Consider the following 72089-nt stretch of genomic DNA (forward strand, 5'->3'; position numbering starts at 1 on the left):
AAAATGTATTCTGGTCCCCAAAATGAGTGCCAATCACCACCTCTGTCTAAGATTAGATGCTGTGAGAGTCGCTCTAGTTCCCTTCTGCTTGCTGGAAGATGATAAACCTTCCCGGTAGCCACAGTGCCCCCCTACACAGTATATATTTGTGAATAGAGTCACTGTCTCCTTAAAAAGGTCCTGGTTAATTGGGGAACGCCATAAAGGGCAGAAAACGGTTTTGCCCAAAATTGGTAATAGTTGATTGAAGATGATGATGCTACAGGAGCTGATGAGCAAGGCACCATTAGCTCCACGAATCACTGTTGAGAAATAGCACAGCACAGTGGTACCAAAAATATGGAAATCCAAAAGGAATCTAGCTGCAGAAAAAATATATCAAAAGTCAGGAAAAAATATCTGCTGAGTGGGTGATGAACACAACAACAAAAAATTAGGGAACAAACCTGTTGTGATCTGTCACTCTGAAATAAATCCCTCTTTAAATATTGTCTAAACAGGAAATGGCATCAAACAAGAAACAGGTTAGCAGCATCTTGGTTTGGGAACCTCACAGACAACAATCACTGGAAAGCGGCCATCATGGATAAGCTTATCTCTGAGACTTGCCACGCCCACATCGTTGGAGATGTGGCATCTTCCAGGTACGAGCAGAAGATCCCATGATATTCTCCATGCTTTAGACGCAGCTTACCAGGTCACTGCCCCTTTCAAGCTGCAGGGTTCCAAGCATCGACACTGATCCAGTATTGTAGGAGAGGATCCCTTCAGGCGAGCCAATCACAAAGATGGGAACCCCACTGCCTTAAATCGTGCTGAGCACAGAGACCAAAGCCACACTGCATTCTCAGAGGGCACAAGGTCAAGCTTACGTGTTGCGCTCGCCTGTCAATTCCCAGCTCAGCTACAACACCCGCCTGCAACCACTGGCACAAACTAAACAACTTTATACCTATGTGTTTTTTTACTTATCTCAAAGAGCAAATATCATCAAAAGGCACCCACTGCTTTACAGACATCATATAAAAACCTTTGGAAACACAAATAAACAGACCAGAAATACATCTTCAATTGCCATTTAAACATCTGCTAAAATAACACTATCAATCTCAAGAAAATGTTGAACAATAGGACGGAAAGCACAAGCTTTGCATTCCTTTCTAAATTCCGAAAGATTTCAGCTATTGCGTAGAACATGTGGCACTTTATTTTATACATTTGGGGCCATTCTTTCAAATAACTGATTTTTGTGTTTGTTTTTGTTTTCTCTAAGAGCTGTACCCCATGAATCACAGACTTCTGCATGCAGTACCCCCTTCCAAGGTTCCATCCCATTATTTATGCAGTCCAGCAATTACCTCACTTGTGTTCCCTTAGCATGACACAGACTGCACCACTGGCCTAAAGTCACTTAGGTCTCTTTACAACGCGGGCTGAGCCACATGTGCCCTTTCCCTGCAAGCGAAACCACGCTTGCCTTAACCCGCCATATGCGTGGTTAAGGCATTGCGTAGTCTAGATTCATGGATGGGCAGGAAGAGGAAGGATCGGGAGAGGACGTGGTCTGGTAATTTGGGATGGGGCCAGGTTTTGTAGGGGGAGGAGGGGAGTTTTTAAGGGTCGTGGTAGATTTTAGGGCTCTGGGTTGCGGGTAGTTTTTAGGGATCGGGAGATCAGGCTTATTTTCGGAGCTCAGTGGGGTCATCGCAGTTTTTAGGTCTCAGGGGGGATTGGGGTAGTGATTAGGGCTCAGGGAGGGTCGTGTCGTTTTTAGAGCTCGGGGGGGGTCAGGTAGTGTTTACAGCTCAGGGGGGGTCAGGGTAGTTTTTAGGGCTGTGGGGGTCAGGGTAGTTTTTAGGGCTCAGGGCAGGGGGGCTGGTGCGTGATCTTTACCACACATATCCCTTTACTAGTCATGCCTTTACCACAACATTGCGTGGCAAAAGCATGAGTGGTAAAGGAATGCGCTAGTCAGATGCATTCGTTGTCCGGGCAGCGTTGTAGAGGCACCCGCGGTTTATCCATGCGTGCCTTTCATACAACCGTCACTTATGATAAGACTAGCAATGGAAAACCATTCAGTGGTGGATCTCTGTCAGATCATTCACCATTTCTGCACATTGCACTCTGAGCCTCTCACTGTCTTTAACACATCTCTACCAAGGTTCATCATTTCAATTGGGAAAGCCTTGATTGGAGCCAGGTCTAATTGATCCACATGAGGCAAAATAACCATTGCACCTCATGTCCCCCTTCTTTATGCAATGTTGAAATAGACTGCTGCAATGCACAGTCCCAACTGAAATAAGGTTGCAAAAAGTGAAGAGAGACAGGTTTTCAACTCAAAATCCAAAATGATCATAAAGGCCACATACTCATTTTATATATGGCTGGTAAAGGCGATCGTGAGCCAAATCTAAACCAAGTCCACATCAAGGAGTCGGGTAAAATTGTATGTAAAACGCAGTATTGATATATTATAATCTATCTAGAGAGAACAAGCACCATTAGTTTATGAAATACATCATTAAATTACTCAAAACGTAGAATAATTATACTTTATGAGCCGGGTTGGAGGGTATAGTAGCATACTTTCCATTTGTTGCTGGTCTGCACCATAAACATGGTCCTGTTTCATACTTATTATGGACTTTAATGTCTATGCACAATTTCATTGGAAAAACTAAGGGGGATATTCACAAGGAAGTGGTGGAGAGAAGCGTTAGCCTTCTTGGCTTTACGCCTCTCTCCGCCACTTCGGAAACGCAAGGCTGCACCATATTCACAAGGACATGGTGCAGCCTTGCTTTTTCCCCTGCGATGGCGCTAAGTTTCACAACTTAGGCACCCTTGCACCAGAGTGCAAGGGTGTCTGCAAGCAAGGAGGTTTGCTTATGTCCCTTCCTGCACATAAACAAACCTAAAATGCCAGTTTGTAACTTACATGTAAGTTACAAAATGACATTTTAAAAAAAGGTTTGTTTTTGTACAGGAAGGGACACCTTCCTATACATAAACAAACCATAGCATTTTGCATTCTCCATGTGTGCTGCACAAGGCAGCACACATGGAAAATGCAAAACGAGGAGAAATAAAGGATTTCTCCTTGTATCGCCAACTTAAGACCAGGGTTTTCCTGGTCTTAAGTTTGGCGTTAGATCCTATTTACTCTGCCTTTGTGACTAGGGGGAAATGTAAATATGAATGGGTGTTGCGGTGGAACGCCCACCACAACACCCACTGCTTGCCGCTTTCACGCTAAACACAGCGTGAAAGGGGCCTATTCACAAGGCAGCGTTAAGCCACATTAAGTGGCTTAACGCTGCCTTGTGAATAAAGCGAAGCTCCATCACCACCACGTCACCGAAAGTGATGTTGTGGTGGCGATAGGGGCTCGTGAATATGCCCCAAAAATTGTCTAATAACTTTGGTGAAAAATCTGATACGGGGTGTAATGAAATTGTTCAGAGGTCCTTTATGGAAGAACAACTATCCACTATTACAAGTATTAGTGTAAATACTTTTGAATAAATTGAAGATGTTTTCCTGAAGAATAGTTCATGCATCTAGTGATTACCAATGTGAATTTCCTCAAAACGGGTAAAGATAATAATAACATGGAAACAATTCAACTAAATAGAACGGTGAAGAATACAACCAGAAAGGGAGAGAACACTGAGATTACAAGATACACATTTTGGGAAAAATTCATGAACTCCGCATTTATTACTTATTTCTATTTCTATTAAAATGCTGCCTTTTTCAGTGAAATTGTGTACTGATGTTGAAGTAAATGAAAAAGCAAATATAGAATAAGAATTGTGTGTGTCTTTTGTGAGTTTCAAAGACTCGTAAATATGCACTCAGAAAAGATTTGAAGTTGATCAAGCAACAACAGAGAAATGCTAAAATCAAGAAAAGTTAATATATAAATGTGAATCTCCCCAAAGGGGCAAAATGACTGCAGGTTATGCCTATTATTAACACTAACTGTCCTGAGAAAGAGCCTGCAAAACCAGAAGCAAGATTTGAAACAATACAATAAAGCTCCATATAGTTTAATTGAATTGTCGTATTAACATTTACATATAGCAACTTGTGTACATTGGTATGCTTCACTGTGACACCAAATAGTTTGCTCCTTACTGTTACACTATTGCATTAGCCACCTTGTGAATATTTCTTTTAATCTATTGCCACTGATATAATATTTTCTATCAATGAGTTAATGGAGCTAGTTGTTTTGATACCAAAAGGAGAACATAAAAATTATTTACTTTCACACCATATGAAAATTTGCGTTAGTTAACTAATTGCAATGGGAATATTGTTCAATTTTCATTGTATGTAAAATGGCACTAAAAACTGTTGGCTGATGAGGTCCCAGGATGCTTGTTTCTGGTCCCGGGAAGACATGGCTTGGCAGTTCGGGCTGGACTGTTCCCATGAGGCACAGGGTCAAGACTGATTTGCATGTAGCTGTGCCTGAACTGGGGTGGCAAAGTGAGCTACAGCATGATGGTGGATTCAACCCAGATCTTTGACTGGGGGTGAGTGTTTGAAAAGTTTCAACACTCCATCCATCATCTCCTTGTGTGACCCATCATCTCCTTGTGTGAAGTGGGTCCCTTGCTCACTTTGCAACTGGATTCAAGCTAGCCTGGCTGATTAGGGCTGTTAGCCTGAAACCGGTCACAGGATGCTTGTTTCCGGTCCAGGGAAGACATGGCTTGGCAGTTCGGGCTGGACTGTTCCCATGAGGCACAGGGTCAAGACTGATTTGCATATAGCTGTGTCTGAACTGGGTGGCAAAGTGAGCTAAAGAATGATGATGGATTCAACCCAGATCTGGGACTGGGGGTGAGTGTTTGAAAAGTTTCAACACTCCGTCCATCATCTCCTTGTGTTTACTAAAAAAACAGTCATAGTTGATATCCTTTGAATTGTGTTCAGAAGTGTAGATACACATACATTTATAATCTGATGAATCAGTGCTGTCCATCTTCTGTTCCCTAATATATTGCTTCATTATTTGGCTAGGTATGCACTCCTGTGTTTTCCAATATACGTTATAACTTTTCCTAAATACCTATAAATAATTCAGTGTTCAATGTGTGCTATAGAATGCAAGCAAAGCTTCCTGATTGAGAGACAGTCTTGGTTATTGGTTTGAAAAACGACTGAGTGGGTTAGGTCTTTTTTTCAATTTTTAATTAAAAATGTAAACTTATTAAATCAAACATTTTGTAGAAAGGTGAACTTTACAAATATATTAGAGTTTTTGACACACCCATGTATAAAATAATGCTAGAACAGGAAGTAGAGAGAAGGGGCGGTCATGAGAACAACTTGAAGGTCTTCACAGACATCCCAAATAATGAAGAAACTTGATGCTGGATGTGCAGACAAAGGAAAACAGTCACAGAGAATGGTCTGGAATGTGCTTCAGTTCTTCCTTCTCAGCATCCTACCGCCCAGCAAAATACAATATCAGCAAAGTGGGGGCAAATAAATAGCATTCCGTCATCAAGGGCACAGGAGGGCATTTAAAAGCAAGAATACAAAATAATTAAAACTTACTTAAGAAATGAAAAAGACAAAATTGTACAAATGAAAAATTTCATCAGAAAGCTTTGACATTTTTTTACAACAATCTCATAATACTTTGCTCACACAGCTTTATCATTTCAGGAGCTGTAAAGTGAAACAATCAGTATTTAAGGCATGATACAAATAAGAAGTCAGAGGTGTCTGCAAATAAGTTATGATGGCACATCCATGACAAAGCTATGACTGGTGCCTATATCCTACTGGTACCATTCTGTAAAGCGAGCTTCGAAAATGCATCCAACTTGTGTAGCAAGCCTCTAAATGTGTATACAAAGTTCAAAACAAGTTTAAAGGCAACATTGGCACTTTTATGAAGCTATCTCATTCATGCTAAATGCACATCTGAAATATTAATTGGTCTCATTCTCCCAGGGTATTTTATGCAGCAAGGCACTTGTTACTTACAACACTGAAAATAATACCCTCCATAATATAGTTACAACATACGTGGGCTCTACTCTAGAGGGAAGTGGGTGGGACAATATTTTCTAATAGTATGCATTGTTTTTCGCAAGTTTAGATCTAGGAAAGGCACGTTTCTTTGCATTATTGCAGGGCAATAAAATAACTATTCTGATCTAAAGGAGGTTTCGGAAAAGGGAAGTGAGTCAAGGCCATGCAATCAATTTGCCGATACAATCTCAATCTATGTACGCAGGCAAAGAGACAGGAACCCGCTGAAATGCAGAACCAGGGCCATGGTCTTCTGCATGTATTCCTGGTCGCACCTTCAGATTCAGAAAAGGAGCTAAGCTCCGATTTACTGGTGTTGCATGTTCATTGCATAAAACTGCACCCGGAAATTGGGCGCATAAGCAGCACAGAAATGGAAAAAAAAACAAATTTTAAAAAACGACTCACAGTGAAATAACTAACTTGTATAAAGAGTTAGAAAGAAGTCTTTCACCAACAAATGTCTATCAGCTGGTCACCTGAATGTATCCCTGAGAACATGAAAGGGTGGATATTGCTTACTCCAGTGCAAGCAAGAGAGGATAAAGAGTCCTTTATCACAAAAAAGAAATAAAAAATTATGGAAACCCCCAACATCCTCTGCATTCAGGACCACATTCATAATAGCATCCTTTTTCAATAGAAAAGAGACACAAAGATTCTCAAAGACGTGAGAGTTCTTCTTGCCACGGTTGCTGACATATGCAGATATCCGCCATTACTGAAGTCACAGTCTGCGCTGAACACAATCAATAGCACAAAATTCTTGGAGAGGAGCACTGCAGCCTCTGAAAAATTGAGTTGCAAACCATATGGAAAAATGTAGAATTGGCATTATTCCACCCCAAAGGTAAATTTGTATTGATCCATTCTAGAGAGGAGGATTGAAGTGTGGCAGGTCTCTTGCTCCCTCCCAGAGGGTTCTGTCACTTAATTACTGTTTCCCATGGGGCTCCCTGGATGCAATGCTTGTGGAAAGGCTGGCATGTACATGGGCGCAGAGGTCATTGAGGTCACAGCGTACCCCTGTGAGGTAAGCATGGTTGGCAAGGCGTATGGAGACCCAGCAGGCGGTGTCATGGTCTGCATGGCTTCATACATCCCACCTTCCATCTCTTCCATGTGGGGCGGCAGCAGCAGTCTCTTGCCCTTCTGTCGACGATTGCAGAACCAAACACGGACTACCTGCCAGACAAATGAAACCCATATGTTAGAATAAAAACACAAGGACACTTACAAAACTATGAGTATAGTTAGAGGGTGGGGTGTCTATTGCTGCAGAACAATACTTGCAAACCTCAAAAAGTAACACAGTGGACTGATAAATACAATAATAGCAGTTTAATGCTAGAAGGGTAGAAACACACAAAATGAAGAAGCAAAGATAGGATAAGCGGTATGTACAAGATGGTTTACTATTGCACGAGAGGGCACTAGTCAATTGTCACTGGTGCAATGCGTATGGGAAGCTCAGAAATGGGACTTCCTATGATGAGAGAAAAACAGCTTTCATTACTTTCCGAGCGACAGAAACACCCTTGGTTTTTCAGGATAAGCGTATCATTTCCAATAAGTGGCTTGTAGTATACTCCTTAAGTGGGAGTGGTGCGCAGGTGGTGTATCGAGGATCTGTGATCTTGGACTTTGAAGCTGTTGTGTAGTTGGTACCTTCCAATAATCCCTTAAAACCATGGATGGAGAGAGCAACGGGGCATGGGTATGTACTCATACCTTTGAGAACTGGTGATTATTACAGGTAAGGGAAGAGATATCTGTGAGAACCTTTCAAATGAACCAATAGGAAGCAAGCTTCATGCCAGAAATTGTTGCCTTAGCAGGGAAAGCTCAAGAATCTTTGATGTCATTACTTTGTGGCGGAAATGGTCAGGTTTATATCCACGATTTCTAAACTCCCATCCATTCAAATAGGAGCAGACAATGTGATATGATCTGTTGGTGTAGAATAATTGACAACTTCTACCAGAGTTCATGTGACTATACGGAAATCAATTAGACTTCCTGATAGGTCAGACTGCCTCTCGTCTTTCTACATAGTTTAAAACTCTCTGAAAACTGTTGTTTGTTCTATTCAACTTTCTATAGATTTCCTTTAACTTCATGAAACATCAGACACTATTTTAGCTCCACAAACCTACACCACCACCAGCTCTCTGCCCCACCTGCAGAATTCTTCCCGTATATGTAACGTTTAAGGTATCATTCAGTGACTCACATCTTTCTCCAGACTGAGGTCTTCAGCAATCTGATAGATCTCTTGAGGTCCTGGCTTGGAACACTTTTGGAAGAAATTTTCTAGAGTGCCTTTCACATTGTTCTCAATGCTGGTCCGGCGCTTCCTCTTCCGAGCCTGGGCCAGCATTTGCTCCATATTGCACAGCTGAAACAAGAAGGAAACAAAAATCCTAAACTTGAGATTCCAGATGACAGTAACTTGTGCCAACAGATGAAAGTCAGAGCTTTGAGCAGCCATGGACTTCAGATTACCATTTAGTGGCACTTACTGATCTCTTCAGGATCCTCTTCAGACATCTCTCTCCCCCTGCCAACAAGGCATTCTTACCGAAAAGTCAATGTGCGAAGCAAGGTACTGACAAGGTACTCATGCAAAGCTGATGAAAAGCAAACCTCAGCTAATGAAAGAGATTGTGATGTCCATCACAAAGCACTGTCATCTTAGTGGACTTTTCTACCAAATAACTCGAGCCTCAACCGGAAGCCTGGAGATGTACACTTTGTGCACTTCTTTCTCATGTGATGTGGTTTTCTATGGGAAAACCTTGAGATCATGAACCACACATTGACTATTGTGAAAACAATAAAGTAACTGAGATTCAGGAAGAAGAAGAATATGAACGGCCATACACATGGGTCCAGGGTATGGAAAACGAAACGAAGCAAAAACAAAGAACCTGATCATCAGTGGAGTACTGAATAATAAGCTGGTCATGGAATACATATAACTATTAACTGGAATCATGACGTGCAGCAACAGAGACCAGGGGTTACCAACCTTGTGCCCTGATTCAATGGCATTGCCCTAAGGCTTTGGCATTCAGCTTACCTAGCCTACTCATCACAGGACCAGAACCACTACGCAATTTACTCAACTAATATTTCTTAAGCAGGCTCTCTTAAATCCAGGGCCACTAGAATTATGTGACAGAAGAGGGCTAAATTATGCGACAGGGTTGAGTAAATTATGTGGCAAGAAGAGGCAAATTATGTTGAATAATGCAGCCCGTTTTGTAATCATATTAAAGGATGGTGTCCGATAACCGGGTGATCATGGATCATTAGAAAGATGAATTGCATATTTCGTATTAGTATTGGTTATTACTTGAATCCTTTTTACATTGATGAGTTTTTTGCAATCGATATGAACAGCTTGTTTTATCCTTACTGACCTCTTTTAAATGTATTTTTAGGTACGGATTTTATAGAAAGTATATATTTTTGTATTCACATGTAAATGGTATTAGTATGTATATATATCATGTTTTATTATGTATTTATTGCATTTGATGATCATGTGTAAAATTTTGTTCCTATGTCTTTTTATGATATTGATTTATCGAAATAAAGTATTATGACTGACTGACTGTAATCATATTACTTCATTATTTCATCATTTTTAAACTTGCTAACACTTTATGGGCTTTGGTTGCATCTCATTAGTACCAGTTTAACACCCAATTATAGCTTCAAGCACCAAAAAAGTCACCAGTCCAACTTTGCAAAGGTGCCTCCCACCACGTGGCAACAAGTGTTGGTGCAACTTTATTAACTTTTGAACCGTTTGAGCTAGAAACAGAGGTGCAGATTTATGTTAGACTTGCGCCACTTTTACGCCGCCGTTGCATCACTTTAGTGACACAGCGGCGGCGTAAACCCTGCGCCACGTTGCGCCCTATTTACATCGTGACGCATCTATGGAGATGCGTCACGGTGTAAAGCCCTGCGCCACATTAAACCTGCGTCAGGTTTAATGTATGCAGGGTGGGCGTGCCAGCGGAAAAAGCCTCGGAAAAGTGATGCAGTGAAATCTACAAGATTACACTCAGTCACTTTTCTGACGCTGCTGCGTCAAAACCTTGCGCCTGCTTGAAGCAGGCGTAAGGCATGACGCAGCATGTAAGGTATGGGCAGCCCCTAAACATTGCTGGAGTTGCGTCGTGCTTGCGACACGACTCCAGCAATGCGGCGCCCTTATGCCGTCAGATTGCGTCACGCATCTGTTTATCCTTGCGCCACGATGCGCTGCATTGTAAATGCGGCGCATCTGTGGTGGCGCAAGGGTAAACGTGCGTGGCGCATCTTCCCTGGCGTATCCCTGCTGATTTGCAGGGATGCGCCAGGAAACATAAATCTGCCCCAAAATGTTTTGTTAAAATCTGCGGATTATGAGGCAGATGATAGATTATGTGGCAAAGGCAGCAAATCTATAATAATGCGAAAATCCCAGTATAATCGCATAATTCCTGTGGCCCCACTTCTACCCATCACAGTTCCTTCTGCTACACCCAGGACAAGTGAGCATGCCAAAAAAGAGCCCTCTAGTTGCCACAAGGTAACATGTTTAAGCGATATTGAATCCTTAAGATATTTAATAACCAAATAAGTGTCTTGTAGCTGAATCCCATTTGGCATTAGGAACATCTGTTGTCTTTTGCAGTCAATCGCTCTCTCCATGTTCTACCGGAGGAGTCAACATGTTTGATTATCGTGTAAGTCAGTCTGCGTCTGGGTACCACCTACCCAACGCAGACCTAAAAGATCTGCTGATGGCCCACCCCACTGTCCTCCTCGCGTACCTGTTCCATATTCTGTGTGTTGTCAGCCTCGTTGAGCCATCGTTGTAGAAGAGGCTTCAGTTTGCACATGTTCTTGAAGCTTAGCTGTAGGGCTTCAAAGCGGCAGATGGTCGTCTGGCTGAACATTCTCCCTAAAGAAGCAGAAAAATACAAAATTCATCTGATGAAGAGGCAAGCGTGGGCTGGAGGGAAACCCGAGAGTGGTCCTTTCTTATTAATCCTAGCCTGAGAGGTGAAATGGTTCTATTTCTCAACGTTGCCAAAAGAGATGCATGGCACAAGGCAATAAAGAATCAGATGTGAAGTGCTCAGGAGCTATGACGTGGATAGAGACCAAATGTAACAATATAATCTAGCAGGCCCACTGTAATTATGCGGCAGGGATGGTCAAATTATGTGGGATTGTTAATTAATTTAAGTGACAAGAAAAGCCAAATTATGCTGCATTATGAACCACATTTTGTGATGATATTGCTTCATTATTTTATCATTTTTAAGCTTTTAAACACTATCTGGCATTAGTTGTACCTCATTAGTAACAGTTTGACACCAAATATAGCAATAAGTTACAGTAAGGTGACCAGTCAACCATTGCAAAGGACCTTCCAATGGGCGGCAACACGTTTCGCTGCATTTTTACTAACCTTTGAACAGTTTGAGCTACAAACAAATGTTTTTTTGTTACAACCTGCAGATTTTGCAGCAGATGATGGATTGTATGGCAAATGCAGCAAATCTACAACTATGCAGAAATCGCCGCGCAATCCCAGTAGTCCTGATTTTAATGTTTTAATAAATGTGCCCACTTTTTACAGGTGGCAGCATATAAAGGGAGCTGGGGGAGGGCTCTGTTGCACCAATTACAACCAAGTGCTCTAGACAAGTGCATTCTCGATTCTTGCTAATTTCCAACTTCTGAGTCGTTTCCTACAGTGCTATTGTGACATCTGGGTATTTGCCGCACAAAATAACAACAACACACCCCAAAATCCCGGTCCACCCAGAACGAGGGCCCCATGTATTGATATAGAGCCTACCTAAGCAGTATCCAGGTGATCGCCATAAACCAAGAGAGACAACAAGATAAAATAGGAACCTTTTTTCAGCTGTTTCTAAAACAATGGAGCAGAATGATACTCTAGAGTGGTTGGCACACAAAAAGGGATTTATGTTATCTGTCACAACAAATGTATTTTTGATAACATGTTTTCTTACAATGGCTAAATATTGATGACAATGTATTTTTCATTATTGTTTGGCTGTGGGACGTCTCTGGCCTGGATTGATCCCTTTGTTCTTGTCCCGGCTCTTGTGGTCATGCTCTAGGCTGGATTTGGGAAAAGCTGAATTCAAGAAGTATTGGCCTATTTATTAGGTATTCCCTCATGCAGTTGAACGGAGTATGTGCAATTCACTTTAGGACGTTTCTCATTAATGTTTTGCAGTGGCATATGACTGAAAAAACAAAAATTAGCAAAGCCAGTAGGTCTGCCCCCGAAGGCATGTGCGATGGTTATTTTTTTATTTTCATTGCAAAGATATGCCCCAAGAGTAAAAAAAGAGAAAAAGAGAAAGAAAGATAGAAAATATGCTGCATATTAAGAGTGGACACCAAGTGCTTGCTATAAAAATTTCACATTTCAATACTTTCCCCAGTGATGCCTTTTTACTAAGGAAGTTTTTTAAAATATCAAGACTTAAATGAGATTGACAATGCCATCTAAATAGGAACCAGAATTGGAGGTAAAATAAATAACCAATATTTAAGGTTAACATAAAAAATAAATAAAACAAAAAAGCACACTTTGAACCAGCGTTGTCACTGAGGCGGATGTGAACAATATCCACAAGCTTTGTGCAGTTACTTAAAGTGAAGGGGGCCGAAGGGTAGAGTGGACTAACCCATTGACCTATACTATATGCTGTGGTGGGCGGACGCAAAATGTGAATGACAATTTAGCAGATCAAGGGATGATGCCCACTGACCTGAAGCCCCTCTATGCCTATGTATGCATGGTATGAGGCGAGACCTAAATGAAACATTTCCATGGTATTGAGTATTCCTAGAGGAATATCATATCTTGCTGGAATGTGAGGGGGGCAAGGGCCTAAGGATAAAGAACATTTTGTCTCATTAAAGTAATTATTGGAAAAAAATACACTGGCCAGTATCCATTTTCTTGTAGATAGCAACCTACATAGGGTAACTTTAGTAGTTGAGTTTTAGGTCTCGCCTAAGACAGTTCATGTGCAGTTCTAAGACATATTATTAGCCTACAATGGGTTTAGAAACTATCGATTGCATACTATTGGTTGACTTCATTGTCAACGTCATTTACTTGCTTCTTATTTGTTAACTATGTGGCTTTCCTTCTTCTTGTGTTTGTCTCCCCCCTGTATCATGAACACATTACTATGTCCTTCCACTGGTCGCTTTTTCAGGTGCAAACTTATATTTTTGTTTAAGCACTCAACAAGAGTGCATGTGTTTTTCTGCTGCCTACCTCATGTATGTCTCACTCCCCTCTCTGCTGTACTCTTATGTTCCTCTCACTCACCCGTGTATGTCTCTCCCACACCCAACACGTTACCTTCTCGCCTGCTGTTTTTCACCCAGTTCATCCCTCACCCATACCCCATTTTGTTTATGACCTACCCGTGCACTCATTTTGCTTCCCTCCTTTTCCCCATGTTACCTTCACCACCCAACAGTGCCCACCGTGTTGCTTCCGTGCTGGATTGCCTTTGTCACACATGCCCGTGTTACCATTACCCATCGTTCCCCGTGTTTGTTACACAACCCTGCATCATCCCTTTGTGTTGTTTCTGCCCCCACATGTTGCTCCCACCACCCACTTTCAAATAAAGTAAGCTTTTCTCCTTTTCTTTTTTTAGGTCGAGCCTAGCGCAGCGCGCATGCACTGCCCTAGAAGAGGGCCTCTTGGAATCACTCCTGACTTTCTGAAAACTCGTGCGTGTGGCTTTAGATTTTCCACAAATTATATTGGCCTTTGCGTGTTTTAGTTACGGATCCAACTAGGATTGGTAAATAAAAAAAGAAAGGCAGCCACGTTATTTTGTAGGCACCCACCTACAAAACGATGGGGTTGGCCACCCAAAAAGCTTTTTTAAAGAAAAAGTCTTTAGCCATCGTGGATGCTGTGCTGCAAGCTAAATCCATTGGCAAAGTCAACAGGTCTGAAGGTAAGAACTATTGTCCTTGCCAGTGCTTGTTAAAAATTGGAAAGACGACTTTGTAATATTGGCTGATTAGCCTATTTGATGCTGTATGTTATGCAAGAACTTAGTGCACCTATTGGTTTTATTTTAAACAATTTGGGTACGATTCACAAAAGCATTTATGAGTACAGGAAATGGAATTACAAGTCAAATATTATTACATTCCTCTGTGAATCAGCCCTGAAAGGCCCAAATCCATACTGATAAAAAGGCAAGGAATGCAATCCCTTATACTAATAGTATATACATATTCAGATAGTCCCATTTAACAATTTTGGGGCCAATTCACCAACTCACGTTAGAGTATGTGGAAGAGTGCTAGAAGAACACTACTTTACATATTTCACAAGGGTGTTTGTGAATCTGCCCCTTAAGACATTAATATGATCATTTATGTGAGTGTATGGATTCTGGTGTTCACTACCGCTTCCAGTGCCTAACTGTACCACAAGTCCCCTTTCTCTTACCTCTTATTCATTGACCTCAGCGGGTACACAATTCACCTGTCCTTGTAACGGAGCAGCAGGAGGGACAGCAAAAAACACTTTCAGACTTGGGGCCATATTTATGAAAAATGTGGTGCTGGGCAGTGCAGCAAGTCATGTTAGTGTGCTGCCCTGTGGCACAGGGAAGAGGCAGGAATGCACTGTATTTATCCAATACGGCGCATTCCTGTCCTTTCCCCCTGCACTGGTGCCATTTTGGCAGGTTAGCACCAATGCAGGCACCCTTGCACCATGGTGCAAGGGTGCCTGTGTTGCAGGCGGGATTATTTTTGTGCAGGAAGAGCCACCTTCCTGCACAAAAACATACCTCTGAGTTTTTTTGTCCTCTTTCTATGTGCAGAATGCAGCACACGTAAAAAGAGAACAAAACAAGGAGAAATAAAGATATTATTCCTCATTATGCCTCACCTGGGGAGGTGTAACATTTTGGCGCATTCCAAGGTTTAAAAGTCCATGTAAATTTGGGAATGCATCAAAAAACATGGGAGTTGCCTGAGTACACCCACCGCAATGCCTAGGGAACGCCTCCCTTGCGCAGAGTAAAGCAACCCAGCGATTTGCAATGCGTTGCCTTACTCCAGAGTTATGAAGCCATTCGAAGCCATGAAAAGTGGCTTTGTGTGTCTTAATTAATCTGACTCAGAGGCTTGGTGCAAACGTTATGGAAGCGTCTCATAAATATGCCCTTTGGTTCCACAGATTGTCGCATCCTCAGCATTTATGGCGAATACTTTTCTGTCAAATTGTATGACATGTCTTTTTCATCAGCCTTTTTTGTTAAGTATTTGTCATCAAGTTATTTTTGTTAGGTTTACTTGATACACTTGAGAATGCACAATCTCATCTCAAATCAAATGCATTGTTTCCAGCAGTGTAAAAAAAGGTAAAATAAAACTTGTTGCAGCAGCTTTGCGGGGTGGGACTGCTCTGCTCATAGAGCAGGGGGAGGAGTGGTGGCACTCTGTAAGTGCACATGAATGTTTGGCCAGCCAAACAGTTATGTGCACTTTACATGTTCTCCACCCAGGCTGCATTACAGCCTGGGTGGAGAACATGCTCAGGCTCCCAGTCCCCACGGTGCTCAGCCCAATCTTAGGATTGGCTTAGGGAAGCAAGGGTGCTTCCTGTTTCCGGCCCACACGGGAGAGATGGCGGTGAAGAGATCCCCTCCCCACCCAACTACTCCCGATCCGTAGCCAGCCGCCACTGGATGCAGTTTTCTTAAAGGTGTGAACAAGCCATTAATAGCAGTGAAGGGTAAAGACCATTGAAATTCACAAACATCAGACAGATATAATAATCTAAACGCAAATCACCAGACTCTTACCATATAAACTTCCCAGCGCCAGGCCCACGTCTGCCTGGGTGAAACCAAGAGTGATGCGCTTGTGCTTCAGTTCCTTGGCAAACTGCTCCAGTTCCTCATTGGTCGGTGTGTCCTGTTGAAGGGATGAGAAAGCATCCGGTCACACACGAGAAGGAGGCGGAGATTAAACTGATCAATTGACCGAGAGGTCAATCCCCAGACATAGATATCTGCATTTGTAGATTCCTAGTGGTTAAACAGAACATGCACTCAAAAAGTACCCTGTGTACAAGACAAATGGAGAGCAGGCCTGATCATCAGACGAGCATTTGCCTCAAAAGAACCAACAGTGGCTACACACTCAACTGGCAAAGACTGTTATAGCAATCAATCGAAACAAACAAAGGACGTAATCCTGCAAATAAGAGGTAATTCTTAATTCAAGTAACAATTCCTGAAGTTTCCAACCGGGTCACTTACTACCCTGGGGGAAGACGCAACACAGTGGATCATTTTTTGTGCCATGCTCAGGTAGGGGGTCATTTCTGCAATGCTACCTGTTCTTAAGCCTTGTTTGCAGTTCCTCGAGTGTCTACTATGAAGCAGTCAAAGTTTTTGAAGTTTGTGAACTGTGCAGATGTTTGCAGACTGAAGCATTGCTGAAATATCTGGAATGGATGGTGCATAAGAGGTTCACCTTCTACCATCCCCTTTGATTCACACCCTTGTTTTTGAGCGAAAGGAAATTGGAAGTGACATCAGGAACAACGATACTACAGGAATGAAGCCCAACACATGCCATTTGTTAAGCCATGAGAGAGCATACTGGGTGTTTTACGCAGTTGGAAAAAAAAATTCAACCAACATGAAAAACTCCTGACCTCTGCTTCGAGAAGATGAAGTCGTAAATTCACCAAGAAAAGCAGTTTCAAAATAAATGGAATGGGCGACTCGTTTATCATGTGATGTTGGTGGCATCTTTGTATGAGAAGCATGCATAGCTGCTTCCTGGGCTGCACTGTTGTTTATACTGACTTGTTTATGATACTGACCATGTTGTATCTGCTCCATGTGTGAGGGAAGCATGAACTGCCACTGTGCCGGGGTAGACTTGCACCACACCTTTCTCTGCTGCATCCATCCTACAAGAAAATGAAGCTTGCTACTGCCCTGCTGTACCTGTTAAGTGGGTGAGGGATGAAGCTGATCTGTCTAAGGAAAGCTTGCACTGCTGCAGTGTATGCTGTATCTCGTGGGTGTGATGGAAGCTTAAGGGGTGCACAATGTACCTCTGGTGGTGTGTGCTCAGCAGGACCAAGATCCCAAAACAGCCTTGGAAAAAACGTAAACCCGCCCCATGTCCTTTTTCACCAATCTCTCACTTCCCAATTATCCATCCATCTATTTTTTGTCCAGTGGTGACTGCCACAGGTAAGAGTGGTGTGGGCAGGCAGGGGTCGGGGAACTCGACATACGACGGGGTAAGTTAACTTAAAATAAAAAAGAAATAAAACCCCTAGGTAAGTGGTTTTATTTCTTTTTCATTTTAAGTTAACTTATCCTGTCGAGCTCCCCGACCACCAATCCTGCCCGCACCTTATCAGCGCTCTTACCTGTGGCAGCCGCCACTGTTTCTGTCTCTCTCCTCTCCCTCACTTTCCACCGTCACTCTTTTTCCTTCTGCGCTCCTTCATTCCCCTCTCCCACCCTACACAATGCCACCCACTGTTTCTTGCTGCCACAAGGTGACAGAGGTGCCAGCAGCAGCCCTGAGACTTAGAAAAATGCCCCACCAGCAGCTTTAGCCCACCGGGGAAGTGCCAGGTGACATAAATACTCAATCTGGTCCTGCGTGTGCTTGAATGTGGGGAGCAAGCACTAGTGCCAAATGGACTTTTTCTGTACCTCCTGAGAGGATCTTGTAGTTTACTCGATGCCTGTATTTTATTGTGTGTGACTAGAACTTGCGCTGCTGTCTGTGCTATACCTGTTTGTGCATACGTGGGCTGCACATTTGATACTCACAGTCCAGTAAAGGAAGTATGCTTGAGGGAAGCTTGCACTGCTGCTAGGTGTACTGCACATTGTGTGTGTGTGTAAGTGTGCCTTGTATTCAGGGCCGGATTGGGAACCCAAAGCAGCCCTGGTAATTTTCTCGGAACAGCCCCTGGGGTAGCACTGTCTGGCCCCCAGAGGCTGGAAATGCCGGCTTGCTGCTTCTGTTTTTGGGGGCTGAGACTGCACCACCCCCAGGAACAAACAAGATGCAAGCTGTGCACACGTTTAGTTAAGTGTATAATGCGTACTAGCATAATAAATCAACAAACATTCAATGAACAGAGTAATTGAAGAAAGCGAGGGTCCACAGGAAACAAGATTGAATTCAGTCTTTCTGTTTATGTGGAGTTAGGATAATCCAGCCAGCCAACACGTGTTTCGTCATGGGGCACAAAACCCCAGACTTCTTCAGGGCTTCTATAAGTGTAGCGGGTGTATCAGACCTCAAACCTGGTGATAATTCCAACCCAGTAGGTCTTAACAAATTATGCGGACCGTCAGCGTCCTCAGAAAAAGTAAACGGCCATCCAAGTACTGCCGAACAAAGCGCTTCGAATCTAAGACGAGTACATCCAGGACTCTCAGACTCAATCCCCTCGCGTGTGGTGTGGAACAAAATCGGCCCCCACACTTCGAGAACCCCGGGGAAACGTCTGATGCCCTGCAAGGCCTTGCTCTGCTGCACGCCATTCAGCACTTTATGAATCTGGAAAAAAAACTTTCCACACTACAAACAAGCATTAAAAATGAAATAGGTCTCACCTTTAATTAAGTTAAAGCTATTTGCTTTGCTATACAATACCGTTAGCAAAGCAAATGGCTTTAACTTAATAAAAGGCGAGACCTATTGCATTTTCAACGCTTGTTGATTAGTGTTAAGCCAGCAGTGAATAATAAATTTTCACTGCTACCCGTTGGGAAAACAAGAAATCTAGCATCTTCCCAGATGTGGGAAGTTATTGGGAGCGCTTGCAGCCTTGTCCAGCAAACGGAACGAAAGGAAAGGGAAAAAAGCAGTTCGGTGACTTCAAAAGAGTGGGGGTGGGGGGAGGGGGACGCACGTCTCATCATAAACAGAAACTATGGAGGATAGAAAGAGAGCCACAGATCCAATAGATCGCTTCTTTCAATTACGTTGCCCAGCCTTCTGGCTTGGGCATTGCTCTTGACAAAAACAACAAAAATATTTAGTTTATCGAACTGTTTTACAACATACGGCACAATACACATGACCTTGCCTTCAAAAACAGTTTACACTCCCAAAAGATGCTTGATGTGCGTGAGAATCTTGTGGTGTACAACAGCCCCCCACACTCGATATTATCATTTTGCATTGTACTTTCTAGGAATCCATCTTTCACTCCTCCCCTTATCCAAACAAATATGCAAATAGGACGGATATTAAGAGGTGATGAGAATAGCAATGGGCTGGAAACAAGAGGCAGTAGATCTGTACTGTGGCAAGCGAGTACGTGCTCGATAAAGAGAACATAAGGGTGCTGGAAATGTAAGAATGCAGCAGTTCTGCAATATCAAAATGTGTGCAAGCGCTAGGTGTATGCGGTCGTAAAGCATGGGAGGCAGTAGCCACGCAGTCATGATGCATGGAGGTAGTACCTTCTGCACAGCAGACCCACCGTAGGGGTGGCAGAAGGGGCACGATGTAGGGTAAACAGGGAAGTGTACATTCTTACAGTGTCGGGGGTGCAGTAGGGGTTCTACTGTCACAGCGGATTAGCACTGACAACTAAATAGTAACATAGTAACTAAATAATTTCTGCTGCAATACAGGGGGCTCTTTGGGTACTCGAAGTAGCGCAGGCAAAATGAGCAGTATACTACTGTCAACACAATAAAGAAACAGTAGGTGTGTACTGTTACAACTCAGAAAAGCCACCATTGGTGCACACCCTCGAAGCATGGCGGATCCGTAGTTGTACAGCAATGACACTCCGCCCCTCTCAGTGGGCTCTGTCCTGACATTAGTGATTGACTGTAGAGCTCTTTAACTAGGATCGATGGCCGGTGCTTTCACTACCGAACGGCCACCCACTGGACCGCGATGGGCCCACCTCTCAAACTGTTGAGCGAGCAGGGGAACAGAGGAGAGGAGCTGTCAGGGGGTCTGTTATCCCCCGGGGTGGGAGAGCCTGCAAGGTGGTGGATCAACCAAACTGCAGCAACAGTACGGCCCCTTATACTCGCGGCACATAATCACTCTGATCCCTAGGCCTTTGGGTCTTCTCGGCCCCCATTGACCATGTTAGACACAACAAGGCCCTATGAGGGGAGCTCCACGCGCCTTAAGGTAGAGGGAGCTCTTGTGACAATGCCACACTCACTCAGAATATCAGGTTCAGGAAGACAAGCACTGTCTTGGAGGAGGTGATCCCGCCGCCCCCCATCGCCGCTGCCCGTCAGTGAACGTCTACGCCACTCCAGGGAGACCACTAGCTCCAATGAGGGCAAGGGTACGTGTGACATGGCACTTCACATGATTACAACACACTACTCCGTGCACATGCCCCTGGCATCTTTCAGCTGCGGGGATACTGCTGTTAGTGCGTAAAGAGCCTCTTGTGGTACAAGTTTGAGCCACACTGCTTGGCATCCTTAATTTGACACATGGGCTGTCGGAAAAGTGGACGAGAGTTTGCAAGTCCATTTAAAGTAAACAAAGATGGCGTTGGGCTGTCCAGGCGAGCACGTGTGCACATCTTTCTGTCCTTGCACGTGCATTTTTTTTGTCTCTCTGTATGCATGCACATCTAGCTTTCGATCAATTACAAAAGGCCCTCGCATGGCGAATGCAGTACTGCGCACTGCTAACGCCAGGCGAGACCTTAAAACCCAAGAGGAATTATTTTGCCAATTAAATTCCTACAGTTCTATTCCCTATTGTGGCCTGTAGGTGGCAGCAGGCAGACTCTGTTTCTGTAACAGCCATATTAGAACTTTCTTTTACACCAGCAACAGACCGGCTGCCGCAACAAACTGAGCCATGTCAACACGACTCCTTTACAGCCCATCATTGAGAGCCTGAAGATCATAGTATACTTAGGGCCAGATTCAGAAATGTTTCGTGTGGGGTTTGCGTTACTTTTTCATGCCGACCTGATGCAAAATCTTTTTTTGTCATTTACAAATTAAACGCAAATTGATATTTGGGCTGGTTTGTGAGACTAAAGTAAGCAAATCAGCGCAAAGTGCTGCTTTGCATTACCCAGCATCAAGGGGGCTTTCCGTGGATGGTATATGAGCGTTCCCATGCTACCACCAATGTCTTTTGATGCAAAAAACCTATCTACTAACAATAGTAGACATGGTTTTGCGCACACATGCCAACAGACCCGATTCAGACGGGAGACTCCCATTTGTCTAGCCCAAAAATTGCTTCATTTCGATCGTCTCCTGTCTGAAACTGCCTCTGCTTCAATTGAAGTCAATAGAGGAAAATACATTCTACTGATTATTTTTTTTAAATCTCCCACTTTCCACTTCTAAAATGCTGGCAGGTATGGTTTTGCGGCAAAAATTAGCACCACTTGAAAGCAGGCTTTAAAAGAACTATTTTCATCTGTCTTTTCTTTTCCGGCTTTGCGTGTGTGCTGCACTGTACAACACGCATACAAAGTAGGAACAGTTTTAAGTTTAGACTAAGCATGATATTTTACTGAAAGGATACACTTCCTGTACAAAATGTAATGCTAGACTCATGCAACACCTACGCACCATAGTGCAACGGTGTGTGCATGGCACTCGGCAGCAAATGTCTGTGCTGGCACTAGGCAGAGGGGAGTAGAGAGCCATATCTCTGTAAATGTGGCATTTTCCTCCTCTCTGCTTGTCACACAACGCAGCGCAGCAATTTAGGGTGCTGCGTTGTTTGACAGGTGCTTAAATCTGAGGATAGGTTGCAAGGACAACAGCAGGTTGCTAGGTGAATTTATGTCGCCGGGACACTAATTTACATTGAAACATTTGGTTTTAGCGGGTGCAGGCTCAAGAGATACCGTAATTTTCCATTTAATTGGAAAGGAGTAAATGTGTTGCGCAAAATTTTAAAAAGCAGGAATAAGAGGGTGAAACTTAGCAATGGGTATGTTCATTTGGAAATAAAAATTGGAAGTGCACTCTTTTTATTGAGAGCAGAACAAAGACATTTGCCGATCTAAAATCAAAGGTAACTCAACTAGTTCTGTCACACATTCTGTTAAGATATGTTGTGATGCTGCACAAGAAAACGTGGTCCAGTGGTTTAATTTAGATGTGTCGTTTGTCCGGCATTAGGCAGTTGAAATAAACGTGTTAATATAATATGGATAAATAACATCATGGGTCTGTGAGGCACTTCATGGCTATTTTTCATGATCACTTTTATTATACATTTTTTTTTACCAAGCCAAATTTTCAAGACTGAAAATGAATGATATTAGTGTATAAAAAGGATGCACTATCAGGGTGTGTCTGGGCTGGTGCCAGGGCCCTGCTGCATGAAGTGAATTGCACTTTGCTGAAGTTTTCCTCTGGCAATGGATACCACCCATTTCAAACTGTACGTGAAAGATTCTGCACCTTCTTCTAAGTGTGTGTCTAGTGTCACTCAGTCGTAGAACATGTGCAGGGTGTAATTCTCACCAATCAACATCGGATGTGGTACTACCTCCTCACACCCATTTTTAGAGATAGGAATGGGGCATAACGTGGTAATTACCGTGTAGCCTGTAATGCAGGTCTATATGTTGTAATCTAGTAAAGCTGGGGTCCATTTCATTAATTGTTACTTTGTATTTGTTAGATCACTGACTGTATGGCGATAGAATATATTTTGACGTGGCGAGGCCTGGTGCAGCCACTAAAGAGGTTGGACACTGGGTATGGGTATGCTGATAGTGTGGACACAGAAGAGAAGGGCATCCCCAGACCTGGTGCAGATATACAAAGTGTGGGCACTGAAATGCATTATACAGTTACAGAACACTTGGGTATGGCCAGGCCTGGCGCAGATGCTGAAGTAATGGGCATGGTCAGGCGAGGTGTGTTTGGCGCGATCATATGTCCAGCCAGCCTTATCTCAAGTTTAACAGCACAGGAGATTAAATGTTAAGTTACACATTCAGGCTCGGAGGAGGATAAAACACAAAGGTGGATGGATGCGAGAAGCTTGCGACTGAATAGCTCAGACTAAAAGGATCATGTTGGGAAAGAAACAGGACAGGGTTAACCTCCCTTGCACAAACTCTTCCTGCAATGCACTGAAATCACTTCATAAAGTAAAGAACTTGGAGTTCCTCTTTGAAGAGTCAGTGCCCCGGTCGATGGGTAGTAACTAGTAAGCAGCTGCTGTCATCAACAATTCCCAATGAGCGTCTTACCTCATCCCTCCCAAGGGAGCTGAGAGCCCTGGTGGCTGCTACTGCCCCAACCCCGGCTTGGACTCCTACAATCCCCACCATGAAACGGTGGCGGCGAGGTGGGATCCTGCTCTTAGCGCAAGGATCTGTTGCCCTGCAGGGTTCACTAACAGCCACTGAGCTCAGGATACGAATTTTTACATTTAGAATGTATATATTTTTAGACATTTTGAATTGTTTCACTTTAGCACAAAGTTTAGACCATAACATTCTGAGGGGTGGTATCTGGAAAACCAGAAGCTTCATTTATTCCAAGGAACGAGAGACCCACTTCAAGGGACATCATCTTGGAGAAGTGTGAACATAAAAATAGTGAGCCAATAAGTCAGGATAATGGCACATGGCAAAGATTTTCTCTGTGTCAGTGACAGGACAATTCCCAATATCTGCCCAGATAACATCCATTGGACAGGGCCAAAACAGGAGATAAAATCCTGAAGTGATCCCCAACCTCTCTTGGTTGTCATAGGAACAGCAGAGGATAGTTCCAATACTCTCTGTGACCTGGCTTTAATTCCTTGTGCATGTGGTGATGGTCACCCACAGTAAGATGCCGCAAGCGGTTTATAAGAAGGAAGCAGAATGATATAGCCAGGTACAGCGGCATGTACATGAAATATCATCCAATCGCCTGCCACAAAGCCATGACACTATGGGGGCTGTGGGGGTCTCAAGGAGGCTAAAAGGAGCCCAGTAAAGTGTTTTAATAAAAGACACATACTTTATAGCATAGACAGTGACTGAGCATAATCCACTGACGTAGGAGTTTGCGAGTTTTTTTTCAAACCCCCCTAAAGATTTTATTTTAAATGACCTAAACAATTCATTTTACATAACAATATTGAAAATATGTTTCGTGAACAACTGTGGATTAGCCCGGCAGCCCTGAAGAGATAATGATGTGCTTTTTAAAACAGTTTATGGTCTGGTGAAATGCCCAGGAACATTGTTTTATCTGCAGCAGTAAATCAGATGTGTGCTTTTAAAACATTGTATGCGGCACACTCCAGGTGGCCTTTGGACAAGGATAGGCTGGGGTCCCTTATTCCCATTCATCCATGGATGCCCCCCACCATCTTTTATCCTACTGGAGGCTTGTCTTATGCTCTCCACTGCTTAATTTGTCATTATAATGAGTGCCAGGGCCTTTGTCAGGAGGACACTCCAGCTTCCACCATCCGTTGCCCCTGCCAGAGCTGCCAATGACAGCACTTCCACAACTACTACCCATCACACTGCTACAAGTGTGACAATTCATACTATTCCAGGCCCCCAAAGCTATAAGAATGGCTTGGGAGGCAGGTATTCATCACTGTAAATGTAGATTGAATTAATAAACAGCAGTTGTTTTGCTCATACCTAAATTAGGCAGACAGCACCACCATGTGGCAGACTGTCATAAGCGGCAGTGCTGGCAATTCAATGCTGGTGCCAAGCCCTGGAAACCACTGGCTCAAATTAAGCATTGATGCTCCCTTTTGTCTGTTCATCTGAACTATAGACAGGGCCACTGGAATTATGCAATTGTGCTGCCGCTGAGATTTTCGCATAATTATGAATTTGACGTATTTGCCACATAATCCATCATCTGCTGCATAATCTGCAGACTTCAACAACAAAAAATTGTTTCGAACCCCAAAGCTTCAAAAGTTACTAAAAATGCTGCAACACATTTTACAGCACAGTGGATGGCACTTTGCAAACATTGACTGGTCACCTTTCTGTAGCCTATTGCTACATGTGGGTGTTACACTAATACTACAGAGGCACAACTAATGCCCAGGCAATGTTAACAAAATGTGCCACATAATGTGGCCTTTTCTTGCTGCATAATTAACTCAACCGTGACGCATAATTCCAGTAACTCTGACTATAGGTATGGTGGCTGCTTATAGAAAGTGCAAACTCCAGACTGTTCCGCACCTCAGGACGTTTCTACTGGTCCTCTTGCTGATACTGCCTGACCCTGCTCACAATATTACAGCTCTGTGACTGGTCACCTATGTGGCCTAGATGATGATACCAAAGCTCACTGGGAGAGGCTGAATTACGAATGTCGCTCTGCTGACAATTTTTATTTTCTCTTTTATTCTGTCACCTACACGACCTTCTCCAGTGGTGCTGGTTTACTGTGTTATACTCAGGGCCCCTGGAATTATGGGATTCTGCGGCCGCTACATTTTTCACATAACTATGGCTTTGTTGCATTTGCCACATGATCCAACATCTGCTGCATAATCTGCAGATTTTAACAAAAAAATGTTTTCAGCTCAAACAGATCAAAAGTTACTAAAAAAACACAGCATGCGTTCGATCGCAGTGAAAGGCTCTTTGCAATTGTTAACTGGTCATCTTTCATTTGCTTATTTGAATATTTAGTTGTCAAAATGATACTAATGAGGTGAAATCCTTACCGACAGTATTACCATTTGTAAAAACAAAATAACAAAATAATGAAAACTATCAAAATGTGCTGCATTATGCTGCACGATTTGCCTTTTCTTGCCACATAATTAAGTCAACACTGCTGCTAATTTGGTGTTCCCCTACCACATAATCCCAGTGGGCCTGGTTTTACTGCAGAAACGGTACTGCAGACTCCAGCTGTAAGGGCAACATTAGCATCTGTTCTCAAGGCCCCAGTTCTGCCTGTCACACGGTATCACCCAGCACAATGGGGGTCCAATTCACAAAGGTAAACTTGGACCTGAAGTCTAAGTTTAGACCGGAAGTCACAGGGACAATTCACAAAGGTGAATTTAGAGTTCAGGTCCAAACTTAGATTTCAGGTCTAAGTTTACCTTTGTGAATCGGGCCCCTAGTGATATGGCATCATTTGTTTGACAAGCCCCTCTCTCCTCTATGATAAATCTTGAACTACAAATACCAGAATGCAAATGGAAAAGAGCATCGACAATCTACTCACACAAGGCAGAGAACAACTCAGGGTCAACTCTTCTCTGCTCACAGGTGGAATGCTGCTTCTGTGGCGCAAATGTCCACTCGCAGTGTCTGTATCAGTGTTTCGATTCTGCTGTGCACGCCTAGCTCCGATCACTCTTTCATTTATTAATTAGTGGAGGTATTTCTGTAGGGTGGACCTGGGCATATGGGTAATGGGTGCTCTACAGAGGAGGAGTGCAGAGGTAAAAGAAAGAAAACACATTATTCTACAAGGTGGAGCATGAGGAGGCGAGTCTCTTGGTCTTTTCGCTACTTGAAAAGAAGCTTGTAAGAGGGGTGACGCAATAAGGGACGAAATGATAGGGTCACGAACTGCAGTGGGAAGCGACAGCAGCAGGCGCAGCATGAGGTGCAAGGCACGCACTCTAACGCATCTGCACCAATAGGGGGCACTGTTGTCAAGGACTAAAGGTCGTCTTTTCTTTAAACAATTTATATCACTTTTTTAGGCTGTACAGAATAACAGAACACACACCAAGTCTGTCCAGTCATAAAAGGCACACGAGTAGAAAACTGTTTAGACATTCTGTATAACCTCAAGCACAACCAGCAACAGCCAAAGTCTGCCTGAAGTCTCGAAGGGACAGCAGCAGGTGCTACTCCCAATACGGCCTGCCCAGCGGGGTGCAATACATACCCCAGCAGATACCACATCAATACACACGAGGGGGCGCTCACCCAGTCCAAGAAATCTGTACAGTCCGCCAAAGTTGGTCAACAATTCCGGGCAATCCTGACCGGCATAGACCACCCTCTCCGAAAACATACACCAGGAATACCGGAATAGAGGCGTTTGCAAAATCAGGGTTTGTTCCCTTAATCCAACATCACAGACGAATTTCACGAAATAAAAGCCATCTTCATGCATCCTTTACCTTCTGCGTAAGGATAAAGGGGGAATAACCCTTCCAACCAGAGCTGCCCTGGGCACAACATCTAAACGACACATATAGGTACTGATTGAAACTGCCTGACACCCACACCTCCACAAAAGAACCACTGAACCAGGGGCTGTTGATTGAAAACAACATCAAATGCTGTGCAGGACATATGATCATCACCTCCACGCAGCACGTAGCCTGGAAACCCTCACCGACGTAATAGGTTACAGCAGCAGCTATAGATGTTCCATACATTAAAGTGTGTTTAAAATATCAGTCCCAGCTGCTGAACATGCAAGTACCCTGAGATTGTCTGGTTTCAATGTTGTTCCCTTTAGCGCCTCCTTCCTCCCCCTGCTGCCAGAGGTTGACCGTCAGAGCTTTCCATTAAATTCTTTTGGCTATGAGTCTTATGACACCTCAGTAAGAAATACAAGTCGGACATACCCTCTACCAAACAGTAGGTGAAGTATGATGTACCTCACTTTAAATACCAGTTGCCTTGGGCTGTGCCTTCCCAGGATTGTGTTCTTTATTTATTTTTTTATATTTTTTTAGAGGCCCTCTCCTAGGAGTCAGAAACTCAAGCTGCTTGGCCTGCCGCAGGGTGTTCCAGTCAAACCCACCCCTGGAGGAAAATCACAAAGTGAAAGTGCCCCAGGACAACCCTTCAGTGTGTGGCAACAGTAACTTGTAGGAGAATTTGTCAGGAATAATTTAAGAAAGAGTTCAGAATCCACAAGTTACATATGGCCTAGAAGGGCCAACGAAAAGCTACCCAACAGATTAATGTGTTACCCAAATAAGCACCTCCTACAATCAAAATCAATGTCTCTAGGAAATATGGATTCGGGGGTAGATTTACCAAATTGTCACACAGCGCACCGCAGCCCCCTGCGAGGCTGCGCTGCATTGCACACCTGGGTGAGAGCAGGAGAGCGCCATATCTTCAGAGACCTCGCTCGCTCCTCCCCTTTCCTCGCACCGGCGCTGATTTCAGCCGCCTCGCGCCATGCACACAACTCAGGGCCACCATGCTATAGTGTGTGCATTAGTCTAGCATAGGTTGTGTACAGGAAGGGTACCCGTCTTGTACAAAATACTATGCCTAGACACCATGAAAAGCTTTTCCCACTTTGTATGCGCGCTGCACATTGAGTGCAGTTTGAGTATGGTGAAGGCTTCGGCCAGTGCTTAATTTGTAAAAGGATGAGTGCCGGTGCCCAAAGCTCTGCTCAGAAGTCCGCAGCACTATTAAATGTTGCTGTACCCAAAACAAAGACTGCGAAACCTTGAATCCACCTCAGTCCTCCTAAAGCACCACATAAAAACAAACCTTCCTAAGAGCAAAGACATTTAACAGAGTAAAGGAGGGACAACAAGATTAGAAATGGGTTTCATAAAATAATCAACCGCATGACTCCATGTGTATATGGCCCTGGGCATAAGTGTGTAAGTGCACACACATTCCACAGACCAAAATTCCACAGAAGAAATCTAAAGTCTGAAAATAAATTAGGAAGTGGTTTCCTCGCTTCGACTGAAGCTGGGGTTTTTTAGGAGTCCCAAAGAGGGAGCCTGGAAATGACTTAGGAAACGAGGGTTCAAAGAATTTATAGGGCTCATCTTCGGAAGCTGGCCCGCAATGTTTTCAAACCGCTTTATTATTTTTTAATTAAGCTTTCAAAGCTCGAGAAGGTCAGACAGCAATGAAACTGGAAACGGCATGACGAATAAATAAACATTACTGCTTGTTCTGAAGCCGAGATCAGATTGTAAGCTCGTCAAAACCAGACTAGTGCAGGTTTCCGGTGATTTAAAACGGACTAAAATAGATAAGTAAATCAAATATAGTGCTAAAGGAAAAGGAGAAAGTGGTAAAGGAGGGAGAGACGAGAGAGCAGAGAAAGATAGACAGAGGGGAGAAGGAGAAGACGATACACAAATAAAGCGATCACAAAAGGGGGAGGATACATACAAGCCGGAAGTGAAGGTGGGAGAAAATGAGAGAAATAGAGAGGGAGAGAAAGTATAAAGACTGTGTGGGTCCTTTGTCAGAGTCTCCCAGTGTCCATGTCCCCCAGGGTCTGTGTTACTCTGTGTCTCACTCCTCCCCCCACCTCCATCTTCCATGTGTACCTCTGACTCAGTGTCTCCCAATATCCATGTCTCCCAGAGTCAGTGGGAGCCCCTACCTGCCAGTCCATGTGTACCTCAGTGTCTCCCAATATCCATTTGTCCCAGGGTCATTGCTCCCTCCCTCCCCACCCCCAAGTCCATGTGCACCTCAGTGTCTCCCTATATCCATGTCTCCCAGAGTCTATGGCTCTCAGTGTCTTACCCCCCTCCAATTCCATGTTCAGCTCTGACTCCCTATATGTTGTGGGTCAGTGTACCCTAGAGTCAGTGGCGCTCAGTGGCACCCCCCTCCCATGTGTACCTCTGACTCTATATGTCCTGGGTCAGTGTCGCCCAGTGTCTGTGGCGCTCAGTGGCTCCCCCCATGTGTACCTCTGACTCCCTATATGTCCTGGGTCAGTGTCACCCGGAGTTTGTGGCGCCCCACCCCTCCCATGATTACCTCTGACTCTCTATATGTCCTGGGTCAGTGTTGCCCAGAGTCTGTGGCGCTCAGTGTCTCCCCCCCCACCCCTCCCATGTGTACCTCTGACTCTATATGCCCTGGGTCAGTGTCCCCTAGAGTCTGTGGCGCTCAGTGGCTCTCCCCCATGTGTACCTCTGACTCTATATGTCCTGGGTCAGTGTCCCCTAGAGTCTGTGGCGCTCAGTGGCTCCCCCCCATGTGTACCTCTGACTCTCTATATGTCCTGGGTCAGTGTCCCCTAGAGTCTGTGGCGCTCAGTGGCTCTCCCCCATGTGTACCTCTGACTCTCTATATGTCTTTGGTCAGTGTCTCCCAGTCTGTGGCGCTGTGTCTCACCTCCCACGTGTGCCTCTGACTCTCTATATGTCCTGGGTCAGTGTCTCCCAATGTCTCCCTGGGTCGGTGGCGCTCAGTGTCCCCCCCCCCCCCCACCCCATGTGTACCTCTGGCTCCCTATATGTTCTGGGTCAGTGTCTCCCAATGGTCAAGTCTCCCAGGGTCTGTAACACTCAGTGTCTCACCCCCCCCCCCCCCCCACGTGTGCCTCCGACTCTATATGTCATGGGTCAGTGTCGCCCGGAGTCTGTGGCGCTCAATGTCTCCCCCCACCCCTCCCATGATTACCTCTGACTCTCTATATGTCCTGGGTTAGTGTCACCCAGAGTCTGTGGCGCTCAGTGGCTCCCCCCCATGTGTACCTCTGACTCTATATGTCCTGGGTCAGTGTCGCCCAGAGGCTCCCCCCATGTGTACCTGACTCCCTATATGTTCTGGGTCCGTGTCGCTCTCTGTCCAGATCCCCGTCTCGGGTAGCGTCTGTGTCTTTAATTACGCATAGCTCTGAATCTATGTTAGTCGCACCTCAGTCCCTCCTTATGCCCACCTAACCCAGGGTATGTGTCTTCATGACAATAGACAGAAGGGTGGTGGTAGGAAGATGCAAGACAAAAGAGAGCAGCAGGGGAAGATGGGGGGCATTTCACAAGGCAGCAGGTAAAGGGAGATTATAAAACATAAGAAGTAAATTATAAGGCAGCAGGTGAAGGGAAGATACAAGGCAGCAAGGGAAGGGAGAATATCCGTGTTTAATTTGAGCCGGTGTTAGACGGGACGATAAAAGGCAGCAGAAGTTGAAGGTTTTACATACAACAGTAGAAGGGTGAAAGGATGATATAAGGTACCATGGGGGTAACGAGAGATGATATAAGGCAGCATGTTAATGGATGGTGTAAAGCAGCAGAGGTTCAATTGATGATATACAGGCGCAGGAAGGTAAAAGACAGATACAAATTGATGGCATAGGACAGTAACAGAGAAAATATAATCCAAGGCAGCATATGGAGGGCTGACAAGGTAGATAGTATAAGGCTGAAGTCTGATGCAGAGCAGTAGGAGGGGAAGGGATGATGTAAGGCAGCATAGGGTTAATTAAGCCGTGATGATAAAAACTAAAAGCCTTACGATGATTGACCATGGGAGGCAATACAAGAGTAAACGAGAGCATATATAGCAATAGAAACGAGAAGGTGAGATAAAAAGCAGCAGGTGATGAAGGAGAGGTGGTTAGAAGAAGGTTACATGGCATGGGATGACGTCAGTGTAAGAGCAGATAAACGAATGGTGCCAGGTAGCAGATGATTTAGGGCGATAGGTGAAGGGGTGAGATAAGTGGGCAGGTAGAAGGGTGATATGCGGCGGTGGGTGAAGGGGATGATACAAGGCTGGAGGGAATGAATTATAAAGCCTTACGAGTTTTGTGCAAGATGGCAGGTGAAGGGCCGATAGAAGGCAGGGGGCTGAAGGGATGCTGCTAGGTGTGGGGGGGGGGGGGGGGGGGGAGTATTTTTTATAACAAGGCAGGTGAAGGAAGGGTTACTGCAAGGCGGGGATGAAGGAACGATACAAGACGGCAGGTGAAGGAATGATATAAAGCGGAAAATAAAGGGATGAAGTAAGGCGGCAGGCGAAAGGATGATAAAAGAGGGCAGGTGAAAGGATGACAAAGGAAGCAGGTGAAGGAATGATTAAGAGCTTCAAATGAAGGGATGAAGTAAGACGGCGGGTGAAAGGATAATAAAAGAGGGCAGGTGAAGGAATGATAAAGAGCGGTAAATGAAGGGATGAAGTAAGACGGAAGGATGATAAAAAGAGGGCAGGCGAAAGGATGATATAAGATGGCAGAAGAGGGGATGATATAAGATGGCAAAGAGCGAAGGAGTCAAGTTATGTGGCAAACGGTTGATATTTTGTATTCGTGAGGACCACACATGGCAGCTGCAGCAGGGGGAGCTCTGGGATGATACAGGGCCGGGGTGACGATATAAACTGAATGAGAACGGGTGACCCAAGGCAGAACGGGCAGTGACGGTAAACGCTGGGAGGGGGAGGGGAATAAAAGAAGAACAGGTTGGAAGATGATATACATCAGCACGTTAATGTAAGCCCGTAGACGGTCAATGATGAGGTACGGCAATTGAACGGGTGGGAAGGCGGATGCTCAAAGACTGATGAGATAAGGATGCGCAGCTGAAGGGATGATATAAGGTGAAGTGATGATATAAGGCAGGGGAAATTGGGGGCAGGGAAGGTGGCAGACGCGGATAATAAAACAGTAGCAGGCGCAGACCGCAGACTCACCTCGTCTCCGCTGTCACTGGACAGGCCGCCCTCGGAGGTTGCCTCGCTGGAGCTACTACCGAGGCTGGACACCCCACTGGAGCTCTGGTTTTGGGGGCTGACGTAGAGGCCATGGGGTGCGGAGTAGGCCTGGCCCGGGCTGCCGCTGGGCGCGGATGCACCCAGGCCCGGCCAGTAGGAGAGGTTCCAAGCCTGCGGGTAGTAGGGGGGCGCCGGCCCCGGGGGGCTGTACTTGCTCTCTGGGGACCCCCGTGGTACCTCGTCTTCCGAAAGCGGCTCCTCCTTAAACTCCCTGCGGAGCTCAGTTTCTCCGTCCCCCGGATGCCCCCCAGAGGTTCCCGGCTGGCAAAGAGGCTCCGGGGCCTGGAAGGCGTGCCAGGGCCTGGCCTGCCCGGGGTCACCCCCTCCTCCAGGGCGCTCACAAGTCCGAAAGGGAGCCTTCACCCCGGGGAAGGGTAGAAAGTGGTGTCCAGATGGCTGAGGGTGGCTAAGGGGGCGCGGAGGAAGCTGCCCCATTGGCCTTTGGGAGGCCTCTCCTATGGGCCGTGGAGGGGCCTGCCCCATGCCCAGGTAGATACTCTGGCAGTTGCCTTCGTGAATGCCGGAGCCCATGGGGAAAGGGGCCCGGTTGTCCTGAGAATACATAGTGGCCGTCTGTCCTGCAGAGGGCGAGAGCAATGTGCCACTAGCCCCTTCCAGACCTCACTCTTCCTGGAAGTTCAGTCCTGGCTGGTGATGGGGTTGAATGGCTGCGGGGCCCTCCGGGAGCTCTGTCGAAAATCCAGCAGGGCCTTTTGGGCGGGCACCCCCTGCCCCAGATGTCCCTCGGTGACGGTCGAGCCTTCTTGCCAGGCCCTCTCTGTCCCTCAGCTGCAGGCCTCGAAGAAAAAGCCCTGGGGGTTACACTCTCAGCACTGTCCGAGGTCTAAGCCTGTAACCACAAAACAGAGCGGCCACATTCTCCGCCCATGAGCCGAGCCTTTCACACGGGCCACTCCCCACCCAGCGGGGCATCAGAAGGGGCCCTCCCACCGAACCCAGAGACACCCCCGCTCCACGGACAGCACCGCCAGGGAACCTCCCACATCGGTGAGAGCCACAAAGAGGGACTCCCCGCTCCAGTGACAGCCCCAGAGTGGAACTCTCCCAAGGTACCCAAAGATACCCCTCTCCGGGGACAGCCCCCCAGAGGGAGACTGCCACACCAGTGGGAGCCACTGAAAGGCGTAGGGAGGGACAATTCCAACCAGCAAGAGCTACAGAGAGACACTTGCACCACTGAAGCGCTTAGAGAAATCACTGTTACACCCGGACAAAGCCCCAAGAGAGAGACTCCTGCACGAGCATCAGAGAGGGACCCTCCTGACCAGCAGTCGTGCCAGAGACAGCGTCTCACAAATAACACCTGCACAGAGTGGTGGTTACTGCCCTTCCATCCAACACTCACAGAGGTGGACAATTTACGTGTGCTTCCCGAACTGTTCCTAATTCCACCCAAAGCCGGCTGCTTCCACTGAGCTCTCTGCGCTCAGTGCCACGTGCCGGGAGGGCCGGGCCCGCGTGCGACCCGGCCTATCCGGCCGCCTGCTCTGAGGGGGCGGTGGGGGGGGCATAAACAGTGCAGCAGAGTTTTAATCTAACGTTTTCCACCAGGTGGCTGCATAGAACAGATGTAAAGAGGTTCGTCCGACCCCAGTCTCAGCACCGACACTCCCATGGGATTACCCACACAGTTCCAGCACAAAAAGAGGCACGCCTCGTCAAAGTGCACAGCTAGTGACCCCCCCCAGCACAGACACTGCGGGTTCGCCCACCAAAATGCTCACAGTGCTTCACCCGACCACCTAGGGTGACCACCCGAGTCCAGATCACAATGACACTATTTCCGGCCCTGAACGCTTCGCCTACAGATCATTGATTCAGCCCAATTGGACCAGTGTAATCACAAGAAGACGCCAACTCTCCGATTGCATGAGACCGCTGGAAAGAGTGTCTGCAGTGACCCAGAGGGAAGTGTTCGCCCTGCCCTCAGTCAATGCTTCTACAGGGTTGCACCGACACCTAAGAAGTGTCGCCTACTTACATCACCCACAGGGCTTCAACTAACCAGGGAAGACACCCACGGTTGGTTCACTAAAGCACAGAATTCCGTCCGCACTCAGGGGTATTTACCCACACACACCTGGTCGAGACGTTGGTACAAAAAAAAAAAACAATGCGACTCATTTCAAGCAGGGAGGGGCGCCCTAGTGTGAGTTTCGACCCCTCGCCGAGCCGGCCCTTAATCCTCAATCCCCACGCAGGAGGGACTGTTCTATGTGCCCCGAAGCGTGCCCGAGTGGCAGCGGTTTAGTACCAGAGTGTCAATTGGCGTTTCCGCGGTTTTTGACTCTTTTCAAGCAATTGACGCTGCCACGCAAAATAAACCGTAGCCTTTCACACAGGGCAGAGATTGTGGGGCCCTCCCTGTCTGTCCACGTGCAGTGTACCCCGGCACCACTGGCTGGCACTGCGCACGACTCCCCAGCCACATGTAAACCGTGGCATATTAGCGAAAGGCGGGGCGGGAGGGTATCGAGAGATTCCGGGCCAATCAATGGTTAATCTATCGCTAAACTGCAGCCTGTGCACACAAACACGCCTGTGGTGTCAGAGCTGACACCAGCTCGAAGACTTTGGAGGAAGGGGCGCCCATTCGAAGCCCGTCCCGTTACAAGACCTTTAGCAGGGCTGTTTGGAGCCCCCTGGCAGGGTTTTGGCGGCTTTGTTGACAGGGTGCTCTTGGGTCACAAGGCAGCTTACCACCTGCCCCAAGGGGCATTCGACCTCCCTCCTCTGCTGCCGACCCCGGGTCAGCGTGTGGATGGCCCATTGGCAGTGTGCCATGCCCCGCCCCCTCCCACTAGCCCCATGGATATTTTCAAGGCTCACTAGAAGGTGTTCTGGGTCCCTGATGGCGATCTGCTGTCTGGCTAAGGTTTCTAGGTCATTCTAAGACCCCTTGGCCGCAGTCCCCCTACCACCACCAAGGACATCTCGGTGAATGGAATATTAGCAGGATGCCCTGTGCCTTGCCGCCCGCCTGCCCTGCCCCACCCTGCTCTATGGCCCGTTGGAAGAATACCCACCTACACCCCTGTAGGCACCATGGCATGAACCAATGGCAGAGTGCCCTCTGCCGCCCTGGGCAGCCTCTTGTGTGTTGCAAGCAGATGTTACTCGACGGCCATTGGGGAGGGCGGAGGGACCTCTTTACACAAACTAAATTAACAGTGTGGAAAGGCTGTCCCAGTCCGCAGAGGCCTCATCTGGTCTGCAGCATCAGTTGTAGGAAGCATGCCTTCCAGCTTCTTAATGTGAGATCCGTCCCGTGTGCTGTTCAATTTGGGGTTCCAGGCCACGTAATACACATTTTTGGGAGTTGACTCTCCCCCAATCAGCTCAATCCAGACCCTTAGAAAAGAGGCTTGTGCTGCCTCTGCGAGGCTGGAAGGTAAGGTGCAAGACTGTTGTGCGAAAAATAAAATATCGAAAGTTAGCATTTTAAAACAGGATTAGAATGGCTATGACTATAATCACATAAAAGTATACAAACACGTGATGGGTGGAGTGGCTGAATTAATCTCGGCCACTGGTACTTACCCTGGCTGCACCCCAGTCCATCGTTACTCTGCACACTATACCACCTTAGTTTGCACTCAGCCATAAGGAAATTAGTCTTCTCCCTTCCAGTAGGAACAGTTCAGCTTGAACTGCCAGGTCACACCCTCCCAAAGACCGATTTCGCCATGATTGGGGCTCATCAGTCTGGTGTAGCTTGGTTTTAGAAGCGCAGTAAGCATGGGACCCACATCTGGGCATACCCATGCCATATAGGGCAGTACACCATACCCACGAAAGGTGATGAGAAGAATGCTTGCAATTTGACTAAAGTGCCTGTGGTAGCATTCAAGTCCATTGTTCTTTAGTCCACCATGCCGTCTTAGTTTGGACCCAGCCATATGCAGTCTGGACCCTGCTTCAATAGAAAAGGTCCAGCCCGAACTGCCAGGCAAGGTCCTTTCTGAACCAGAAGACAAGCAACCCAAGCCCAGTATAGTCTTGATTGGGGCTCTTACAACGGGTGTAGCTTGGGTCCAGTGACACACTCAGCATGGGACTCACATCTGGGGATAACCGTGGCCACGTAGGGCGCTACATAAAACACTCAAACTGGCCTTGGGTTGCTGGTCTTCCAGCTCTGAGAGAACCTGACTTGGCAGTTGTGACTGGACTGTTCTTATTGAGGCATGACCAAGACTGGTTTGCATATAGCTGGGTCTAAACTGAGGTGGCATGGTGGGCAAAAGAACAATGGGTTGGAATGCAACCTGAGCGGTAGCCAGTGATTAGGCTTATTGCAAACGTACCTCCTGTCGCATCAGGGCCGGCTTTAGGGCGGTGCGACCGATGGCACCGCACCGGGTGCTGGCTTCCTGGGAGCGCCGTGTTTGAAAGTTTATTATGCTTTTGAAGCACCCGCTGCAGCGTTTCTTTCCGCTGGCAATTACCAGGCCTCACATAAATGTCAAGATAAGTCGTGTGATTATCTTCCTGGAGAGAGATCAGCATTTTGCATAGTTGAGGTTTTGACTTCGGTGAAGTTAGTGCAGAGGGTTTATATGCCTGCTGCAAAGAACGTGTACCAAGTAGATTACAGAGTGCGTATGATGTAAACAGATCAGCAGGTTACTGCTTTCACAAGAGGCATCCTTTTGTTACTTGCAATTTATAACTTAAAGTCCTAATATACAATAGTGAGCTATTAACTTTCATCCTAGAACTGCATACACACTGCAAAGTATACATTATTAGAACATTGATTAATGTTGCAAAAAGGGTTAATTTGGCTAGAAATCGATTCTTATTTTTAAAGAAAACTCTCAACTATGCTGTTTCTTTTTCGACTCTGAGTTTGTGCTTCTCCACACCAAGCACTCTTAAACTATACTGCCTACCAGTATGGATGACCCGTGACTCCTACACTTTTAGTCCTTTGGCTTATGTAACATTTCCTATACACTGATTTACACACGTATGATTGATTGTCTCTGTGTAATGTGTGTGTGATGCAAAGTGCTCGGACACCCTACACTGGTATGAGTGGTGCTGTATAACTAATTCAATGCATCTGAGAGGGTGTGGTTATGGAGACTTGGTCACTGTTAAAGGGTGCTAGTGAGAGAATCCGTGGTGGAGGTGGTCATTGGGGGGGGGGTGCCAACAAACATTGTCGCACAGGGTGCCACCAGCACTAAAGCCGGCCCAGTGTCACATTTTGAGTGTTTGTATCAGTTGAACAAGCAAATGGATCCCTAGGTCTTTTATGTTGTTGTGTAATCCTTTATGAAACCATTTTTCAGCATTACATTACATGAAAGAAAGAAAAACAAAGATAAAGGTAAACTAAAGTGACAGACAACGAAACAGTGAAACATTTGTATGCACATACTTGTTTACATGTACAAACATCATGATTGTATTTATAACCATACTGGGGACCAGGAGAGAGCGATAGCTGGATGAATACAGAAGAAAAGCAAGATTGCTTCAAGAAAGGGGACAAGGGGACAGCAGGTGGAGAATCAAACATTAGTACCTCAGCTGGTGGGGCCTGAGGACAAGCCGGTTGTTGGTGCCAGTGGGGTAGACTCTGGTGAGCTGGAGTCCAAAGCGAGGAGACAAGAGCGGAGAGGCTTCCAGATCTTTCGGTCAGACAGATGGTGGTTGTAATGTCATAAACCTCGCTGGTTAGATAGCAATGACAGATTTTTAATGACCAGATTTAGACTGGACCTTTTACACCACATTTTAGCTGTTCCCGAGGGATTCACAAAAGATATTGGTTCAAAGGGTCCCTGTGGCTGCGATCTGGGATCTCCACAGGATACCCTTCACTTTGTATTCTTTTGTCCCTTATATGAATTCCCGCGGGATGTCTTTTTAAAACCCATCCTAAAAGCGAATAAATTCACCCACGTCAGGGTAGCTCTTTTATATTTAAAACTTTCTGCGGAACCTCTTACACTGTTTTGCACTGTGAACTTTTTAAGCCTTGCTGCAAAATTAAGGAAATCGAGACGTGAGACATAAGTTATTCCGTTGTCAGTGTATAGGAGGTGGTGTCTCGCTTCATGTTATTTGACCCGCACTATGCATAAAATAGTAGTAATACCCAAAGAAGTATGTAAATGACGTATTGGATGATTTAGTGCATCGGGGAGGTTATATGGTATTTTTAATGATAAAATTCTCTTATAACATGTGTTTTAAGCATCTATGATCGTATATTTTATTCTGATCGATGTTTTTTTGCACTATATAGTTGCTTGCACCCTGCACCTTAATAAGTAATAATTGATGAACTTATAGCCTGCCAGTCGTTTTGTATAATTTAGTCATTGAGGCTATGGACAGGACATTCAGAATCGACCTATTTTGTTTTACTCCCACTGTGTTAATGAGTTTTAATATGTGAAGCTGTTTGTAATATTATTCTGTAACATGTGTAATTATTTTGTTCTTTTCTTGGATGTTTTTATATCCGAAATAAAGATATATTTTTTGATGATGAGTGTTTGTATCAGTTGAACAAGCAAATGGATCCCTAGGTCTTTTATGTTGTTGTGTAATCCTTTATGAAACCATTTTTCAGCATTACATTACATGAAAGAAAGAAAAACAAAGATAAAGGTAAACTAAAGTGACAGACAACGAAACAGTGAAACATTTGTATGCACATACTTGTTTACATGTACAAACATCATGATTGTATTTATAACCATACTGGGGACCAGGAGAGAGCGATAGCTGGATGAATACAGAAGAAAAGCGAGATTGCTTCAAGAAAGGGGACAAGGGGACAGCAGGTGGAGAATCAAACATTAGTACCTCAGCTGGTGGGGCCTGAGGACAAGCCGGTTGTTGGTGCCAGTGGGGTAGACTCTGGTGAGCTGGAGTCCAAAGCGAGGAGACAGGAGCGGAGAGGCTTCCAGATCTTTCGGTCAGACAGATGGTGGTTGTAATGTCATAAACCTCGCTGGTTAGATAGCAGTAGGTCATGCTTCGCAGCTAGGCCTGGTTTGTGGCACGTATGGATCTGCCTCAGCGAAGTGCAATCTCTTGCTTTGGCATGAAGAGAGCAATGTCGGTAAAGCGGTGAAATGATATAGGAATGGGCGCAACATTGCCCAGCAAAGCCTTGAGAGGGGACGGGGTCAGTGCTAAGGAGATCATTTGGGATAGTGCCTCAAATAATTCCATCTGGTACATCGCAATAACTTGGCAGGTCCATGTCAGATGAGGAAAGTCTGCACCAGAGGATCGACACTAAAGAGAGGTGAACGACCCAGAGGAGTCAATCCTCACTAGCCCTTCTGGGATGGTATAGGATCTATGTAGGAATTGGAAATTGAGCATTTTATGGCGGTGATTAGGGGACACCAATTTGGTCTGTGCAATACTGAAAGCCCAGTCTTTATCAGAGATAGAGCCACCAAGGTAGTCCTCCCAGTGTTTTCACGTTCCACTGTGTGTTTTAAAGTCAAACATACACAGCACATTCTGGAGATTAAGTGTGATCCATCCGGGTCCTTAATCAGGAGAGTGAGAGGGGGAAAGTCCTCTGGGGCGAGGGGGTAGGAAGGAATACGAGCTCGTGGTATGCTAGGTAATCGATTAAAAATGAACTTGACTTTAAATTTGATGGGTATATGAGATGTATCTATGACATGCCCATCGGGGAAAAGATCCCCAAATTTGTGGAGACAGTGACAGGTTAAGGTGCACTGAATGCACACGTGAAGGAAGTGACCCAACTAGGGCCACCAGGGTCACTCGCGACCACCTCTAAGCCTTCCATACAAATGAAGAGTAGGTCAGACAGTAGAGAATACAAACCAAGTATATTTTATTCAGGTACACTCGAGTTTAGTCCGGTCTGACCAGCCTCCTGGGATTGCTGTGGAGGGACTGACTTCAGCAAGCATGGTAATACAATAAGTACAGTTCAGAACCAATAAAGACCCGCCCTGACTGGAGAGTTCCAGTTGGTAGCTGGAGTACAAAGGAGATACAGAAGGATGGGTTTCGATCATGAGACCGGACACATGCTATCTCAGTGTCAAGGTTACTCTGCCTGCGCCCACCACTCTAAGGATGGGAGCAGGCCTATCTAGTGGGAAAGGTATGTACAGACAAAAACAGTGTATTCATTTGCGGAGCAAAGCTCAACTTGGAAAAACTAAAACTATCACAGCTGCTGTCAGCCTGGGCAGAGAGTGAGAGAGACAGAAGTTAATTTCAATTATGGCTCAAAATGGCTGCTGAACATAAAATGGTGCTGAAAATGCTAACTTAAAACCTACAATGCACGGATAACTTTAGCTAAAACATTTTTCTTGCAACAGACCCTCATTTTAGCAGTCATTAAATCATTACTTACCTAAAAACAGAGAACATACTGCAGAGGACGATAGCTACCACTACAAGCCGATTCAATGTATGCAAAGGCAACATGTAAAGATAATACCAGCAACTGCAACTAAAAATATAAGAATCTTCCAACCCCAGGACGTGAACATACCCCAGAAACACCCAGAGAGAGTCCAAGTACCATTTTCTTTGTGTATGTCACTGAAAGTCTATGTAGCATCTGTATGGCAGCATACACATTGGGTGTGTGGTCAGGAATGTATACACAGCAGCTACTACCTATAACGCGACGGGCCCCTCCCCGATTGGCAAGGATGACATCTAATACCACCCTGTTTTGTAACGTGACAATCCTCATAGCCTGGAGCTCAGCAGTGATGTTGGTCAGTATCCCTGCTGTTGTATTAATAACCCCCTCCACAACACTTGTGAGCTGACAAAGCTGAAGGCTGTTAGCCATGGGGCACCAGAAAGGTACAATACCCTTCATAGCATACTCAAACTACTGTAAGGTGGTGTTTGGTGGTATTTGTCTGGTCTATATCTGTTGTGTCAATAACTCTTATGAATCAGGACAAGTGTATACTCCTACGCTGTAGCTGATGGTCTTTATTGTAAGTAGACGGAGCTATATACTCAGAGGGGAAGGAGAAAAGAGAGATAACACTTGCCCGACCATCCCTTTGGGAGCCAAACATAAGCTTGGTTTCCACAGACAAAATAGACATTAAGGGGGTGGTATTAAAGATGGACTGTCAGACGTTCTCAACTCATATGTGGAATTGCATCTGCTCTCCACTGCCTTTATCCTCCCGGCCCAATGGACACAAAAACTAGCTGTTGTGTTGACCACTAACACAGGCATTGGCTTGTCATCAGTAACATTACGAGACTGGAAATAACGGAAGTACTCAGACGTGTTGAACCCCTGGAAGTCAGCTATTTCCATTTATGACCACGTCCGTTCTTTACACTTTTGTATGCATTCATGCGGGTCCTCAAAAACAACTTATCAAATGCCTCTTGGCCCATCGGACCACCGGTGGGAACCCTATGGTGGAAATGTACATTGTGTTCCACAGTGCGAGAATCAGCAAGTGTCCTATCCAGAGTATCTAATTGGGGAGGGGGATGCACCATAGTAAGCAGCACAGACCAACCAGTGCAACTACTGATGTACAACAGTGGCATGGACAACAGGTTATCACTTTTATGAGTCACTGATGGAAGTAATCCACTAACCCAACATTTTGTTGTATTAGACACCTCATGAGCCTGATGCAACATTTGTACAAAGACATTATCCTTATAGGACTTTCAATGCTCTCTTTTGTGAGGGGCCAAAGTGACAAAAATGTGTTCAGGCGGAACCGGTGTTGTACCAACCAAAGAATGTAGGGGATACTTCTGATCCAGAAACCAGGATATTAGTGCAATCGCAACTATTGACACAAAGACTATTTTTCTTTTTTTTGGACCAACCCCACACTGGACGCATAGGTGCAAATGGCTGTTCTTCTTCAGTAACAGGCCTACCAAATGGATACATTATGAACAAGGGAAAGGGAATGCAATAAACTGATGGCAAGGGGCAAGTGTTCCCAGTGTCTGAGCTTCACTGGTAGACTCCTTTTGTTCATCAACGTTGGCGCTCCTGAGCACCGGCGGTGGAGTTGCTGAGTCCTAGCTTGCGATGAATCCCACATTGTCCAGGATAATGTATCCCCCCCCCCCCCCCCAGGAGAGCGCATTCAATTTGTCCTGTTCAGTGTCAGAACAATGCACCAATCTCACCTCACCCTAGACTAACACCGCTGGTACCACTGATAAATACACCCTCACTTGTGCAGCCCATCCTTGGCTAATCTGATTTCTCCTTTGGCGCACTGCTCCTCCGTCGGGGGCTCAAATTGTACATAGTGACTCCAGGCACAGAAGGGTGGGTGAAAAGGGGGTCAAGCACAGAGAGGGCTCAATGGCCGTGGAAAGGGGCTCCTTAATCGCTTTCATCTCAGGGGGAACTGCCGCATTTAGTACTTCTGTTGGAAGGCGTTCCCCGGGGAGGCTGCGGAATGCGTTCCTGACCCCCCGGAGACCCACCTTTTCCAGAGTTAGGCCGAGCAAGAGCGGGGAGGCCCTTCCTGGAAGGGTCTCGTACCTAGGATCGCACACGCTGCGCTTACTCTCTTCGTATAGAGGGACACCACACAGTAGTTCTTGTAAGACAATAGACTTTATCGTTAGTTGTCAGGGATCTTTATGATCCGGAAGGCAGGTGCAGAATTAGTGCCACAAGCGGCGGCGATCTCGTGATGAGGGGTAAAGGGGTAGCAGGACAGTCTTTGAATCAGTGTCTCTGCGGAGTATCCGGCGCACAGCTCTCAATCCTCGAGCTGAGGGGATGTTGCTTCTCTCGGCAATCTCTGCCGATTCTCTTGGAAGAGCGGGCCGCGAGTCACTCAGCAGGCACCGGAGGTTCGTAGTTCGGGGAGCCGCGACGGCGTCAGCAGGGCACAGATGGTTCAGAGTTCGGGGAGCCGCGACAGCGTCAGCAGGGCTCAGATGGTTCAGAGTTCGGGGAGCCGTGACCTCGTCAGCAGGGCTCAGGTGGTTCAGAGTTCGGGGAGCCGCGACAGCGTCAGCAGGGCTCAGATGGTTCAGAGTTCGGGAGCCGCGACGGCGTCAGCAGGGCTCAGATGGTTCAGAGTTCTTCGGTTCGGGGAGCGATCGAGCCGCGACCAGGTCAGCAGGCTCTCGTCAGTCCAGGTCTTCTCTGCCTCCCGTCCCTTCCGCACCCCCTGTTATACTTCCCCTCCTCTTTGAAGTCCGGAGTCCTCGCCGAGAGGGGTCTGGGTGCATGGGGCGGTGTGTCGGGGCTTCCTGTCGCTCGGCCCTTTGATCTGTTGAGGTGGGTCCAGGAGGGACTCCAGAGGCCCAGCAGGCGAGGCGGCCGCTCACCGGGGGCCTGGGGGTCGATCGAAACCTCCCTCGGGGAAGAGACCAGAGGTGTGACAGGGTCGGCGCCTCTCGGTCTGGTTTGGGGGGTTTCGCTCTCCCTCGGCCGGGCATGCGTGTTGGGGATCTGGCCGGCCATCGGGATGTTGGGCCATGGGGGCCGGAAGTCTGTGACATCGAGGATCGGTGCGGTTGCAGGGTAGCTTGCTGGTCGGGAAGGCCCACGCCACGAGGCCGGTCTCACACGTGCCCCCCCCAGCTGAAAGGCGGGGAGAACTACCCATCCACTTGGGGGTTCTCCTCGCTGAAGCGGAAGAATCGGGACAGGCCGTCCGCGTTGGCGTGGTCCGTCCCGGGGCGATGTTCCACAGTGAAATCCATCCCCTGGAGGGAGATGGACCAGCGTAGCAGCTTGGGGTTTTCCCCTCGCATCTGCATCAACCACCGCAAGGGTCAGTGATCTGTTTGCACTCGGAAGTGTGTTCCGAACAGGTAGGGCCGTAGCTTTTTGAGGGCCCAGACTACTGCGAAGGTCTCTCTTTCAATTGTGCTCCACCGCTGTTCTCGGGGCAGCAACCTTCGGCTGATGAAGGCTATGGGCTGATCTATGCCTTTGTCGTTGAACTGTGAGAGGACTGCCCCGATGCCGTGTTCCGAGCGTCCGTCTGGACCACAAACTCCTGGGCGTAGTCGGGGGCTTTAAGCACCGGAGCAGTACACATTGCGGCGTTTAGGGCGTCGAACGCTTTCTGGCATGGGGGAGTCCATTGTACTTTCTTGGGGTGTTTTTTGGAGGTTAGCTCTGTGAGGGGGCCTGCGATGCTGCCATAGTTCTTAATAAACCTCCAGTAGTAACCGGTGAGGCCCAGGAAGGCCCGGACTTCCGTTTGGGTCGTGGGGGGTTCCCAGGACAAGATGGCGTCGATCTTTGGCTGGAGGGGGGCGACCTGTCCGCTTCCCAGCTGGTGCCCCAGATAGGTTACGGAGCCGTGCCCAATTTGACATTTGCTGGCTTTGATGGTGAGGCCGGCCCGGCGCAGAGCCAGCAGGACTTGTCGGAGGTGCTCGGTCCATTGGGAGCTGAATACCGCTATATCGTCGAGGTATGCTGCGCTGAACCCCTCTAGTCCGGACAGGACCCTGTTCACCAGCCGCTGGAAGGTGGCTGGGGCATTCTTCATTCCAAACGGCATCACCCTAAAGCGGTAGTGCCCATCCGGGGTGGAGAAGGCGGAGCGCTCCTTGGCTCCCACGTGAGGGCAATCTGCCAGTATCCACAAGTTAGGTCGAAGGTGCTGAGGTAGCGAGCGGCCCCGAGGCGGTCAATGAGCTCGTCTGCATGGGGGATAGGGTGAGCGTCCGCTCGGGTGACCGCATTGAGTCCTCGGTAGTCCACGCAAAACCTCAGCTCGGGGGCGACACCAGGGGTAGCCGCTTTCGGAACCAGGACTACCGGGCTGGCCCAGGGGTTGTCGGAGGGTTCAATCACCCCGAGGGCCAGCATCTTCGCTACCTCGGTCTGGATGCAGGTTCGGACCCGATCAGGGACCCGGTAGGCCCGGTGTCTCACTGGCGGGCTGTCGCCGGTGTTCACATCGTGGACACACCAGTCGGTGACCCCAGGGGTTAGGGAGAAGAGGTCCGCGAACTGCCTTAGTAGCTGGCGGCAGTCGTCGGACTGTTGGGCGGTGAGGGCGGTTGACAGTCTCACCCCCTCCACGGAACCATCGGTCTCTTTCGCCCCCAGGGGGTCTGGAAGGGGCTCGGTGTCTTCTTCGGCCCCATCATCGGTGGCCAAGAGTAAACTCAACTCCGTCCTCACAAAGTGGGGTTTGAGGCGGTTCACGTGGAGATCCCGGAGGGGGTTCCGCGGGGACTGCACATCGACGAGATAGGTGACTTGGCTCTTCCGCTCGACCACCTTGAAGGGTCCAGTCCATTTATCTTGGAGGGCGCAGGGTTTCACCGGGGCCATGACCCAGACTTGTTGGCCCGGCTGAAACTCGACCAGCGTAGCATTCTGGTCATACCAGCGCTTCATCTCTTCCTGGCTAGCCTCGAGGTTCGCCTCTGCGAGTTCTCGGAATTTCCGGGTCTGGTTGCGGAGCGCCAAGATGTATCGGAACACATCTGGAGGGGTCCCCCGGAGAGCCGTTTCCCAACCTTCCTTGACCAGGCTCAGGGGCCCCCGGACGGGGTGTCCGTAGAGCAGTTCGAATGGGCTGAACCCCAGGGATTTTTGTGGAACCTCCCGGTAGGCGAACAGGAGGCATGGGAGGAGGACGTCCCATCTCCGGTGTAGAGGTTCTTCGAGGCCCATGATCATTCCTTTCAGTGTCCTGTTAAAGCGCTCGACTAGGCCATTCCCTTGGGGGTGGTACGGGGTGGTGAACTTGTACGATACTCCGCACTGCTGCCATAGGGACCTCATGTATTTGGAGATAAAGTTCGTACCCCGATCACTCACGACTTTGCGGGGGAACCCCACGCGGGAGAAGATCCCCATCAAGGCCCGGCCTACCACGGGGGCCGTCACGGTGCGGAGGGGGATGGCTTCGGGGTAGCAGGAGGCATGGTCCACCAGGACGAGGATGAACCGGTGGCCCTGGGCGGTCTTGGGGTCCAGCGGTCCCATGATGTCTATTCCTACCCGCTCAAAAGGGGTACTGACGACGGGGAAGGGTTGTAGCGGAGCCTTGCGCTTCCCCCCACTCTTTCCGCTGGCCTGGCACGTGAGGCAGGACTTGCAGTGGGCATCCACATTCGCTCACATCTTGGGCCAATAGAAGTGGGTGACGAGTCGCTGGTAGGTCTTATCTTGGCCTAAGTGTCCGGCCAGGGGTACATCATGGGCCAGGCCCAGGAGGAGACATCGGAAGCGCAGGGGTACCACCAGTACTCGGGCCGATCCCAACTCGGCCGACTTCTGTTCGCTGTACAGGAGGCCGTTTTCCCAGTATACCCAGTGGGTGCCGGTCCGGTCGCCTGCTGCTTGGGCCTCGGCCTGATGTCGGGGTCCAATGAGAGAAGGGCAGGTGGATTGTTCTTGGCAGAATTCATCTCGGGAGGGGCCTCCTTCACAGTGCCACTGGGCCATTTCCAGCAGGTCCCCGAGCTCGGTCAGGGGTTCGGGGTCGGGAGGCACGGACCCCTCGTCGGGAACGGTCGCTCCGTCCGGAAGGCGGTCGTTGGGCTCAGGTGGCGCATCCTGGACCTCGGGGATGGTGGCGGTGCTCAGCGGCATGGCCTCCCCTCCCTCGGAGGAAGGCACTCTGAGAGTCATCGATCGCGTGGTGGCGCATACCCATTCGGGTAGGCCCATCATCTCGAGGTGGGCTCTTCGTTCCACTTGTCCCCACGGGGAATTCTCAAGGTCGTTGCCCAGGAGGCAGTCCATGGGCTGGGAGGTTCGGACTGCCACCTTCAACTTGCCGGTGACGCCCCCCCATTCGAAGGGAACTAGGGCCATCCGGCAGAGGCTCTCGGAATTGTCTGATGATATGACGGGACAAAAGGCGCCGGGCAGGATCTGATCTTCGGAGACCAGGTGACAATGAACCGCCGTGACACTCGCCCCCGTTTCCCGGAGGCCCTCGACGCGGTGACCGTTGACCGTCACCTGCTGTCGGTACTTCTTCGTGTTGGCGGGCAGGGACGTTCCGGGGACCATCTCCCGGTCCCCTAGGGAGACCAAGGCCATGGCGGCTGGTTCCCATTCCTCGGAGTCTTCCATCTCTTCCCCCAGGGCTGCGGAGGCCATTTGTCGAGCCGGCGGGGTTGTTGTGGCGGGTCGTTGGTACATGGGACATTGAGGGTCGCTGGCATAGTGTCCGGTCTGTTGGCAGCGGAAACAGGTGATCCTCACTCGGGGCCCCGGCCTCCACGGTGGCCTCGTGCTGGCCGGAGGTGGAGCTGGAAAGGGCGGAGGTTGTCCTCTGGGGGGGCTGAGCGGGGATCCCCCCGGGAGTTCCCTTGGCCGGCCTTGATTCCCTCCGCCCCTCTGGCGGGGGCGTCCCTGACTGTGGCGACCGTAGTCTCCCATGGGACCCCGGGAGGCCCGGGTGTTTACCCACCGGTCAGCCTCGACGGCCAGTTTTCGAGGGTCTGTGAGTTTGCTGTCCAGGAGGTGCTGGCGCAGCTCTACAAAGCAATTAGCGGACAAGTATTCCCATGCGATTAGGTCGAACAGCTCCTCAAAGGTGGAGACCTTGCTGCCCTTGATCCACCCGTCCAAGGCCCGGCTGTAAAAGTTCACGTACTCCACCCAGGTGGTACCGGGTATCTTCTTGCAGTCTCTAAATCGTTGCCGGTACATTTCAGGGGTGAGCCCATATCTGGCTACTAGGGCCTCTTTCATGTGACTGTAGGAGTTCATCACCGTGGAGGGTAGGTCCAGCAGGGTATCTCTCCCCTCGCTCAGGAACCGGCCCCACAGCCCAGCCCCCCAGTCTTTCTGCGGGACTCAGTGGGAGGTCATGGCGACTTCGTAGGCCTTGAACCATTGCTGGATGTCGTCGTTCTTATAGTATTCCTTCACCACATCTTTGGGGATGTGGACCTTTGGTTCCACGGTGGAGGAGAGGGGTTGGGTTTCCGAGGGTCTGGCCTCCGCATTCTTAGCCTTGAGCTCGATCTCTTTCAGGCTACGTTCGTGCTCCAGTTGGAGTTTTCTTTCTTCGTGTTCTCTTTGTCGTTTCTTTTCCTCGAGTTCTCCTTGTAGGCGTAACTGTTCTACCGCCAGCTTCTTTTCGGCCAGTTTTAGCTCTCCTTCGATTTTTAATTTTGCTAGTTCTAGTTCGTGGTTGCGACCTCTTTCTCGGTCCGCTAGTTCCTCTGGGGATAGGCCCCCCTCGGCGGCGCCGTTCCTCCCCGGGGTGCTTCGTGGTTCTTTAGGAGGCTCTCCTTCTGTTTGTGTCCGGGAAGTTCCCGCCTCGACCCAGGTTTTTAATGCTCCCTGGAAGTTCTCTTTCGTGCTTAGTCCGGTGGTAGCGATTCCAAGGTCTTTGCAAAATTGTTTCAGGTGCGTATAAGATTCCAACTGGTCCTCTCGGAATGTCGTGCTCGTGTTGGTGCCTGCTGCACCTAGGGAGGTTTCTCCTTCCATTTCTTCTTGGTAGTCCGTCAGCCGTTTACTGCACGATCTCTAGGTGTTGGCTCGGATCCCGTCGCCTGCCACCAAATGTTGGAAGGCGTTCACCGGGGAGGCTGCGGAATGCGTTCCTGACCCCCCGGAGACCCACCTTTCCCAGAGTTAGGCCGAGCAAGAGCGGGGAGGCCCTTCCTGGAAGGGTCTCGTACCTAGGATCGCACACGCTGCGCTTACTCTCTTCGGATAGAGGGACACCACACAGTAGTTCTTGTAAGACAATAGACTTTATCGTTAGTTGTCAGGGATCTTTATGATCCGGAAGGCAGGTGCAGAATTAGTGCCACAAGCGGCGGCGATCTCGTGATGAGGGGTAAAGGGGTAGCGGGACAGTCTTTGAATCAGTGTCTCTGCGGAGTATCCGGCGCACAGCTCTCAATCCTCGAGCTGAGGGGATGTTGCTTCTCTCGGCAATCTCTGCCGATTCTCTTGGAGGAGCGGGCCGCGAGTCACTCAGCAGGCACCGGAGGTTCGTAGTTCGGGGAGCCGCGACGGCGTCAGCAGGGCTCAGATGGTTCAGAGTTCGGGGAGCCGCGACAGCGTCAGCAGGGCTCAGATGGTTCAGAGTTCGGGGAGCCGCGACCTCGTCAGCAGGGCTCAGGTGGTTCAGAGTTCGGGGAGCCGCGACAGCGTCAGCAGGGCTCAGATGGTTCAGAGTTCGGGAGCCGCGACGGCGTCAGCAGGGCTCAGATGGTTCAGAGTTCTTCGGTTCGGGGAGCGATCGAGCCGCGACCAGGTCAGCAGGCTCTCGTCAGTCCAGGTCTTCTCTGCCTCCCGTCCCTTCCGCACCCCCTGTTATACTTCCCCTCCTCTTTGAAGTCCGGAGTCCTCGCCGAGAGGGGTCTGGGTGCCTGGGGCGGTGTGTCGGGGCTTCCTGTCGCTCGGCCCTTTGATCTGTTCAGGTGGGTCCGGGAGGGACTCCAGACGCCCAGCAGGCGAGGCGGCCGCTCACCGGGGGCCTGGGGGTCGATCGAAACCTCCCTCGGGGAAGAGACCAGAGGTGTGACAGGGTTGGCGCCTCTCGATCTGGTTTGGGGGGTTTCGCTCTCCCTCGGCCGGGCATGCGTGTTGGGGATCTGGCCGACCATCGGGATGTTGGGCCATGGGGGCCGGAAGTCTGTGACATCGAGGATCGGTGCGGTTGCAGGGTAGCTTGCTGGTCGGGAAGGCCCACGCCACGAGGCCGGTCTCACAACTTCATTATTCTTGGCCTCCGTTTGGGACCACGTGAGCTTGGCATCAGAAAAAGGGATAAATCGCAGAACTTTCTCACACTCCAAACCCCTTATTTCATCCTTCACCCATTGGTCATAGGGCAAAGGCAGGGGTACTCTGCGGTAGTGATGCATATGAATCCAGTTCTTTCAGCCAGCGACTTTTACGGCTGTGCGGGTGACAAGGAGGACCTGGACGGGTCCCTTCCAGCGGGGCTCCAAACTCTTCCACCGCTGGAAATTCTTCAGCAAAACTAAGTCGCGAGCCGAATATCATGCCCTGGCCCCTAGGGTACAGGTGGCAGGGAGTCATGGATCTGTTGGTGAATAGAACGCAGACTTTTAGTTAACTCACACAGGTAATCTATCAGAAAAAGATACTCTATTTCTGAAAACGTATTAGGCCGCGGAACACCCCAGACATTTGCCGGGCGCCAAAACACACGACCTCATAAGGTGACAACCCTGTCCTGGAGTGTGCTGTTGCTCTACTGGAAAAAAGGGCTAATGGTAAAGCGTTTGGCCACTGCAACCCCATGGCCTCCTGAATCTTTGCCAATTTCAGTTTGAGAGTACCATTGTACTTCTCAACCAAACCTGCTGACTGGGGGTGATTCGCAACATGAAACTTCTGTCTAATATGCAGTCCCTCACAAACTAGCTGGATGACCTTGGCAATAAAATGACTTCCGTTGTCACTCTCGATCAAACAGGGCAAGCCAAAGCGAGGAAAGAACTCCTTCAGGAGTATCTTTGCAGTCGCAATGGCTGTATTCCCTTTAGTGGGGTAAGCCTCAACCCATTTACTGAATGCACAGACAACCACTAGTACATACTTTAAATTATTGACCCTGTTCATCTTGATGAAGTCCATTTGAAGGACATCAAAAGGGAAAGTGGGAGGTGCGAAATTACCGGGTGATATAGGGGTACCTCTGCAAGGATTGTGCATCATGCACACCATGCAGTACTTCAGTAGATGGGTGGCTGTCTTGGAGATGTTGTTATTCTGCCAAACGGGGTCTAACAACTTGCAAATACCCTTAGCACTGAAATTGTCACTACAGGAAAAACATATGCATCTGGCAACATCCATCTCTGCTTCCCTGACTTGTCAATCCAACATCCTTCATCATTCAAATTTGCTGTACTATCTTTCCACACCGCTAATTCCTCTGCCATGGCCTCACTCTGGATCTCCTTCACGTTTTTTAGTGTATCATTAAACATGGAGAACTCAGGCACCCACCTAGCTGGACCTGCTACAAACATTCTCTTCATTTTTGTGCGGGCTGTTTCCTTAGCTATCTGATCTGCAAAAGCATTCCCCTCACCCACCTTGTCAGTAACCTTTTTATGAGCGCTGCACTTCACAATCGCCAACTTCTTAGGGAGTGTCAAAGCAGACAAGAACTTATGTATAAGGGGGCAATGCTGGATGCGTGTACTGTGGGAAGTAAGAAACCCACTCTCTGCCCAGAGCCACCCAAAATTATGCGCAACACCAAAGGCGTACTCAGTATAAATATTAACAACCAGTCCCTCACTCAACTCACAGGCTCAAATAAGAGCGACTAGCTCTGCAGCTTGGACTGATAGGGATCTCGTGATTTTTCAACTACAATGTGCAGAGTAGTAATTGCATATGCTGCAGTGGTGGTGCCATCTGGCAATTCGAAACAAGAGCCATCAACATATAGTTGCCATTGGGAGTCAGATAAGGGAACATCAGTCAGGTCGACCTGTCCCTTCGTCTCTTCCCCCGTCCGAAAAATGCAATCATGTATATCAATCTCCTCGTTTTCAGAAGGGAGGGGTAGTAACGTTGCTGGATTCAGAGTGACACAGCTTTTGATCGTGATATGCTTTTAGAAGAGCGTTAGCTCTTAACCGGTCAGACATGCACTGGTGACGTGCTGCGTCCTTGTCTTATTCAAAAGTGTATCCAGAGCATGGGGTACCATGACTGTGAGGTCGGTATCAAGTACGATTCCTGCCGATTGTCATATTGAGACAACCACAGCCATGACCGCTCTTAGACAGCTCGGAAGGGTCAAGTATAGCAGAGAAATAAGCACACAGCCATTACTTATCTCCAAATTTTTGAGTTTGAACAGAAAGTGCACAACCAGCCGTCTCGTGACCATACAGCACGAACGGCTTGGTATAGTGAGGAGTACCGAGCACCGGAGCCGAGCAAAGCGCAACCTTTAATTGCTCAAAAGACTGCTGGCATTCAGGCATCCAAGGCAGACGTTCATGCACATCTTTAGTGATTAGTGTAAGCAGAGGCTTTGTTAGTAGGGAATAGTTTGGGATCCATTGATGACAATAAGAAGTAATGCAAATAAAAGCGTGCACATCTTTCTGGGTTCACGGGACAGGCATTTTCACAATGGTACTGATGCGCTCAGGGGTCAACCTCCTACCCTCCTTCGACAGTAGGTGACATAGATAGGTTAACTCCTGTCGACAATACTGGAATTTGGAAAGGGATACCTTATGACCATGGTCAGTTAGATGGAGCAACAATTGAATGGTGCTATCTCTACAACCTTGTTTTGTGTCTGAGGCGATAAGCAGATCGTCAACATATTGGAGTGGTAGATTACCTGAGGGGAGCGACAAGGAATCCAGCTGACGTTTCAATGCTTGACTATAGATACTCAGACTCTCTGCATAGCCTTGAGGAGTGTGACAGAATCTAAAACTTCTACCAGCTAGGGTGAACCTGAACAGATACCTGCTGTCAGGATGAATGGGGATGCTGAAGAAGGCATTTTTCAAGTCAATGACAGAGAAGAATTTAGCAGAAGAAGGAATCATCGTCAAGAGAGTCGTAATGTTAGGGACCACTGGAAACTTGGGAATTACTATTTTGTTAACTTCAGGCAAATCAATCACAAAGCGATAAACGTCTTCGTGATACTTAGAGGGACCCAAGAGTGTCCTTTTAAGAATGGAAAGAATAGGGCTATTACAGACATTAGCAGTCGTCTCAACCACTCCCTACTTAATCAAATCTTGCACTATTTTTATCAGAGCTCGCTCACCTGCTTGCTGTATCTTATACTGAGGAATCCAGGGTAAAATATCACCTTCCTTGACACAACTTGAAACCGGGGATATCTGCAACAAACCCACATCTGTGTCGCCTGTCACCCACAGCGTCGGTGGCACATTTTAAAACCCAGCAGGGAGAGGCGCATTCTTAGACAGACATTGCGTAGCGCACACAACATTCGGACCCATCGTCATGTAGACACCCTCCGGGGAGCAATATATTGTGGCATCCTATTTCATTAATAGATCCAGACCCGTCAAATTCTGTCCACAATTAGATGTCAACAGGAATGGCGAATCCACAGTAAAAGGACCAATAGTCAACGCAAGAGGTTTGGAATCGGGGGTCACAACCGGAACACCGGAAAATCCTACTGAAACATTATTATGGCCAAACAGATCCGCCGTAGGGACCAAGGAACAAGAAATAGAGCTGTTCATCGCACCTGTAATATTCACCAAAAATTCCTTCAATGAACCATGCACGTCCGCAGTAATGTACGGACCTCTTTGGCCTACAGGTATCAAAACTGTTCCCTCACCCTGTCCCCGGCTGTCCTAGCTGTAAGACACCCCAGTCAACTCATCTGTATCATAATCATCATGGAAGTACTGTTTGCAACGAGGGTCGTCAAAGTAGTTCTGGTCAGTACGACCCTGCTATGTCTCAGCTGTCTGTGCCCTGTCCTGGCCACAATCTCCACGACCCCGCACATGAGAACCTCATCCTCTTGGGACCGCCACCTTTTACAAAAGCACCAGACACTCGCTGCGCCAGTGTCCCTCCTCCTTACAATATGCACGCTGATTCGGCCCTACCTGCGTAGTAGTCCTGCTAGTATGAGGAAGCTGCTGGGCTGGACCAACACGTCCTCTACCATTCCCTCAAGCAGCCTGCTGCAACAACACCTTCATCTTCAAATCCTTATGCTTTTTCTCCGTCTTTTCCTTCTCCTCATTTTACCTGTGCTCGTAGTACTGCGCCATGTTCAAGATAACAGAAGGAGAAGAGGTGGACCAGGTGCTCTTGGAAGTCTGTAAACGAGTCACAATCTCGGGGAGTACATTAAAAACAAATCTACAAACAAACAAACGCATACCACCTTCAATCGACAAGTCCTGCCCACTATAATCCAGAAACACGCTTTCAAACCGAGTGAAAAAATCAGACTTGCTCTCATCTTTCTTCTGACGACAGGCCAATCGCTTGTCCCATTCAATCTTTTGGGGTGGGATAAGGGAATGCAGATAAGTGATAATACGGCCAAGCAGAACAAGTATCTCTGCCTTAGGCTTCTCACTAGGCTTCATTTCCTGGTCCCATACCTTAATTTGATCCCAGGTACCACCCAATTCGGCAACGTGATCCTGTTTATGGACCTGCCTCCAAATATCAACGGGCACTAACAAACCAAAGAACATTTCAATATCCGCAAGAGTCATCAGTGTTGATGGAACCGCCTCAGTCAATTCTTTATAATATACAGTAGGAATTTTCCTAGGGTCAGGTAGCTGGGTTTTAAAGGACAAAACTTCACTCCTTTTCCATGGAGTATTAACCCACTGTTCCTGGAAACGGGCCACTACCCCTGGTCTAATAAGAACATCATGCTAATCCCGTAGCTCTGGTATTTCAGGATGATATGTGGGATGCACTTCCCTCATCGGGTACTGGGACACTGTGGTGGGATCTTCTCCAGTAACCTTCCCCGATAAGCAATCAATGTTGCAACATTACCAAAGACATGAGCAGGTTCCATATCAGTAACATACATATGATCCCCAATATCGTATATATAATCTGCGGTGTGGCACCCTTGAAATGCGTAGCCGACATGTGCTTAAGGGCATGTTGCTGTACGAAAGGCTCATAGTCTTTCATCACACTCCACACATCTCCCACACTGTAAATGGCATTACGAGCCCACTGAGCTGCCTGATTAGCCACCAATTGTTTCTCTGCATCTCCCAAATCAGATCGGACCAATGTCCGCCCCATGCGCTCTTTAAATGTCGTCAACTCTATCGCCAGGGCCGCGCATTGGTGTCTCACTACTCAGTAATGTCAGAGAATGGAGGAACACAGTGGGGGTAACAACAGAGGGAGCAGGCACTAATGTCATTGTCGGCTGCGTCGTGGGTATAAGAGCTGGAGAGAGAGACGCCGAAGCAATATGTGTTGCAGGCGTACTAACAGTCACAGTTGCCACAGATGGTGAAGACAAAGAAGAGTAAGGCAGGGGTCGGCATCTGACACGCAGAATGTATGACGGTCGTGCCGGCCCGATGATGCCACAGGGCGGAGGGTTGGGCCGCGCACTGGTGTGACGTGGCACCCTCACCTCCCTTCCTAAATGGCTAGTTGGCACACAGCGCGGAAGTGATAGGATTCACTTCCGGGGCGTGCGTTGGCAAAACGCCGGCGAGCTGGTTAGAACCGACTCCTGGCACTAAAATTGAATAAAAGGCTGGCGAGCGGCGAGGACGTCCTCTTTTCTCCCCGCCCCCACAGTTGACTATAATCAGAGCTCCTCAGGCCTCGCTAGGAGGCTCCATGAATTTCTTGTTTTTGTCTTACAGAAGCATCATCGGCGTGTCGCGCGGTCGCAGTTCTTCATCGCCGGCGGTCGGCAGGAAGATTCTAGGGACGCTCCGGGCATCAACTGCAATTTCTCTTTTGGTTGCTGCAGGAGCAGGAAGCAGTGGGGGGGTACCACATCTCGAGCAGCGGCAGCAGCAGCTTCTCAGCGCCGGCAGGCAGCTGAGGTTTGGGACGGACACTCCAGTCCCCAACGTGTTCCTTTTTTCATTTGTGTCTCCTGCTGTAGGATCGCAGCGCTTGTGGGAATTGAGGCTGAAGAGGGTCACGGCAGCTGCAGGAACCAGCAGCTGGGGTGTCGGCAGCAGGTACTTCTTTCTGGATTCCAGTGCTCGTGTGTTGAGGGCACACTGACACGCCTGCATTCCAGCACTTCTGAGAGCCACGTGGGTTAGAGAATACTCACCTGACCCACTGGATTAGCTGGTGGGCGTGGCTCTGGTTGCCTGGGTGCTGGTGGCCAGTCGTGGGATCCTTACTACTGTGAGGTAAGGGTCTGGGCAGTGTCCCAGGCCAAGCAGCACTGTGGGAGTGTGACGTGGGCTGTATCAGGGCTGTTCGCAATCCTTGCCTAGTATTGTGGGGTGAGAAAACAAAAGACACACAATTGATGGACGGACTGCAGAACAAATCAAAACATTCACCCCCAGTCAAGAGATCTGGGTTAAATCCATCATTCTTTTGCTCACCATGCCACCCCAATTTAGACCTGGCCATATGCAAATAAGTCTTGACCCTGTGCCTCATGGGAACAGTCCAGCTCGAACTGCCAAGCCAGGTCCTCCCTGGACCGGAAACAAGCATCCTAGGACCGGTTTCGGGGTTTCACCCCTCTTCAGCCAGGATAGCTTGATTCCAGTGGCACAGTGAGCCCAGGACCCACGTCTGGGCATACCTGGCGCACTTAGGGCGAGAAAGCAAAAGACACACAATTGATGGACGTAATGCAGAACCAGGGCCAGCTTTAGCCCTGGAGGCGCCCAGTGCGACAATGTTTTTTGATGCCCCCAACGACCACCTCAGTCACGGATACCCTCACTACCACCCTTTAACAGTCTCCATAACCTCTATCTCAGATGCATTTAATTAATTTTCTAACGTCACCCATGAAAATGAAGGGTGTCAAAGCATTTTAGATAACACACGCATTACACAGAGACAATCAATCGTAGGTCTGTAAATCAGTGTATAGCAAATGTTGTGAAGAGTACTTGGTCTGGAGAAGCACAAACTCTGAATTTAAAATGTAACACAATGGATTGGGGCTCTCTTTAATAGCAAGAACTGATTTGTACCCAAAATGAACCCGTTTTGCAACATTACAGTAATGAAAGTCTGGGGGGAAAATCCATAGCTCTAATTTATACCTTGAAGTATGCAGGCAGTTCTTTGATGACAGTTAATAGCTCACTGTAAACTGAAACTAACAAAAGGAAGTCTCTGACAAAAGCAGTAACCCACTGACCTGTTTACATTATATTCACTTTGTTATCTGCATGGTACATGTTATTTGCAGCAGGCATTTTAGCCCTCTGCACTACCTTCAAAACTTTAGTCAAAACTTTTACTAAGACAAAACTCAGATCTTGCCTGGAAGAACATTAATGTTTCTTGACATTTTAATTGTTGACTGAAAATTGCTTGAGGCCAGGAACGCAGCAGCAGGTGCTATTAAGCAAACAGGCGACCCCATGGGAAGGCAGCACCCGGTGCGGTGGCACCGGCCGCACCGCCCTAAAGCCGGCCCTGTGCAGAACAAATCAAAACATTCACCCCCAGTCAAGAGATCTGGGTTGAATCCATCATTCTTTTGCTCACCATGCAACCCAGTTTAGACCGGGCCATATGCAAATCAGTCTTGACCCTGTGCCTCATGGGAACAGTCCAGCCTGAACTGCCAAGTCAGGTCCTCCCTGGACCTGAAACAAGCATACTAGGACCGGTTTCGGGGTTTCACCCCTCTTCAGCCAGGATAGCTTGATTCCAGTGGCACAGTGGGGTGGCACTGTAAGACTGCTGTATAGAGTGCTATGGCCCCTAAGGCAAAGCGGAGCGATCAGCGCCCGCGCATGGAGAAATTCATGGAAGCCATGATGAGTAAGATGGGGATATGGATTCTGCAATGAAAAGAGTTGACGAAATGGGCGAAGCCATTGCAGAGTTAAGAGATCAGATTGATGGTCAGGAGGGAACAGAAAACAGGCCCAGGAGAATGAGGGTGGCCCCCAGGACAGCTTTTCCACTAGTGCCCAAAAAGAGTAGATGTAAGAAAGTTGGGGCAAAAGCACCAAGAGAGGAGGAAAGAACGAAAGATAATCAGCCAGGCACAGGGCGGCAACCTGGACCATCAGGAATCAGCCCACAGGCGCCACACATCCCTACAACGGGGGCCCCTTCTGGAATTACCCCAGTGCAGCCGGATTTGGTGGCTAACCTAGCAGCGGTGCTTCCCTGGCCAGCGAAGGTGGGAAACTGGTGCCCGGCAGCTGGAATGTCTGACAGTGGGGAGAACACACTGGATAAGGCCAGGAAGACAGTGGCTCAGTTAGATGGGGCGTTGGGAGGCAAACCAGGGGTAGGACAGGGAGCTTTGCCAAGTAACGAGACAATGAGTGGGGCAGCTCCCCCTGGGGCCAGTAAAGAATTGCCGGCAGTAAGCACACTCGTGGACGCAGCAAAAGAGAAGTCAGCGGAGCCAGCAGAGGCAGCTGCAACAGGTACGTGGCAGACATTGCCAGTGTTAGGCGTGGGAGAAGGGCGCACGCCCAGGGAAAAACTGGCTAGACATATGACACAGGAAATGAAAGAGAAAATTTAGAAAGGAAGTTATGTCAATATGTTTTCCCTGCTGCTTGATGAATCTGAAAGGGAGGAGGTCAAGAAGAAGAAAGATTGGATGCTCCCAAGGGAATGGGCAAGCAAATTGCAGAAATATAGGATAGAGGAGTCCTTGATTAATTGGGTCAGGGGTTTCTCAGTCTATATGGCAGTCATGGCTGAACGGTTTCCAAGCTTAGCGGCAGAAATGGCATGCTATCAGAGTAGGATCACTGGCGCACACGATAAATATGATGGGGTGGGGTGGAAGGAATATGATAAAGACTTTAGGAGAGCAAAGGCTTCTGATCCTGCCCTCACATGGGACCAAATTAACATGATTTCGTGGTTAGACCACTTGGGGCATGGGACTCAAGACAGTTCCAAGGGCCAGTCCTTTCGGACATTTCCCCCAGCTAGCTCTAGCGGTGGGGGGGTGAGGGGGAAAGGGGCATGCTGAGATTTCAACAGGCGTACATGCACCAGGCCAGCAGGCACGTGTACATTCAAGCACTCATGCTCTTTTTGTGGCAAAACCTCCCACCCAGAGTCCAAGTGTTTTAAGAAATCTAGAAGGTTTCAGAGATGGCTTCAGAATCCCTACACCTGATTACGTAGGGGCACCTGAATGCAAGAATCAGATATCTGTGAGGGCTAACCCAGGGGTGGCAGCAGCAAAAATTGAGAACTAATTGTACCTGGGCAGGGTAGCAGGCCCATGTGACTGCATTCTACTAGAAAACGTCTGTTCTCCACTGGGAGTGGTCCCCAAAACAGAGCCAGGGGAGTTCAGGTTGATTCATAACCTCTCAGCTCCCAGGGGTCAGTTTTTAAATGACACCATTGATGATGAACTGTGCATGGTCAGGTACTCATCCTTTGATCAGGCTGTTGAGATGCTCAGGGCCTGGGCCCTGGCGCGCTTCTTGCGAAGTCAGACATCGAGTCAGCTTTCCGCTTGTTGCCAGTACACCCTTTAGATTTCCACCTTCTGGGTTTTCAATTCCAGGGGAGGTTCTACATGGATAAATGCATGCCTATGGGGTGCTCTGGTTCTTGTGGTTACTTTGAGAAATTCAGTTCCTTTTTGGAATGGGTTTTTTAGGCAGGTGACAGGGCATCAGTATGTTTTGCATTACTAGATGACTTCCTCTTCCTTGGAGCACCAGGCTCTCAAGATTGCGGGTGGGCACTGCAGGAATTTTGCGCACTCATGAAGGTTTTTGGGGTGCCTCTGGCACAAGGTAAGACTGTTGGGCCGCCAACAGCGATTTAATTTTTCGGGATAGAATTGGACTCGCCGCAGGGTTGCTCACGGCTACCCAAAGACAAGATCACCAAATTCAGGTCAGCGTTACAGCAATGCTTGGCAAAAGAGAAGGTTACACTACATCAGCTGCAACAGACTGCGGGTCAGTTAAACCTTGCATTGAGGGTCATCCCAATGGCATGACCATTTTCACGATCCATAGCCCAAGCCATGTCAGGCCTCAAAGAAAAACACCATCACACCAGGTTACCCAGCGAGGTTAAGTAGGACATGCGGATTTGGATGGCATTCCTGCATGACTTCAGTGCACGGTACTGTGGCCCGGCCCGCTTACACCCTGTGCGGAAATAGGTTTAATGACTGACTCCGCAGGTAGTGAAGGGTTTGGCGCTATACCAGGTACCGAATGGGTGGCAGAATGCTGGCCGGCATGGGGTCGGGAACAGATTAACAGGTAACATTGTTTTTTAGATTTGTTTCCCATCTTTGTGGCATTGTCTGTGTGGCCGGAACGACTGAGGAACCAATCAGTGGTTTTCTGGTCAGACAACATGTCGGTGGTAGAGTGCATCAATCATCAAACAGCAAGGTGTAAGATGACCCTACGTCTGTTGAAAGAAATAATATTGTTGTGCATGAAACTAAATATGCAATTTAGGGCTAAGCATGTCCAGGGTTGTTGAATCATGCGGCTGATGCACTCTCTCACTTTAAGATGCAGGTATTCAGGTCGCATCTCCCAGGCGCGGCGGAGCACCCAACACCTTTCCCAGAACAGCTCTGGCAACTTGGTGCCCCCAACTACCTGACCTCATGGCAGCTAGCCTAGCACCCAGAACCAGGAAGGCATACGAAGTGGTGTTTCAGGCATTCTGTAACTTCTTAGGGGAGGAATGGGAGGAGAAGTGGCAAGATACAGGGGCTCTTTTCTCTTACCTGAGGGCACTAAAAGGCGAGGGGCGTTCAGTGGCAGCAGCTAGGCGACACGTAGCGGCTATCTCCTTCTTTGCACAAGCGAAGGGCGGGAGGGACCCCACTAATACGTTTACAGTGAGGAAAGCCTTAAAGGGGTGGCAGCCTCTGCAAGGTTCACAACCAGACCCTAGGCGGCCAATAGGTCTTAACACCCTGGCCACAATACTTGGAGTTCTTGGCCAGGTTTGCAACACTGAGGCAGAAGCTTTCTTGTTCAGGTCTGCCTTTTCACTGACATTTTACGGTGCTTTTAGGATTGGGGAACTGGTGGCAAAGAACAAGAGAGATGGGCAGGAGGGACTACAGTTTAGCCATGTAGGAATCCAGGGGAACTCATTGGTCATATCAATCCAGAGATCTAAGACCGATCAGGAGGTCCGAGGGGAGGGGGTGGTGCTACGACGGGCACAGGAGAGCCCTTGCTGCCCCGTCATCAACTTAGAGGCCTTCTTGGCGCGCAGGCCTAAGAGTGTGGGGGGGGGGCACTGTTAATTCATGCAGATGGTAGCCCACTTACGAGATTTCAGTTTAAAAGGGTCATGGATATGGCCATGCAGAAGGCGGGTTTAGATCCCAGCAGTTTTGGAACACACTCTTTCGGGATAGGGGCTGCCACCGAAGCAGCGGCAAGGGGTTTCACTAAGAGTGAGGTGCAGAGGATTGGCAGGTGGTCCTCAAATTGCTACAAGCACTATGTGCGGCTGCATATGCTATAATATCGCACAGACGGTTTCACTGACAGTACGTTCTTTCTGTTCATATTGCAGTTCCTCAACCCTGTCACGCAGGAGGGAAACTGCGGCTCATCAACAGTCGGGATCTACCCGGGATCAGGTTCACGCCTGGGACCGGGGCGAACAGAGCGTTTGGGTCATCCTTCATTCGTATGTGAAGAGGTTACACAATTGTTTTCTTTCAGGCAATTACGAGTGGAGAGCAAGGCAGGCTGGTTTTAGGGTCTCTTTCCATGGGTGGGGTGGCCTGCGCTTTGACAATTTCCGGGATCTGGTGGTAGACCTGTTTGACAGGAAAGGGAATCCCCCTAGAGTTTTTATTCTGCACTTGGGAGGGAATGATGTGGTACATCTGGGTAGACGAGGTCTGGTTGAAACACTGATCACTGAAGTGGGTTGGTTGGCGAGGCGATGCCCTGGGTATTTCTTGGCATGGTCACATATGATCCCAAGATTTTAGTGGCGGGAGGGGAAGTCTGTGAGGGCCTTGAACCACTCTGTGAAAAGGATCACTAACAAAATGGATAGACTATTCCGATCTCCACATTTACAGACGATTGCGCATGGGTGCATCAGGGGGGAGCTGTTCTTTCTACAAGACGGCGTCCACTTGTCCAAGTTGGGCAATGAGCTCTTCATGGAGAAGATTCTTGCTTGGTTAGTTCGGTCACAGGACAGGGCATGACCTATGGTGGGACAGCAGGGGGAGGCCTGATAGTCGGGCAACTATGCAGGCCTGTGGCAGTAAGGTCATGATTGGTGAGCTTAAATTTAAGGTTCTTATCGGGCGGCGCCATTGTTTAATGGGGACGCCCGAGGGGGAGGGACAAGTGGTCTCTCATAGAACTCCAGGGGCAGTTACAGCCGGTTGGCTGGAAGGGTGCGGGGAAGGGGAGTTACGCTTTCCGGTAGGCTGGCTGGCCACCCCGCACGCACACAAGGGCGCAAGTAAACTGCACATAACTGCATGGGCCCCTTATGGAGATAATCTGCTGGGCGTAGGGGGTGCTCGCGGTGGAAGTACCCTCCCGGTGAACAAGTCCCCTTGCGCATTGGCACTCCGGTTGGTGTGCAGGCATAGTTTGATCAGGATCTGGGGTCAATCATTGACCTTGCCGTAGGCTCAAACAGGGATACGCAGAAAGATAATGTTATTTGTTGTTGAATGCTTAGCTTAGGATAGGAATGTTTATTTATTAGAAATATGTTAAGGATAGCAAACAAGACATATGTACCTATCAATGTAACGGACTGGACTTTCTGGATATTGTGTATATAATGTAAATATAATGTTTTTGAATATTACATTTTAATAAATACGGCCGGGGTTAACGACCCCTAATCCGAACCCCTTGTGACAATGGAGTTGTTGCCTTGGGGGAAGATGGGAGGTGAGCAACTTGGGCACCGGGAAGGGGGCCATCATCTAAGGGTGGAAGTCAAAGGAAGAGGGGGTCTAGGCCGTACCTGGCCATAAGGACATGAGGAGCCATGGCCAAGGCAGTCTGATCAACAGTAACAGAAGCACGAACAGCAGAGACGGAAGAACCGGGTGGCTGGACCTGTTGGGGAAAGGCAGGATATTTACTTTGCGGAGCATACGGAGGTGGGGGTCAGGCATCTAGCAGTTCCTCCACAAAAGTGTAATTTTCCTCTTGGGCTACATATGATTTATCGGTATTCAGTCAAAATCTCCTATCTGCATGTTCAATTCCTACCTCCTGCATCTCTCTATCATGTGCTACAGCTTTCTGAGTCAATGTTTGTGTCCTCCCTTTCCAGGTCTCTTTCTCTGCTTTCATTCACCTCTGTTTAACATCGACTGCCTACTTCTTTTCGCAAACAGCTTCTCTTGTAAAAAACTAATTTTTTGTTCATCAAAGGTGCCTGTCAAAGGCCACTGTAACTCAGCATTGTCCCTTGTATATTTGTGCCATAACGTACTAAACATAATAGGGCCAATGCCATGTTTGACATACATTTCAAAATTCGGAGTGCCTTCTGGAGGCGCCGGCTGACTTTCTTCCAGTCGAGCATCAGCAGAACAACAACAACAGCAGGAAACCCAAAATGTACTAAACCCAGGCATTAAAAAAAAAATATACCAAATTAATTATGTTGCCCGGCAAAGTGTTCACAGACACTTTTTGTCAAAAGCGGTCCTCATTCCGCACCAAATCTAAAGGCGGTCGTCAAACTGCACCAAATCCAAAGGCGGTCCTCAAACCGCACCAAATCTAAACCAAAATGGCACCTTATTCACAAAGAACCAAAAACACACTCACCTGGTACACACAGGTCAAACAAATGTATTCTCCACTGCCGACTCTTCGGACCAAAGGGTCAGATTCAAGGGTTTTGCAGTTTAGGACCCCAGCCAGGATGACCACTGGGCGAGGCACCGACCGGTAAGACAGACAGGGCAGCTGCGAGTTCAGCACTCTCTCATGCAGGTATACTGGTCCACCCGTCCGACCCGCTGTGACCCCGACCTCCTCACCCATCCACGGGCGAGGATGGGTCACCTGATGGAGTCTCTGTTTGGGCGCCAACTGAAGGAAGTGACCAGATTAGGGCTACCCTTTCACTTGCGACCACCTCTCAGCCTTCAATACAAATGAAGAGTCGGTCAGACAGTAGAAAATACAAACCAAGTATATTTGATTCAGGTACACCCGAGTGGAATCCGGTCTGACCAGCCTCCTGGGATTGCTGCAGAGGGACTGACTTCAGCAAGCATGGTAATACAATAAGTACAGTTCAGAACCAATAAAGACCCACCCCGACTGGAGATTTCCAGTTGGTAGCTGGTGAACAAAGGAGGTACAGAAGGATGGGTTTCGATCCTGAGACCGGACACATGCTATCTCAGTGTCAAGGTCACTCTGTCTGCGCCCACTGCTCTAAGTGTGGGAGCAGGCCTATCTAGTGGGAAAAGTATGCACAGAGAAAAATACAGTGTATTCATTAGTACAGCGAAGCTCAACCTTGGAGAAACTAAAGCTATCGCAGCTGCGTTCAGCCTGGGCATAGAGTGAGAGAGACAGAAGTTATTTTCAATTATGGCTCAAAATGGCGGCTGAACATAAAATGGTGCCGCGAATGCTAACTTAAAACATACAATGCATGGATATCTTCAGCTAAAGCATTTTTATTCCAACACACGCCTGTCAGATGTTAATGGTAGCCAGGGATTTGGTATAATGGAGAGTTGAGGGGAGTACAGAGAGGCGAAGACCAGTGCCCCACTGAGTTTTTACCATACCCAACCGGTAGTGGATAGTGTTTGGATGTCTGTGAGGTCTAGTTTAAAGCCCTTCTGCAGCAAGGCATTCAAGGGTGAAGGGACCGCAAGGTCTCGCCTTGGTCTATCATAAGAAAGTCCTGCATCTGGATGAAACCAATGATATGTGAAATGGGCTTGGGCGACTTAGAAATAGATACGAAAATCAAGGACAGTAAAGCTGCCACGATCATCCAGGAAGGTAAGGGTATCCCATGCTATCTGGGTCCTGCAGCCCACCCAGACCAGCTTTAAAAGGAGGTTGCGCAGATCCAGAAAAAAAGTTTTTGTCAGAGAAATGAGAATAATGGTATATAAATACAAAAAACAAGGAAGGACTGTCATGTTGATAATAGCAATGCGGCCTGCCATAGATAGTGGAAGTTGTATTCATCAATTAACCTGTGTCGAGAGCTAAGACGCGGCGGGGCAGCAACTTAAAAGGGTGACCTCTTCCCTTTCCCTGCGCAGGACACTGCCCAGATATTTTGTGGTATCCGCAGATCATCTAAAGGGTTATTTGCATGTGGGGGTTGGTACTGTCGATAAGGGGGAACAGTTCCAACTTCGGCAAGTTAATGCTGAGGCCTAATAAGGCTCCAAACTGGATGATCTCTTGCACCACAGGGGTCATGTTTTCTGAAAGATGCCGAATGAACAATAGTATGTCGTCGGTGTACATTGAGAGGAGAGGGCCGGGTTGAAATTGAAGACCTTGATGCATGTGGTGCTCCTAAAGGTGGCGTATCAGTGGGCCCATTGCTATGATAAGGAGTAAAGGAGTGAGTGGACAACCCTGCCTCGTGCTTTGAGATACAGCGAAGGGTTGTGAAATGGATCCCTTAATACGAACCCGTGCTGTGGGTTTGGAATACAGCAGGGAGATTAGAGACGCAAATCTGCCGTGGATGCAGAGCCTACATAAAGTCGCATGAAGAAAAGGCCATTCCAGGGAATCAAATGCCTTTTCCGTCTCCAAAAGGGTGACCACTGTTGGGATATCTGGGGATACCCTGTTCAGAACAGAGAAGACCGTGCGGAGTTTGAGCGAGGTGGATCTGTGTGGTATGAAACCTGATTGCACCAGAGCCAGCGACAGTCTATTTGCATTTGCTTTGGCAAGGAAGGATTTTATTATCAGAATTGAGCAGCAAGAGCTGCCTGTAGGATGAACAACTTGTTGGGTCTTTTCCAGGTTTAAGCAGCAAGGAGGTTGCCGCCTTTCGTATCATGGAGGTTGGATCCCCCTTCCCAGGACTCCATGTAGACCTTCAACAGGTGTTGGATCAAAATGAGTTTGGAAGCTTTTTAAAAGGAGCCGGTGAGGCCATCAAGGCCAGGGTCTTTAGTACCATCTAGTGAGTCGATCGCTTGGGCTATCTCCTCCGCAGTAAATGGTTCATTCAGGAATTGGGATTGGCCAGTATTGAGTCAACCCATGGCTATCTCTTACAGGTAGGACTGGTGTTCTGTGGACTCAGATGACTGACAGGAAGTGTAGAGAGATTTGTAGTAAGAGACCATTTCCTGTATTATACCCTAATTTTGTGTGATACGGGTGCTGTCATTCAGGACAAGTTCTGTATTGTGTCCGTGTTTTGAGAGGGACGCAGGAGGCAGGCTAGTGTTCTCCCAGGGCATTTGCCCTCTCCATAACGTCATGCCACTGGGTATTTACTGAGGAATGACACCTCCCTCTCAGCCAAGTCATGAAACTCTTCCAAAAAAACTCCATTCTCATGAATAGTCACTGGTGAGGGGTGCAGGGTACACTCACTATCAATAGCCGTAAACGCAGCTTTCACACACGCCAGGCTATTACGAATATCTCAAAGCACACCAGCGTGCTTCCAAATGCAAATACCGCAGATATATGCAGTGGCATAGTGAGCTACCGATCCTGTATTGGTCTCAAAATATTCAGTTATGGCAGATTGAAGTTCGGAGCAGAAGACTGCGTCTAACAACACTGATGAGGGCAAAGAGCAGTGACGCTGCCAGCCCCCATCACATGCAAGAGTGAACTGTATCCTAACTCATCGTGTGGTCTGAAAGTGTATGTGGCAGTATCTTTACACCTTGGACCCAGGGAATGTCAGAGGACGAGAAGAACCAGTAGTCTGACCACACTGCATGTGGAGTGGAATAGAAAGTATAGCCTGGAATAGTGGGACAGTGATGTCACCAAACATCCCTGAGAGCATGAGAGTGGACGATGTCCTGAAGAGCGCTTAATGAATATGGTTTTCTGTCGGGACTGGTTCTTGAGGAATCCAAGGTGGGTTCTAAAAGTATATTCAGATCGCCACCCATAACAATGCCATCGGCCTCATATTTGTCTAAGTTGACAAATACGTTCTTCTAGAAAAGGGAGTCATCAATATTTGGGGTATATATGTGTAAGAAAAGGAGCCTCCGTCCAAACATTGTCCCTGTCACCAGAAGACAGCGGCCTTGGCCATATACAATAGTAGTGTAATGTTTGAAAGGGAGTATGCAGAGGCCCGTTGAGTAAGACCTATAACTAGCAAATGATCGCTGTGGTCCCTAGGATAAAGCGAAAGCAGGCAATGACTGTGGAGGCAGGTGTGTCTCCTGTAAGAATGCAATTTTAACTCCATGTTGTGCAAGACATGATAGCACCATTGTCCCCTTTTGTGGGTTATTCAAACTGTGCCTGTCATTTGTAGTCCAATACAAGGTGCAGTACTGGGTCCTGTCTCCTCAGAAATAAAGGAGAATAGAGGAGGAAGGATGGGGTCAAATCAAAAATAACACTGAAGATACAGCATTTAGCCTCCCCGCCCCCCCCCACCCACACCAGGTGCAAATAACCGAGTGAATCCCAATAGAACCCATCCCAAACAGAAAGTCCCTGACAGATCCAGACTTGGAATCATCCTTGGGGACCGGGCAATGCTGTGGAACTTGGTGCCCAAAACTGAAAAAACAACTTTGTACAATACGGTGAAGAGCAGCAGATAACAGCTTGCGGGGAGGAATACAGCAGAAAAACGATGCAAAAGTTAGAGCGGTCCTCAGAACCTCAACAGCAAAGTGTAATTTCCAGCTCAGGGATGTCATCATCAAATTTACTTTATTCGGTTTATGAACAAACCATAAAAGCATACTAAAAAGGACATATAAGTCAATAAAAATTTAAGACCTTGATTAACATATAAAAACATTAAAAGCGTAACAAAAGCCACGGCACTAAAATCAATTAATTATGTTTTTCCTAAAACGTTTAGGCAATTCAGGTTTTGTTAATTTTCCTTAAAATTTTAACAGCCGCAGAGAGAAAACTAGAGATATTAAAAATTTCCCATGTATTTGACAATAACTGTAGGTACAGGAGTGCTGGCTTGGCTTGCACAAAGCCCTTATTGACTAAGATTGGCAAGATAAAACGCTTCCTGATGCCTGTAAGGTGTTTGCAGAAGAAAATAAAATGCATGGTGTCCTGACCTGAATAATCATCACACGTGCAGGCACCTAGATCTTCAACTCTCTTCCAGCCTGGCGATTTTCCACAAAAAAAGTGGAATTGATTTAGTCTAAATCTAACCAGTAGGAATCGGTGGTTTGGATTCGTAACCAAGTCTAGGTATGGTTCCATGGTCACGGTGGTCTTCAGCAATTGGTGTGCCCTTACGGTTGGTTTTACCAGCTCTCTCTCTTCTCTGGCCATAGTGGCTATCCGCAAATATGTTTCCTTGACCCACTTAACGTCTTCCTTCACCAATTTTTCTGGGGAGTTGTATAAGTCAGGTCTGCCCAATCTCAAGGACATATTATAGACATATTTGAGCCAAGGAATACGGGACCCATAATCAAGTGCCAGGCAATCTTTCAGGATTGCACGATTTAGCCCTAGATCAGGGTTTAGCCAGGTTACAATCCATTTTAATAGGGGGGCCATAGCAATTAGATCTTCGACAAAACCTACCCCACATTCTTGATGGACAATGTAACTGGCTGTCGATTGCAGAACGGATAACATGTTCCTAGGAACTTATCTTCGACCACCTGGATTGCTTTCGCATTCCTGATGCCCCACAGGTCAGCCCCGTACATTGCAAGGGAGATACATTTTGCTCTGTAGATTTTTAGGAGGGCCTTCATGGGTCTAGCACCTAGTTTGCATGCAAAGCCTAAGACCGCCTATGTGGCTATAGTTAAAACATTCCTTTTAGCAAAAATTTGAGTTCCCCACGTGCCCTGGTCATCAAATAACACTCCTAAATACGGGAACGTGGAGACCCTAGTTATAATGTTCCCTTCGCAGTAAAAGGTTTTTACCCTCGAGGTCTTACAGCCAGTTACCATAACATGAGATTTTGAAAAATGTACAGTAAGGTCCAAAGATCTCATGAAGACTGCAAACGAGTTTAAGAGTGACTGAAGGCCGACAGTGGTTCTGGCTAACAGTGCAGCGTCATCCGCATAAAGAAGCGCTGGAATCAAACAATTCCCAGCGCGAGGGATATCTTTACAGCCTGCAATTAAGGCGGAATCAAGGTTGTTGATATATAGCGTGAAAAGCAGAGGGGCCAAAATGCACCCCTGCCTAACGCCATTAGTAATGTTGATGCCTTTAGTACAATTACCCATCTGGTCGTACCTCACAGTGGCTGATAAGTCCCTGTGTAGATCTGCAAGGAAGTATAAAATATTTTTATCAACTCCTAGATCTAAGAGCATGGTCCAGAGTTTGGACCTATTCACTCGGTCGAAGGCCGATGATAGGTCCATGAATGCTAAATAAAGTGCACCCTTCTTGGCAATAGTATGTTTTCCAATCAGAAGATGTAAATTTAAACATTGATCTATCGTACCCATTCCCTTTCTAAAGCCATACTGTAGGGCTGAGAGGGTTTCTGTTTCCTCAAGCCATCCCGTGAGTTGTCCTAACACGACCCTACCAAGCACCTTAACTGCGGAGTCAATGAGGGATATTGGACGATAGCAACTAGGATCCCCTCTATTACCCTTTTTAAAGACGGGTATTATTACAGACTCCGACCACGTACTTGGCAGACCTAACTGAAAGGCATTAACAAAAACGTTATATAATATTTTTGACCAGGTCTTTATGTCAGCTTTGAATAGGTCTGCCGGGACGCCATACGGTCCGGGGGCCTTGTTGCTCGTCATCTGAGTTATTGCTACAGCCACCTCTGACTCAGTAAAAGACAGGGCGTATTTCTCAACATTAAAATCAGGGTTAAAGCTAGTAACTACCCCTTCGTAAACTGTTTTAAAGTGATTTAGCCATGCCTGTTCCTGGATACCACAATCAAGTTCGCTGTTACTGGGTTCCTGGAAAAAGGACTTGTTCACCACTGCCCAAACTTTTGCGCTATTATTAATTACGTCAACAGAGAGGAGCTCGTCCCAGGCATCCTCCCTGATCTCCTTTTTTCGGTTCTTCAACGCCAATTTATATATTTTCCTTAATCCAGCTATAGCTATTTTATCTGATGGAGTGGATTTCAAAGCGGCCAACAGGTTCCGATGTGCTACAGAGCAGTTATGATCGAACCACCTTTCCCCTGCCCTGTGTTGACCCTGACCTTGGCATGGTCGTTTGAGATCCCTGTCGACTTGGGCACAAATTCTGGAGAATGCCCCCATGACTTTCTCGTCCACATTTCCCTCTCCCAGACAAATGGTCAGTTCATCTCCAACCTCGGCCCATAGGTTGGCGTGAAACTCTCTTGGTACTACCCGACACCATTTCAGGCGACGAGCTTGGTTCGTGTGGCGTATCTCTATGTTGCCCACTGTTCTATTGGATTTATCCATTTTCTTAAAATCATCTACCAAGGTAAGTATAATGGGATTATGATCACTAAAGATGGACCAGGAAACACAATACCCACTTACCCTGTTAGCCAATACAGTACTAATTAAGATGAAATCAATGGTAGATCCAGATCCCTTGCCTTTAAAAGTAGGGACTGACAATTCTCCCGCAGGGTAAGTCAAATCATGAACTACCACCAATTCCTCAAGATATAAACCCTGGGGGGAATGCTCAAAGTGTGTGTTCTCTTGACTCGTTGGTCCCAGGCTATCCCAAATATAACAATTCTCTTTACAACAATGGATGTTGAAGTCACCTAGCACAAGGACAGAATAACTATTTCGATTTTCTCTGCTATATGACACCAACAAATCATGCAGGCTAACTAAGTGTTCATTTGTGGAAGATTTATCAAAAGAGTTGTAAAAATTAACAATAAGCCAAACACCTACATCCCTAGTTGAGATTTGAACAGCCAGACAATATGGTGTACCAGTCTCCACTTTAGTGTGGGTGCCCTCGATTTTTAAAGAAATCAGGGTTAGTAACCCACCCTTAGCCCGCCCTATAGGGGAGGGAATTGCTGGAGACCAATAGGCTGTATAGCCGTCTAGATGGAACATATTTTTGGTGTCCCAGGTTTCCTGCAGCCCGATAATGTCACACTCCCTTAGGGAGTCCTTCCACCTAACATCATCTAACTTGTTGTTTAAACCCGCTATATTCCAACTGAGTATCCTTGTCCCCATGTGATTCTTCCTTGTCTGAGTGCTTGTTACTAAGAGCTTGTTGTTAATAGGTAACCCGTTTACCAAGTTTACCTTAGTAGATATGGTGGAACCCAGTCAGTCTATTTCCCCAAGGTTGCTCAATGTCTCAAATCGGTCATTTGTAGGGACAATGAACTCATTTGGGCCCTGGATTGAGGTTCTGCCATGCAACTGTTTCCTTTGTCTTTCTATTGGGGCAGTATTTCGATAAAAGAACCCTAGAGGTAGGATGTTAATACCTACACCCCTTAGATTCCTTGCCCCTGCTCTTTCAAGGATGAGATTGACAAGATATGGTGAGGCAAAATTTAATACCACACAGTCCCCAGTGCTCTGTTTCTCAGAATCACCAATCCACGGTATTCTCCGTGTCATTTTAAAATCTCTAAACAGACAACTACCAAGCCCAGTGAGATTGTCTAGATAATGAAGGGCTTTGTTTCTAAGGGACGTCCAGTGTTCCTCCGTACCTTTTG

At 47.7% G+C, this 72089-nt stretch overlaps 1 protein-coding gene across 1 annotated transcript; it reads right to left on the minus strand.

The window, feature by feature from the left end:
- Positions 1–5260: 5260 nt before the first annotated feature.
- LOC146868548 (POU domain, class 5, transcription factor 3-like) lies at positions 5261–33699 on the minus strand. The gene is made up of 5 exons (XM_085615718.1): positions 32507–33699; positions 15969–16080; positions 10896–11026; positions 8297–8461; positions 5261–7248 (listed from the first exon to the last, which is right to left on the minus strand). The coding sequence occupies exons 1-5, from the start codon at positions 33149–33151 to the stop codon at positions 6994–6996; spliced, it is 1308 nt and encodes a 435-aa protein (XP_085471844.1). The 5' UTR covers positions 33152–33699; the 3' UTR covers positions 5261–6993.
- Positions 33700–72089: the final 38390 nt, after the last annotated feature.

This window comes from Triturus cristatus, chromosome 1_2, assembly GCF_964204655.1.
Source record: "Triturus cristatus chromosome 1_2, aTriCri1.1, whole genome shotgun sequence".
NCBI lineage: Eukaryota > Metazoa > Chordata > Amphibia > Caudata > Salamandridae > Triturus > Triturus cristatus.

What these genes read in the sequence shown, in the direction of transcription:
- LOC146868548 (XM_085615718.1), bottom strand. Translation starts at nt 33,151, where the DNA reads ATGTATTCTCAGGACAACCGGGCCCCTTTCCCCATGGGCTCCGGCATT. An exon ending in CCAGTGACAGCGGAGACGAG is followed by an intron (nt 16,081 to 32,506) that starts GTGAGTCTGCGG and finishes TCCCTTCAACAG; the next exon opens with GACACACCGACCAATGAGGA. An exon ending in ACACACAGAATATGGAACAG is followed by an intron (nt 8,462 to 10,895) that starts GTACGCGAGGAG and finishes TTCTTGTTTCAG; the next exon opens with CTGTGCAATATGGAGCAAAT.